The sequence below is a fragment of the Dermacentor silvarum genome, chromosome 9, assembly GCF_013339745.2.
Source record: "Dermacentor silvarum isolate Dsil-2018 chromosome 9, BIME_Dsil_1.4, whole genome shotgun sequence".
Lineage (NCBI taxonomy): Eukaryota > Metazoa > Arthropoda > Arachnida > Ixodida > Ixodidae > Dermacentor > Dermacentor silvarum.
Window position 1 is genome coordinate 109,393,423 of NC_051162.1, and position 72,089 is coordinate 109,465,511.

General features: G+C 47.1%; 1 protein-coding gene across 1 annotated transcript; it reads left to right on the forward strand.

The window, feature by feature from the left end:
• Positions 1-7,413: 7,413 nt before the first annotated feature.
• LOC119463810 (histidine-rich glycoprotein-like) lies at positions 7,414-28,788 on the forward strand. Its single transcript, XM_037724634.2, has 4 exons — positions 7,414-7,597; positions 18,121-18,239; positions 18,405-18,613; positions 28,110-28,788. The coding sequence occupies exons 1-4, from the start codon at positions 7,414-7,416 to the stop codon at positions 28,687-28,689; spliced, it is 1,092 nt and encodes a 363-aa protein (XP_037580562.1). The 3' UTR covers positions 28,690-28,788.
• The last annotated feature ends 43,301 nt before the right edge of the window (positions 28,789-72,089 follow it).

The window sequence follows — 72,089 nt, forward strand, 5'->3', positions numbered from 1 at the left end:
CATAGAGAGAGCGTGATCTCCTGTGCAAGCACTCGAAGTCTGCTGGCTGCGTCGGACCGTGAGAGTGGTATGGCCTCTTCCTGTGTGTCGTCAAGAGCTGCCCGAGCGGCATTATCGGCGTCTTCGTTCCCTATGACACCGCAGTGACTTGGAAGTCACTGAAATGCCACGTGGTGTCCTTTCTCATGTGATGTATCGAGTAGGTATCTAACATCAAATACGAGCTGTTCGTATGGCCCGCAATGCAGAGCTGATAGCATAGATTGTAGTGCTGCCTTCGAGTCACTGAAGATTGACCATTGTCGAGGTGGTTCCCGATTGACGAAACAAAGTGCAGCGCGAAGAGCAGCTAGTTCCGCAGCTGTCGATGTCGTTGGGTGGTCAGTCCTGAAGCTGATGGTAGTAGCTCTTGCTGGGACAACCACAGCACCGGACGAACATCGGAGGTTTGTGGAACCATCAGTATAAATATGTAGACTGTCCGCATACCTCTCGTGTAGAAGAAGCAGAGACAGTTGTTTCAGCAAAGGTGACGATAGCTCAGATTTTTTCTTGATTCCTGGCACATTGAGATGTACTGTGGGGCTAATAAGACACCAAGGGGGCATCGATGGTTTAGATGCAGCGGTGAAGCCCGAGATGTGTACGCAGCAGACGCCGATAGTCCCAGGCTAAGTCCCAATTTGAGCTTGGCTGAGCTTGAAGGTCAGATTTACGAAACCAGGCGTTTTCTGGGTTTGTACCTGGAGTAGTAGAGCTGTCGCTCTAAAAGAATATTCTAACCAATGAAGCAGGTACACGTAATTCAAGTAGCCTCCAAATGTACCTTAAGAAATAGATACGCTGAATATACTGCTGCCAATTATTAGCTAAGTCGAATAAGTTGCGGAGAAAGTGTACCCTAAGTTTTTGCACTCTAAATTGAATAGGTGGTATATAGGGTGTTCCTTTTTTCTTTATTAAGGCCGCAGTCATATGGACGCGAGATTGATGCATACGCGTGTCCACCGCAACGCGGGTGACGTCTCTAGAGACGCGCAGTGAGTATGGCTGCAAAGGCGACGAAGCCAAGTAGACATACCTTCACGCTCCGCTCAATAAAATCCACCAAAGCCCCAGAACGGTCACAAAATATCCGAAGGAACGAGCTTCCCGTGCCGCCGTGCTTGAGCGCATGCAAAATTTAATCCGCTTCTTGTAGATAATTTCCTAAATGCACCAGCTTCGTTTTTTGTCGTGAAAGACAAGTGAAAGTCGACACGGCTGGAAATTGATTTGCAGTGAGTGAGACAAAAGAAGCCGGCGTCGAAACTGCATGAAACGGAGGATACACGCAGTGCTCACATTTATAGTAAACAAGAATGTTGAATTCGAGGTCATACTGCTTTATTACGTTTGCGCAGTTCACGTCATGTCCATTCACAGCCACTGTGACGTTTACTGCAGGTTGCGCTGCATGGTGATGGAACCTTTGGTTGCAGGCGTGACGGGCACGTTTACTGTCATCGCCATTATGGGTACGTTTGATAAAGTGGAACTGAGCGGCACTTCGGCAAATATACGAACGGAAAAGTGCGCTAGAGGTTAATGGGATGAAGTCACTACATAACTGCCAGAAAATAGCGCTCTCACCTGCAGGGCCGTAGCATCCCGTAGGCTTCGCCCCAGTAGCTGTTCACACCGTTGTCGTAGGATGCCGACGTTAAGCTCATCGCCGAGACCATGTATGTGACCGTGCTGCTGTCAAACGCTTATCCTGTGTCTCCGCCTCGGTTGATCTATTCCGTTTGGCCGAAGCCCTGAGGGTGCAGCATGTCAATGGGCAATGCATTGCGTCTGACGAAACAATTACAGAAATTTTAAAAGACACGTGACTACAAATAAGTGCGTTGTAGAGGGGAAACGGAAAACCAAGATACACAAGCCCAGGCACTTAGGGTTCGTGTGATTTTGTCAAAACACAAAACGTGGCCTTCCGCTATGATACCATCGATAAGCGTGCTGTATTTCCAAGGACTGCATGAGGGCTTTGAACTCTAAAATCAGCTTTTTGACTTATCAACTTAGCTACCGAAAGCGTTTGGGCGCCAAGTTTATACTTTTGTATCGCACAATGTATTGCGTAAGGAAAGCGTTTACTCGGCGATATTTAAATGATTCAAACGGGAAATGATGGCAATAACAATCTTCGGGAATCGGATGGGGTTATCAACACAACACAGGGGATACAGGAGTGATTCCGTCAGGTGTCGGAATGCCTCCGTGCACTTTAAGGTCAACTATCTCTGCACCTCATATGGCTCTTTTACACTAGGCCGACACGACACCGATTTTGGCCTGCCGATTGTTCGCGACAGCAGTTTACAGGACGGAAAACGCTGTGGCCAACGGTTTCAAGGAAGGAAAACGCTGTCGCCAACAGTCGGCAGACCAAAACCGGTGTCGTGTCGACCTAGTGTGAATGAGCCTTTATGGCGACTTTCTATGTGGCTCAAAATTGCGTCGCTATTTACCTTGAAAACGTGAGTCTGTTGCCTCTAGTGCCAAATAAACCGGGTATTCTTATATATGGCGTTCACAATTATCGTCATATTGGTCCGACTTCTCACGTGAGGTACCCGTGCCCGCTACGGAGGTCGAGGTATCCACTGACGTTTAGCTGGCCCGAGTCGACTGCCTCATACTCTCGCAGTTCGCGATGGTGGTCCCTGTCTTTGCGGCGGCGACCACGATCAGAACGGTGGGCTCACCCATTCCGCGTTGACATGCGGCCACCTAAAAAAACGTCTTCCACTTACAGCGCAATACAGCAGGTCGAAGAACTCGCTTCGGGAACACGGGAGAACAGAAGCGTTCTTCGCAGAGATGAGTGAAATCGGCTTGACTATATTTTGTAGCATATGGAAGTGTGGAGGAGCAATGACACGTGTTATCAAGGTTCTATAAGCATTACCAAAAGTTTGTCGCTGTTAAAAAGTCGACTTCAGCAAGTAGAAAGCTTGCACTCTGGAGAAGTCATTCTCATTGTGATCCTAAAGTATGCGTCTCGAAACGCCGGACCTCGTGTCAGTGACGTTATTGTGACACAATGAAACAGCAAATTCTACTGATATTGTGCATAAGTAAAACCAAATATACTGACTCAAAAAAAAAAAGCGTGAGTGCTGAGCTCGTTTATACTGCCCGCCCTTGCAGTACAAACAGCGGTAGTTACAAGAACGGTGCGTGCCAGTCTGTCACGATATCATGACACACATACATATCTTGAATACCGAAAGCAAAAATATAGTTCACAAAATCAAGTACTGTAGTAAACTGCACACGGAGAACTGACTCTTGGTAATGTTTTTTACAGGGCTTCAAAGCTTTTTACCGTCAGTTAAGGTGGAAAAATTGGAAGTGTGAATGTCGGTCAGTGCCGGTGAAAATGAAATCAATTACAAAAAACAAATTTGATTGGGGCGTCAATATATACGAAAACTTGTCAAAAATCGAGGACAATCCTCGTAGCTTTGTATTTGGGACACACATCACAAATTTGTAAACTGTATACGCAAGTCCACTTGAAATGACGGTATATGATGTAACAGTTGTTGGGCGTGAGTAAAATTTTCGTATTGTTTATCTGCAGAGTGATGCATAAGATTTGTGTTTTGTGCCTCATACACGGCGCTATCGGCAAGGTTTACAAAACTGTCAGAACTATTTTCGTAGAGCATATGCTCAGTTTGCTCGATAGTTCGATTTTCTGAACCTCGCCATGATTTAAAACAAAAAGAACTATGGCTTACTTAAAGCCATGTCTTTTCCTTCTTTCTTTTTGTAACACCCAGAACACTCATCAGCGTAACAATAATGCATTCTCCTCCAACAAATTTTTATAGTCGATTGTATTCAGTAAGGGCCTTACCAGGTAATGCTTCCTCTTCCAAAGCGCAGTCTTAACTTGAGAATCTATTGTACAAATGAGCAGCACTCAGAAGAGCACACGCAAAAGTAGAAATTTAACAGCGAGTGCACCGCCGAGTGCTAGTGCGCCAACTACGCATGTATAGCTTCAAACCAGAACCTTTCCTCATTTCTAAAGAGTATTGTATAGAAACTGAACTTTCATTTTAGCTTAAGAATAGAAGGAGCTAGCAGATGGCTGCCAACTGGAACATTTTAACAAACACACCGGACATTATTGCGTGCGAGACAACGGGTCTATCCATAAAGGCCTGTCTGCTTAGAGTGTAGGCCATAAACGATTTTTTCCCTCTGACGCTGTTCATGGCGAACTATTCTCCCAAATGTTTTTTTGCTATATTTCGAGTTTTTCTAAGCACCGTTAAGCAAGTACTACCCTCCCACGAAATTTAGAACATACTTACCGTTGACCACTTGGTGAGGCCTGCAAGAAAGCCAACAAACCGTGTGAAAAAAACAACAGCCCCAATGTGCCTTGCTTCTCGTCGCTTGCAGACTAAATAGCTTTAAGAAACGCGACCTAAGTGACGCAATCCAAACACTTGAATGTACTTTTTATCACTGCTTCCCAAGGCTTCTGCGTAGGGAAAAATGAAAGCAGCAAATATACTGTTTTCATTTAACATGTGACCAGGCATCTGTTAGTGCAGATGTTCGCAAAAAGCCAAATAGTGCAGATTTGAGCGGCAATTGGGTTGCAGTTAATAACAGCGCAGTCATAGCAGTGAACTGCTCTGAAGCTGCGTTCACCCTGTAGTTTGCCCATTGATGGGGGCATGTCAACTGGAAGTAAACAGTGGCGCTTTTATACGCTCATTTGTACTCGTCAAAATAATTTGCATGACAGGTATCGCATTAAAAATTCAATGTAAAGGTTAGGGTGAACAAGAAAATGCAGAGAGAAGCGGAATGTGAATAAGTTTGCATGGAGTTTATCGAAGGCGACAAATGAAATGGTGAGCTGGCATGAACTGGCCTGATGTGCCAGCCCCGATATTCTCTGCAGATGGCGCGGATTAGCTTTGCATGCATCCACAGCTTGGCGATGTTCGAAGTGAATCAATTAGGAGTTGCATTGCAGGTTGAACACCAAATCTACAACCAGTTTTAGAAAAGTCAAAGGACTCTTATACGAACTCAAAGTAAGCATTTTATGTACCGTTAAGTTGTCCATGACTTGACGTTTTGTCTCAGACACACGAACGCAGACGTAATGATAACGCAAACGGCCATTGCCAAGAATCGTTCCTCCTGTGAAACCTAGCAGAAATCTTAAAACCGGCGCAAATTGGAGAGCAGCTTGACAGAAAAAAACAGGTCGTGTACAAAAGTATGCATCTGTGACGAGCTTCCGGCTGTTGCTCCCAACAAAAGCATGACCTCGGAGACTTCCATCACTTACTCTGAGGGAGCTGTCGCTGAGGATGTGAGTTGTAGTATTGTAATTGCAGTCTCAGCGACTGTCATGAGCGGAAGTAGAAGAAGAAAAAGAAGAGAGAGAAGAAGGAGGAGCAAGAAGGCTGACGTGTCCTAGAAGGAGCGAGGGGGAAATTGGAGAACACCGCTAGAAGAAAAGAAGGAAGAAGTCCGCTAGGAGACTGGTGCTTTAGAAAAAAAATTTAACAGTGCTGGATTAAATATTACGATACCCAATAGTCTACCTTTTGGTGCCTCTTTTCTCGGAAATTGTCATAGGGATGTTGGTGCAGCTGTTGTGGGGTACATAATTGAATCAGGACGATTTCCTTGCTAAATTCTTAATTTTATTGCGATAGCAATTATATATATATGGACACTTCCACCGGATTTCTGCCGTCGCCGTCGTCGTCGTAGTCGCCGTCGCCGTGAGGTTCCGTATAGATAAAATTTTCGCCGTGCGCCGTATGCTCGAGCGGAAGCGTGCGAGTGACAGCGCGCTATCACGGATAGCGAACGCACGGCGGAGAGAAAACACGGCGTCTCCGGTCGTGCGAAAGGCCGTTCGGGGATGTGAGGGAGCGAGCGGAGGCGTCGTTTGTATGCGTATCTCACGACCGGCCGCAAGGGGAACTGGCGGCTCAATCTCCCACACGAAATAGGAAACCGAAAAGGCAGCATAAGAGGGAGGGTGCGCGGCTTCTACTCTGCCAGGAACTGCGTACTTTGCGTGGCTGAGGGCGGTCACGCGCACCGTATCTTGAAAGCGATCTCCACACGGCTCTGACCTTTGTATGCGCTGTGCATTCGCCGCTCAGTTTCCGTTGAAGCGATAGATCACACGAACCTTCGCTCACTGCTCCTGCCGTGCTTGCTCCCGCCAACGTTTTGACAGCGCTTGTCTGCGGTCTTCGAGTGTGATCTACTGATGTTTGCTTGATGCGCTGACACCATACTTGTTAATTCAGTTAGTAAGCGAACGTGTCCAAGTTGATGCAGCCCATAAAACTACTATCCTTGCTCCGTATACTCTACTAGTAAATTTGCTATTGATGCTGTGCCTTCCGGGCGAAACTGCGACTTGTTTTAACGTGCTACCAATTCGCAATCCATAGAGAGAAGTACTACTGAATTCTATTCCGGAAATTAGGCATTGCTTTAATGAACACCAAAAACATAATATCCTTTGGGGCACCTACATTTGGTATTAGCCACAGGAACGTATGCCGGGCCGCATGCGAGTTTCTTGGTGACACAAGGAGAATAGCTACATAATTTACTGATTTATTATTATTATTTTAGAAAATTACAATTAACCTGCTTAAAATTTATAACCTTCTAGCTCGCTCTCCTTTCAAAAAGCACGCGTTTTTCTATAAGAAACAAAATCACCGCCATGACACTCCGTACACATGGTTAACCAGCGAAGCTGAAATGTGATGCCCCGGTGTTTTTCACTGGGTTCATTCCGACGGTTCATTAAAGTATTTCGCAATTATTTGTAACGTCTTTGTGTTTCTTAATGAGGTGTACACACACATTCGGCTGCAAGCGAGACAACGACGTCACTGACGGGATGCCCGCAGTCCGGCGTGGTTAGTAGCATTCACCCGCCATGGCCGCTTGCGATTCTTCGAAATTAAATTGCTTCCAAATGAAATCTGTCCGTTATGTAAGACAATGAATTGCTCATACCCCCTTGAGCAATGGCTCATATCCGCGGCCTCCCCATTACGACGACAGATGTGAAATTCTACGCTGGAATGATGGGCGGCAACGCACCCAGCTGTGGAAGAAGACGACGACACTAGAGCCAATGCTGATGATGATAGTTGTCTGTGGACCGGTAACTAACAGACGCTTTTTCGGTTCGCCTAGGCATATAAAGTTTCACTTAAAAAAATGTATCTAACATAAGTTTGTTTCAGTGCGTAATTTCAACTGTTCCCTCACAATACTTTTTCCCTGAAATTTTCTCCACCCACATCAGCCAGATTCTTGGCTAATCCCCCGCAGTGGGTATGCGCGATGGCATATGAAGAAAACAAGCAAGCAAACAGTTTTTCACGAGGAGCAGAAGAAGAAGCACTAGGGCTGAGGCTCGGACGTGTCCTCGCTCAGGTCTCTCTTCGAGCAACGCTGGTCCGAGAAGTCCGCATCCTTCCTTCAAAGCAAGTGGTGGCCAAGGATTTCCTGCACTTGTTCCACCCACGTGGGTGAGCATATTTCAGATATCTTTGCAGTTATTTCACCCGAAGGCAAAATGGTTGCCAGGCCCTATGGAGAGGAACAAGGTAGATGCTGCGCCCACAGCTTAAGTGTAAATCGAGAAGTAACTTGCTGGAATGTGGCCTACCAAGAAACCTCAAAACGCCTTTGAAAGCGAGCTATTGTCAGTCATACCATGAGCATGGGTCCATGAGTACCATGAGCATGAGTACCATGGCATGAGCAGAGTCTTTTACCTGCCGTGTTTGTTTTGGCGTTACGCTTCGGCACACGTGGTCGCGGGATCAAGTACTGGCCGCGGCGGCCGCATTTCGATGGGGACGAAGTGCAAGAACGCCCGTGTACAGAGATTACAGATTGCAGGTTAAGGAACCACAGGTGGTCCAAGGTATTCCAGAGTTCGCCACTGTGGCGTGCCTCATAATAAGATAGGGGTGTGGCTCGTTAAACTCGATGCGCTTGACTACTACTACTATGGAGAATGTTTTGTTCCGCTACGTAATATACAACTGAAACTATTTTTATTGGAAATAAAGACAGCATTCTCTTTGGTGCACCGTCCAAAATGAATAATGTTGCACTTATTAAATATAATCACGCGCTTTCTCTGTAAGACCGGGAAATGTGGAAGTGTAATAAATGGTTTCATCGCCTGACGAACTGCACTGAACTGGCGCCACTTCTCGAGACTTCGCACTCACTTTTCCAGGAGTCAGACTTTAAGCGCGAGCTGCTATATTGTACGTCCATTGTTTACTACATTTTTGTGCATTATACTGCGGTTTATTCTCAAGTAAAAAAAAATCGCGCAGGAACTTCTCTGGGAGTTGTCTAAGTATGCGTAAGCATTGTTCCCCTTGCTAATCTCCACGCAGCCCGCTGTCATTATTAATGTTATAAAAATTGATCCGACCAGTATACCGGCCGTTCAAAATTAAGCTTTACAGACTTTTTAGAAATCGCCTGTGGCAGGTAGCATAATTCTTACCACTGAGCTGGGTTATTCGATGAGGCGGCCATTAGTAGCACGAGAAGTCTAAACACATATCCAACTAATTAACAAAAATGTACAAATAACTAAGTTAATTAGTACAAGACACATTTTGCAATTTATGAATTGTAGCCGGTGAGCTTGTCAGTTGTGTCCAGTTGGAAGGAATTTCAAGAATGACACCAGTTCGGAAATAAGCGCCATCGAACTCGCCGCAAAATGCACTGTTGTGCCACTTACGTTTTTACCAAAGTGCTGTTTTATACATTGAAGCACAAAAGTAACTGGAACGCCCATGTATTTCGTCCCACACTTTGAAAAATAATATCGCGAAACAGGGGCGCTATAACGTAAAGCTATTACAAACTTTTCTATACCAATTCTGCAATCAGCCCACCAGGATTGGTCAAAACATTTTCGGGCCACACCTAGCTTCGCCTGTCTGTCACGCGACGTCACGAAAACCGCGATAGCTCCCCATCTGATATAAAGATTACACACTGATTATGCATGATTAAACCGCACAAAAGAAAATAATTATTCCTGATTCGACGCCTTTTCACCATTAGCCCTCTGCTATTGGTCCAATGTTTTCGGGCTGCACCCCTTGGCCTGTCTGTCACGCGACCTCACAAAACCGTGAAAACTCACCACGTCAAAGTGACGTGTACGCTAAAAAAATGAATTAATATGCCGAACAAAACTGAAATTTTTCTGAATAGCCAGAGACTGCCCCGTTCCGAAAGCAATAGGAGATGGCTGCCTGCCGATCGCTAAGGCCCTCGCTACTCGCACCTGCCGGTGAGCATGTATTTATTTGCGCATGATAAACCTTTTTGCGTGGCAGTAAAACGTTATCGAGCCCTTTCCGCACGTATACGACATCGCTCTGCCAATTCTTCCTTGCAGAGGATCCGTTCGAGCGGCATTCTTATGCTTCCGTTGCACGCCACCGCGATTTTCGACCAGCCACCGCAAGCTAAGTAAGGCGAAGCGGACCAATCGGAGAAGCCGGCACCACCCTATTCATGCGGTTATCTATTTTAACTGTGCTGGCTCGGCCCCATTCGAACCCCTCTCCACTAGAGCGTGCTCCTCGCCTCCTGTCAGCCAATTAGATAGCAAACACCTCTCAGTGCAGGCAATGTTATTCGTTTTGAAAGCGAACAAAGGGTACCTCCTATAAACGAGGAGAGTGTTCGATCGGGTTGTTCAGACAACGCTGCGGGTCACCGCCCGATGCTTGCGTCGGTGCTTACGTAAATTTGACGTCAGGAGATTGGAATAAAAACTGTTTGGAATAGCTTTACGTTATAGCGCCCCTGGTATCATCCTGGGAATTCATTTCAAGTGGAAGCGTCTTGAAATTTCACCGGCTACAATTCGTAAATTGCAATATGGGTGGTAAAGTAATTAACTAAGAAGTGAATTAGTGATTTCTGTTGAATATTTGTTTCGATTTCTCGTGCTACTAATGAACAGCTCATCGAATAACCCAGCTCAATGATAAGAATTATGCCACCTGCCACAGGCGATTCCTACAAATTCCGTAAAGCTTAATTTTGAACGCCCTGTATGCGACAGCACTGCGTCGACACGAACTGCCCTATCTTGAAAGTGATTTGCGATGCGGACAGACGCTGTTGCTGCTGCGCTTTTCGTCTTACGTGACGGACAGACGGACGGACGGGTTCCCTCGTCGTGTAGGCATAGAAATGCTATTCGCATCTTAAATTTCTTCTCATGTGGCCTTATTACAGTGTTTCAGAGAACACTTTCAAAATGTTTTAAAGGTTGCCGGTGGCAGATAGCAAAACTCTAGTTCATGAGCTGATCTACCCGAAGAGGCGGACATTGCTTGCACGAAAAATTGAAACGCACAATTGTCCAATTAAGAAAAGTTTACAAATTAACTTTTTAACTAATTACCTTATGGCCCATATTGCAATTGGCACATTCTTGCGGTGGAGTTGGCAAGGCGCATCCACTTGGACCGAATTCTCAGGATGACACCAATTTCGAGATATTAATTTCCGATCTTCGCGGCAAAATGCATTGGCCTTCCAGATACGTTCTTAGAAAAACGTCGTTTTATGCATCGAAGCACAAAAGTAACTGTACAAAAGTAACAATGCATTTATCCGCGAAGTGCGGAAATTAATATCTCGAAACTGGTGTCATTCTATGAATTCGTCCCAAGTGGATCCACCTTGCGAACTTCAAGGCTAGAATTTTTAAATTGCAGTATTGGCCATAAGGTAATTAGTTAAAAAGATACTTAGTGCATTTTTGTTAATTAGTCAATTATGCAATTCAAAATTTTGTGCAATTAATATCCACCTCTTCGAATAGACTAGCTCATCAACTAGAATTGTGCTATCTTCCGCAGGCAACCTTTAGAAATTTTTTAGAGTGTTCGCTGAAACACACTGAATAATTAGAAAGGAATGTGCTCTCTATTTTAGGCGTCTAAACTGTCTTCACTTTAACCTGGACAACGCAGTTTCTATTCTTATCCTGATTATTACAGCTCTGTTGACGTCATCTTAAGTCGCGAAACTTGCTTTTCTTGTTGAGTAAAGAATGCTGCCACGCGGAGAAATGTATCATTCACAACGCTGGTTTTTATTTCAGGGATCATGAGTGCATCCGCGAGGAAACTTGTGGGTGAGTGCAGCTTCATCATGGTAGGCTGCTACAATCGGGCTTTCATTCGGACGAACTTCACTAGCGTTCAGCGCAGGAATATTTCTCGATTTTGCGAACATTTAGGTGCCCTAACACTTGTCGGGTCACCTGTTGTACGAAAGTAGCAAACTTATTTAAATAATGATTGTAAAACAAGTTCAGGGAAGTAATAATAAATAGTGCCTGCGAAAATTCAGAAGGAATCATTTATTTGGATCACGTTTTTTTTTAACTAGTAACTTAGTGGACAAGCGACGAGCAGCAAGGTGCATAGGGGACATTTCATCATTCGGTTTCCTGGCTTTCTTCCAGACCTCACCAAGCCGCCAACGGTAAGCATGTTGTAAGTTACTTCCCTGCAGAGTAGTTTTTGTTTAGTGGCACTTCGAAGCAACATATTGTGAAAAAGTATATATGTTCTTGTTAAAGGGAAATACAAGAGCTGCTAGAAGGAATTGTGTTGAGTATGGGCAACAGTAACTATGCCGTGCCGCACACTTCGTTAAGATGCATACGACTTTCTGAACGTCGCTGTAAGGTGCTATTCACACCTGCGAGTCGCTGATTATGTGCGACCAAATTGATCGCATGGCGACGGCCGCAAATGGTGCCTTTGGTCGAAAGTACACCAATTTCGTAAAGTCGTCAGCATCACGACTGGAGTGGCAAAGCTGCTGAACCAATCAGTGGCGCAGGTGTAGGACATCGGAATAGGCTGATCGTTATTTTACGTACCAATGGTTGCGGAGCACTCGTATTTTTTTAGCAAAGTAATCCTACCTAGACTTACTTCTACACGACATGAGGAAAATTATCTCTGTCACTGTTATGACGACATTGATGACGCAAGACCTGGAAATTTGGGGCCAATTTCAATGCCTCAACGAAACAACGTCTCTTTCCAACCTTACTGCTTGCCGAGATGTATTTGTTTAAAAGCGGTAAACATGTGGCAGTTGTGATACAAACTCGGTAGCATGCGTCAGTACTCCTCCTCAGCTGTTACATCCTGCAGAATATATCGACGCCAGTTCAGCGGTTCTCTGAACAACACTTCTGTTTTCACGTACTTTGTGCCAAAAATGCAAGATGCGTTCTCGTAGGTGGCCGCATGTCGACGCGGAATGGGCGAGCCCGCCGTTCCGGTGCTGGTCGCCGCTGCAGATGCGGCGAACACCCGGGCGAACCGCGGGAGCTCGAGACCGTCAACAGAAGCCAGTGCACCGGCCGTTAAAACCGCGACCACCAAGGGGCGCAATAGTTCTTCACAAAGCCAGACGGATACGACGGTAAATTGCGAATATCATTTATGAGAGCGCCCCGATTATTTGGCATTACAAACAACAGACCCGGCTCCCCCATGCCTGATGCAACGAATGTTTGGACAGCATTAAAAGCAGGCGGTAAGCGGTGTTGCCACGTGGGGTACGAACTTTAAGATTAGCGTAGAAGCTAGAGAAGAACGTACGACCCTGGCAACAAGCGACGGAACGAGAAATGTTAGGCGCAACGCTAAGGAGACAGAAATACAGTGGTGTGGGATACGACAGCGTACGGGGTTAGCTAATATTTCGCGCCAAGAATACCAGGTTGTGCTCCAGCGTAGCACACGCGCGTGCGCACAAGACTTTGGGTACGTCAATGTGGCAAACAACTGAGGCGAATCGCCGGCCGCAAGTGGCGCCGTCAGGCGAGCTCCTACGTCGCCGCCGAGAGTATAGATAGCTCCCATCCTACTCGCGGTAGTGCTCCTATATTTTGCCCGCTGCGCCGGGCCGCATCTGCCAAACTTCCAAGTATTCCTCGCGCGAAATGGCGGAGCGGTCGACACCACGAGGGAGGTGGAGAGGGGCGCTCTCTGCGCATGCGCGACGGAGTCTGCGGCAATGCGCGGCGTCAGATCAGTTGGAGCCAGAAGTACTGTTATGGACATTGTCACGTGTGGACATATAGTGAAGTGCTGTTATGGCGACATTTTAAGCCAACGAGAGAAGCAATAGCAGACCTCTGTGCCAATCAGGGCTGACCAGATTGCGCTTTTGACAGTATGGCGGGATTCTACATGTGCGGAATAGCATCTCGTTTATGGTGTATAGCTTATAAAGCGTAAAATTTTCGCCAATGCTAAGTAGCTACGCTCCGTGAAAAAAAGAAAAAGTTACCTACAATAAGTTTGAGTGGTTATGCGTCACGAAAAGCTCTGGAAAAAATTAGGGGCAGCTTCACACTAGTGGCGCGAAGACTGGGTAAACAGCAAATCTGGGGACGCCACCTCAATTTATCTCGGTTCGGCCAATTTTTCGTGAGGTTAGGCTTCGAGACTCGGCCACGTGTTGAGCAAGATCACCTAGGAATCACCGACAGCCCAAGGAGCAACCAACACTCGGTCATTAAAGTATCTGGACGTTTCCGGAGGCTCAAACGCTTTTGCTCAGTTTCGCGGGCTCGCAACTCCGGATCTTCTGCGAATCGCCGACGTTTCGCTGCCGCTTCGGTGGCGCGATGCTCGGAACTGGACCGAAGTCGTCTCACTCGCTCTCGAGTAGCAGCGCGGCGGCTTTCGCGCCGCGCTTCCTCTTCTTCGGGTGCGACGCTCTTCGTCGCTCACTTTCGCGACCATAACAGATGCCGCGGCTCCAGTTTCCACAAGCGCAGATGCGCGAATACCGTTCACAAACACGTTTATCATAATCGATGGGGTTGGTTGAGGGCTTTAAAATATCGATAGCGTCGCAGCCCTTGCCTCGTAGACTGCGACGACTAGTTTTCCTATTGTTTGGAACGTGACTCGCAGATCGGCCTCTGCAGCGTCGCTGTTATCGCTGCCATCACGACACATTGCTGCGCATGGCAAAAAAAATAAAGAACGCAAAATGAAACGCTACATTACAAATGGACAGCCGCTGTTTATGGTATAAAGGCAGCGATGCCCCCCTACGTCACTTGTTCATGTGGCTAACAGTGACACAACGAAATACACTGACAAGCCTTTAACAACGTGCAAACGAACTACCTGCGGCCTTACCAAGAAACAGCGACGAAGCAGTAGTGTCAGACGCTGGCAGAAGAACCCAACAACTATCCTCGGGCGCACTTAACAGAGTAATGACGTAGCCAGCCTGGAGAAAGGATCTGACTGGCTTCGCGCGTGCTCGGTCGTGCCGCCTGTGAAGCTGCTAGCTATGGCCGCAGCTATCTCCTCGGGAAACACGCAGGGCTACCTGCCGGATTGGCAAATCTCCATCGCTTGGCCGCGAAACGGCTCGAGTGCCCACTCCGAAGAAGTTTAACTGAAACTGATGGAGCGGAGGTTACCTACACCTAAGAGGAGTAGTTAATAATAAGTAATCAAATGGCAGATAACAATGCAATCAACTTTTATTTGTTTCTTTATGGCATTCTCCTTGCAAGCATGAACACCGGCAAAGGGTCTGTATCACTGGCCTTTAACAATAATCAGCCTCGTACGTAAGAGCAGACCTTCACTTTTTCGGCACTCATTTCCCTGTTTCTTTCTTTCGTCATGTGATGGAGTCTTATGCTTATGTAGAGTTCGGCCACTTCGCCACGGTGATGTTTGATGCAATGCCATCAAATGTCAGTGAAACAGCCCCAACATCTATTGATGTTTGCTTTTCAATACACTGTTTCGTTAGGTTGGCTCTCTTTGCTTCTGTCAATGAATCAATAAAAAATACCAAATTGGCAACTTAAGTCGCAATGTTCAAGCCGAAGAGGATATACACACATGCATTATTGGCTTCAGGAAGACTATCTATATGCATTCCAGTTCCAAATTCCACATATCCAACCACTTTGTCGCCCACAAGCTCAACATGTTTCCCGACTGACATGTCATCAACAATCAAAGTACAGTACAGTCTCCGTGCGGCATTGGACAAGCTTTCTCAAGAAAGACAGCTATTCAGCTGTGAAGCCAGGATCCCCGTTGATGGAACTGTACCATTCTCGTATAGTGCGCTCTGCTGGCAGTGCTCCATTAAACTTTAAGCGTACATGTACTCAAAAGCTGACGGAGAATAGAAGTGCAGCTTTAACGCAAATGCACGCAACTCAGATGGGTACGTACCTTTCTGGTCTTTGTCTGCCCTGTTGAGGAGTTGCTGTTTATCAGGGGAAAAGGCTGCAGTGAGCACCTCCATGCCATCCTCAGACATAAGCTTTTAGTCCTCGGTATTCCTTATGACACAGCTCAAGAAGAAGATCAAAATTCTGCGCCAGAGCAAGCGGAGATTGACCACAAAGAACCAGACTGGTCAAGAGATCATCATAATCATCATCAAACATAAAATATAGGCTTATGAAGATGATGATGATCTCTTGACCAATCTGGTTCTTTTTGGTGAATCTCCGCTTGCTCTGGTGCAGAATTTTGATCTTCTTCTTGAGCTGTGTTATCTCCTCTTGAGAAACATGAAGCATTTCTTTGTAATGCTGCTTTGTAGGTAATGCAACTGCCCCATCTTCAACAATTTGCCAACATCAACACCTCTGTCGGCTGGAGTACTCCAGGGCCTCTGTGGTGGTCGCTTTCTTTCCAGCTGGAACGATAATTGCACAGTTGTACTCGCTGCAATGCATAGAGCAAACACAAATATAAGAACAGAAAAGGCACAAACGTAAGACAAAACAGCTGCTCGTATATTTCCCAAATGACGCTACTTAACACCTCGTACTTGCGAGCAACCCTTTTAATTAAGACAACACAGCAACCGATGAAAAAATCTAGAGAGTGATCTATTTAATTTCAGCGAGAAGCAAACGGTGTGCTCTTTTCCTATTCGCGTTCACGCTGGCGATTTCAACTAGCGCAAGAATGTGCACTAACCAGATTTTGCAGGTTGTGTGGAAATGCGTCAAACACGGTCGAAAAACTTCCCGGTCACAGCCTCTGCCCAGTCCGGTCGAAACAACCCGGCGTGAAGTGCCTCAAACATAAGTGATCGCCGTCGTTTGGCTTGCAGCCTTCCCGCCCAACAGGCCTCTCCCACGTGCTTCGCACATTTGGGCAAACCTGTTAGGCAAAAACAATGACCGTGCGATGTGAAATTGCAGACAAATTGCGAGCTGTCAGCATGTGTTCCGACAGGCAGAGCAGGTCTCATGAAGCTCAAAATGCGCCACTTACAAGTGAAACGTAATCCTAGAGTTCTTTTTCGCTCGATTTGGGCAGCCGTACACAACGCACGATGCAAGCATTACAACTTCCTGACGCCATCACGCTGACTATACGCACTACGGCTGCCGTGGCGGAAGGCGCGCTTTCTGCCTATGGCAATATGGCGGCGCGCGGCTTCAGCTCAGGGGCGTCCCCTCCTCTCCAGCAAGTTTTATTTAAACCTCCTTGATCCACTCTTGTCGTTTACTATGTTACTCTATGGCTTAACTGCGCCCTGGGTAGATCGCGTCCGCGTTACGACGGACTATATCCGCACCTCTAACTTGCTCACCCCAAGGGGCTCTTCATCTCCGAGGGTAGGCAGAAGGCATCTAGGCTCCGCTCCTTTACGTACACAACCAGATACAGAAAACCGGTTTGGCCCGGAGAAGAATACTTCACATTAACAGAACATCGCGGCCGCGCAACGGTGCGGGAACAGCGCACCGAGTATAGTGCACCCTTTATGTGTACGATTTCCAGATCATATTTTTGGAGCGCCAATGGCCAACGTGTGAGTCTTGCACTTGAGGGAGCCGGACGGGCTAAGAAAGTAAGCGGGTCGTGTTCGGTAGCTAGCAGAGTATCCTCAGTGGCTCACAGACGTGCGGGACCTGTTCGCCGGTACACGGGCACTTTACACAAGGAATGGAAGAAGGTGGCCCGGCCGGTGGTCGTCTACGGTCTACGTGGTGCGTCACTTCCAGGAAGGGGTAATGTGGCGTTTTTGTAAGTTTCAGTAAGAAAGACTTTTGCGAGCATTTTGTCACGCATCCACTGATATTCAGAAAGTAAAATTTTGCACAACGTCCGTACTGTATGTCTAAGTTATCTAAAACTGGGCATTCCACGTCGTTCATAATTTCGTTGCCGTTGGCCTTCAAATAAAGGGCGGGGAAACATTTCGACACATGACGGTCTCGATCGAGTATCTCGTGGACTGCGTCCGTCACCCCATGCGATGGCTGCAAGTTGTTATTCGCATCATTCCAGTTGTGTTCCAGTAACATCTATATGGAGCCCTGACAACCACGCGGCAGAACGCTTTCATAACGCAGCACATTGTTCGAAACAAGGGAATAAGATTTGACTACACAGTGCTTTCTCTTTCGAGGTAAAAAAATCAATAGCCTGATTTCTGAGTTCAAAGGCATGAAGCAAATCTTCCACAGAGAAGGCCTATAACAGACGGCATAGTAGGGGGCTCAATGTCAACTTTGGCACCAAGCTACATTAACACACATCTTATATCTGGGAACATGTGTGCGTGTGTGGATGTGCATGTTGTATTTGCGTTTCTCCTCCGTGGCGTACTCGCTTGCACCCATGCCTTTTATAAATGTCCCCGAAATTGGTCCTCGGAGTAACGACTTGGCCCAGTTTGCCGAGTTTCAGCATGTGAGACACGCAAAAGTCGAGATGCACCCATCCCGCGCCTCTTCGTACATGCATCCGCCACAATATTTCCTTGATCCGCCAAGCACGAACACTAACAATGTCCGACGAAGCCTATACACACCCTATGGAGCGCCAGCGAGGTCACCTGTCCTTCCAGGTTTGCGGGGTCTATAGCCAAGCGTCCCCCACACCTAATGGGCGCTCGTCGAATTTTCCCAATTTTGCGAATGCTTCTTTCCCTTCACTGCAGCATTCGTGCGCGAGCTGCGGCCATTCCACCAGAGCATCTCCGCCTCACGCTCTGATGACCCTCCGTGCAGCACATCAATCGCGTTCAGAGAATTTCACAACCTCCAAGCGAAATCTCAGGTAGTAACCAGTATTTCGGACAGAGAGAGCCGTCAATGCAATAAATAAACTTCCATCACTTTCTCAACCTTTGGTGTAGCGTGCACACGGCGGCTACCGATTCCACCACCGCTTTGCCAAATTGTGCATTCAACCTATCCTCTTGCTTGGCGGCTGGGCGCGTAGGAAGTGGACTCCCCGTATGGCCACAGACGGCGCTCAGAAGGCTTCGGCCAAACGGCGTACACCGACCGCGGTGGAGAGACAACCGTGGGAGGCACTTCCGTGGGAGCCACCTCCGTGGGCACCGCCATGAGCTTCTTCACGTCGGCACCACACGGCACTGACGTGGACAGCGCCTGGAGCGAAGCGTACAGGATGCATCGGGACCACAGGTGAGACCGCTTTCTTCGGGCAATCACCAAGTGGATCTTGATCCAATTCTTTGATTGACCGCGCGAACAAGTGACAGGAAAGAGCGCTGCCTTACAACAATTTTTATTGCGCACATAACCAAGCCTTAAATTCCACGCTAAGGCACAACAGAAATAACAGAAGGATGGCACGTGTTCGGTACTCAGCTTCCAACATATGATATGCACATCATGTGACTAAATATTGCACGTATTTATTGCACAGTGACAATGAAGGGGACCTTGCACAGCGCTCTCCAGACTTGTGAATATAATTTTTCTAGTATGTTCGTTTTTGTTGCGACTGATAATTTGTGTGCTATCGAGTAAGGCTTTGCAACGGTGGCCTCGGCAATGGATACCGAGATGAGCAGAAAAGGAGTTAAAAACATGATTATTGTGCTCCTTTAGTCGTTCGTTGAGACAGCGTCCCGTTTGACCAATGTATTCGCGGTCGCAGGAAAGAGTAATCTATTATAACCGCTTTGTCGCGTGCGCAGTAGGTGTTGTTTACAAGTCAGTTCTTCAGCTATTTTTTCTTTAGAATTGCAGTTAACCGGCCTTCATAAGCGTGACAGCTTATCTGATGCCGAAAGCAGAACATCGACGCCAGCACGCCGACCAACTTTCTTGAGATTATGGGACAATCTGTGAATGTAAGGAATGACGGTGACTCTTTTCCTGGGGGTTGGTAGAATTGGGGGTGCTAGTTATCGCTTGCTTACGGAAGCTGAATTCCCGCTACTCACGTCAGTAGACTGCCCGGGTAGCCCGACTGCTCAAGCCTTCGGGCCCGTTTCCCGAAACTACTATCCATTAACGCTGGCATGAGTTTGAATTACTCAAGCATAGGCTAACAATTCCTCGCTTGATTAGTAGTTCGCCAAGCGAAAGCTTGGTTTAGCCTGGTTAAGTGTTGGTTTCACTTGGTTAACTTAAACTGTAATAATTAAAATTAGGTATACACTCATCCTTAAGCAAGGTATAAAATGTAAGCCGACAAGTCCAAGCGTTTTACGAACCGAACGGCTCTCACTTCCTCAGTCTCCGCCGCTAGCTTCGCGCGCTTGGCATTCCCTCTCCATTGAAGCAGATCACCGGGGAATATCCGCGGGGGTGGTCAGACGCCGGTCAGATGCCGGCGGAGCTCGGTGCGGAAGTCACGTGATGCGTTGCCAAGGCTATGGCGCAGCTGTGGTCAAATGAAGATCAAATTGGTGGCGACGGCGAAAGTCGGCTCGACTACTTTAAAAATGCTCGAATTGGCGTCAAATTTCATTTGGGAGCTACTGTAAACAACGTAAATTAATGCCTTCGAAAAGAAGGCTTCGTAAATGTCGGTGTGGGAGGGAATCAAACCCGGGCCTCTCGGGTGCCAGATGAACACTCTTCCCCGACGCCACGGCGGCTTTCTTTTTTAACACCGGAACTGTTCTTGGTCGACGCTGTGCCGTCGTGCTGCTTGGCGTCACGCAGGTCACGTGACCTGGGAGCGAGAGGGGGCGAGAGTGAGACAGGCAGCTGCGCCGCGCCGAGAAGAGGGCGAGTGAGTGAGTCAGGCAGCCAATGAGCGTTCGCGAAAAGTATGTCGGTGAGAGGCTCGGAATGAAGAAAGTTCTGGCTATGCCTTCGTTCTTCGAGAATGGCCAACACTGGCGATACTCTCGAGGAAGAAGCAGCCCGACGTGAGCACCCGCGAGAGCTTCGTCACGTCGTGAGGAACGCGCTATGAACGCCATCGCCCGTGGACGCCGATGCGTCCACAAGTAACGCAGTTTGGGCCAGCCAAGCAGCCGCGAATTCACAGTTTCGCTGTTCGACCATCTTCACGGAGCGGAAGGGGTGGTGATTTTTTTTTCCTTTGTTGGATTGAAAGCCGATTGAACTCATATTGAACGCCATGGTCCTTCGAGTATCAACGCGTTGCGACGCTTGGCTCATTTTGCTTTGGCCTTACCGAGGCGCAGTTAGAACGCAGGCGAGAGCTGGCGCCCAGAAAGAACGCGCGAAAAAAAATATTTTCCGCATTCCCACAGCCCTAAATGTTGTCTGCCAATTTTTTGCACGCTTTTTCGTCGCTATTCTGAGCAAACAAAGTTGTTCATACACCTTGCATTCGTCACAGCATCAGCCTCGAATATGTCGAACTACATACCGACGTTGTAAGCCATTGGCCTTTTCGTTGGCCTATTCTCGCTCATCTCTTGGACGATCTGTTCCCAAAGAGACTGTGTTTTAACGACTGCTGCATAATCCGCTCGGCTGAGGTCCCACAAAGTTGGAAACTCTTTCACGAGGTGAACAAAGTAAAACGCGGCATTGTCGCGCAGATTGATTGTTGTTGAAGCGCACTATTCAATGGCATGCGCCACGAAGCAGACAACTGATGCCGACTTCCATGCGTCTGCTCTCGAGCAGGAGAAAAGTGTACAGGTTGCCAGACACAGGTTTCTTGCAGGATAAACCTACAGCGTTACCCCGCCGGTATCCGGTTGTGAAAAACAGCTTGGCGGTTTCCGCCCGAGAGTCGCTCGGACGACGCGAATCGCTGATGTGAGGTCACGTGATGCGCCGTCTGGCACTGCAAATACGGATTCGGCCCGTCGTGTGGATACACTATTACCAGCAGAGCGAGCGGTTGCCATGACATCGCATACCTCCTGGCTCGACGTTTACCGCCCGCTGCGTTGAGACGAGTGTTTGCACAACTCTTTGTTATGCACACAGGTGCTCAAAAACAATAATGCGCTTGCGGTCAACGCTCATGCCAGCCACGGTCAGTCTGATGAGTGCGTCCAGGCCCGCTCTAGATTAAAACGGATAAAAAAAACTGCGGAAACTAGAGAAACAAGATGAAGCATACGACAGGACTAGCTGGACTAGTGTTTCCAATGTTTCTTTTTATCTGTTTTACATTGCACCGACTAGCCCAGTTCACTGCTTTGCCCTGTGATTGCCGCTGTGCTTCCAGCGGGAAGAATGAACGCTGGCCTGTCTCTGGCAGAGCCAAATGATCGGAGCATGACGTTGCATCCACGTCAATTCGGCGTATTTGCAGTTTGAAACACGACTCATTTCACATTCCACATCACCACGTGCTGTTCACACATGCGCGTTCGATGCCAGGAAAGCACGACGTCAGCGCTGACAGTGCGATTGCGCTTCTCGCGTCTCTGTATTGCCATGGCAACGTTAAAACTTTATATACCCTGTTCCTTATTACGTCAGCTAATCCGAGCTCCAAATGATTTTTTTTGACCGCAATTCCATTCCTATTCAAGACACTTCATTTATCCGATGAGTTAAAAAAAGTTAAATTATGGGGTTTTACGCGCCAAAACTACGATCTGATTATCAGGCACGCCGTAGTGGGGGACTCTGGAAATTTGGACCACCTGGAATTCTTTACCGTGCACCTAAATCACACGGGTGTTTTCGCATTTCGCCCCCATCGAAATGCGTTACCCGATAAGTTTAGCTCACTAATGGAGCTAACAGCGTCATATAATGCGTTACTGGGACCAAACGTAACTATGACAGGACCAATAAAAGAAGACATGTCAGCTGCACGAAAGAAGCGGCAAAAAAGCTAGATAAATTGCAGCAGGAAAGAAACATGCGTAATTTATACTATCTGTAATTAACGCTGTGACAAATTGAAAACGCGGAGAAATGAAAACGGTCAGGAGACACTTTTTTTTCTTGAAAAACATCTGAATGCCAAACACGTGTGGTGACCTATCATAGCTGCGGCTTTCTCTTAGATAAAAATACTGCTAAATTATTATTCTAGACACAATAGAATCCCTTCTAATTACTTCGCAAAGCATTAAGATAAATATTATCGTAGTTTTCTCTGATAGCTGCGAGTAAAAATGCTATAAATTCCCACCTCTACAGCATTTCATGTGAGGTGAGAACTCTTAGTTTTCTATGATTACAGCGAAGCTGTATACCTCTACCAGTCAATAAAGTTTTCGTGTCGTTGGCGTAAGCACATAACGCCAGGCTAAATATTCAACATAAACTGCATATATCCTTTGAAATCAGGCATACAGCATACAGCTCAGCACTCGTTTTCAAAAGAAAAACCACAAAATAAGTATCAAAACCACATGATGGATAATAAAGCGCGTGTGAACAATGGGAACACCCTCTGACGCTTTGCGGTAAAGATTAGGTTTGCAGCTCCTTCGAAAGGGGTTGACGTCATTCAAAACCCTCGTGTGAAGTGCAAACCGTATAATATATCATATATAATGACGACTGCGAATAATGTGAAGCACGTTCCTTTCTCCCACGTGTGTTTCCTGGTAAAGAATACGGTTGCGTAAGCTACGCCGAGTGGAAAAGTACCCAACAGCATAGAAATCACGTAGTGACGTCACCATGGTCTAGCAACTCATTCAGTTCATTCCAGGCTACCATGGGTAGACCACGGAAAGTAAAGACGCCAGAAGAACAGCGTGAACATAATGTCACTGTTAAGTAATAAAGGCTGTGGTTAAGTACATTTCACTTGTTTCTGGTTTCACTCTTTGTAGAGCCACGTGTGTGAATTCAAGTGACGTCATAATGGGTAATCGTGGGTGTCGTTTACAGCTTCACTGTCCTACCACCTTCACAGCATGGATTGAAGCCACAGTTTCTTTTTTAACTAGATCTGCAACGTTTGGTCTTCCGTGAATGACTGAATGCCTACAAGAGCTTGTAGAGACTGCCTGCGCTGAAGTGCCCTACATGACTTCCCAATTTGAAATATATGGTATACTCGTACCTGTACACTTGTACTCTGTGGTAGACTGGTGCTCTGTTGCGGTAACTATTCTATGTATTAGTATTGTACTTTTATCACGAAATAAAATTTTCGAGACAGCCATCGTTGTGAACCGTTTAAAGTATTTTGTAAGATAAGAGAGTATCGTTCTAATTACCTTCCTTTTTTTTTCCTTTTTCACATGAAAGGTGTTTCAGTTCACTTGGTAAAACCACATGTAACAAAAACATGTTATACTTTTGCCACGTATATGTTTGAAACCGTACTGTGCTTTAATTTGGTATCGTTGCAGAGTAAACATGCCATTACTCGAACATGTCTGGGCAGCCTGCACAGACAGCGCTGTTCTCAAGCCACACACACGACCCAATCGGAGCTAAATGTAGTGTCTCGCTCGGTGTTCAGGGAGGTATAATTCGGCAGATGATTTTTCGGTCCCAGCAGGAGTGGTTGCGTTCGAGAAACTTAATCAGGTAACAGTAGGTGTCACATCCATCAAACTAAAACATGTGCAGATGAGGAGTTAGAAAGCTTACAAGTGCGCAGTACAAAAATTGACGGTCGATCGGCTATGGCGCCACCGCGAACGACACGTAGAGCCCAGAAATTGCGCGTGGAGTCTCGGGCAGCAATGAAGACGAATGCCAACTCGCGCGCATCACCTTTCGCTACAGCGGGCCCATTAAGAACAGGGCGCATAGAGAGGACAAATATAGTTGGAAGGTATTTGTACTTAGCGTCAATGCAAAGAGCAAGGTTAAGGACGCTTTATATACAAGAGTAAGAAAAAAAAGCAGAACGGCTGCTCATGTGCGCAAGAATGTCTTGAAGGTGGTTTCACTGAGAAGCTAATCGAAGAAGCTTATCCAAGTCTTCAAAACTGTGGTCAACCGTCCTTGCATCTCGATGACCCCCCTCCACTCCCTCGCTGTCTGCGCTGGATAAGTCGCAATAAATATCGGCGACTAAGTACGATCATCGCTGACTGCGTTCCCTGATGGCATCTGAATTCCGCTTGGGGCGATGTTAATACCAGTTGTGTGCGATACTATCATACGCGTTAAAGAACTCCAATTTGGTTTAGCCTTCCTGTAAATCTCCCTTAAACTAGTGCTCTATTTTTCTTCAAATTCGTAAACAGCCTCAATCAACCAATCAATCAATTATGCAAGCAAGCAATCTTCGATTCTGTGCTTGTATGTACAGGGACGAAGAGGAAGACGCGAGACGCCGTTTGCGCTACGCCCTCTGCTGGTGCTGCATCCTGCTGACACTCCTGGGTGCCGGCTTGCTCTACTACATGCTGTCTAGGATAAGTAAGTGCGATCACATTCATCAATGGCTCGGCTCGGCAATAAGCGTTAGTGTTGTTCGCAATTCTTTTGTCGGCTTAGCACGACTCGACGAGTATACAGTGAAGTGTATGGTCGCTCCCTGCCAGAATTTGGTTGTCTAGGGGCGTATTCAACATAGGTTGAGATAGGTCGCAGTCGGTTTTTAATGTGTAAGCATTTCTATGGTTACCCAACTAGAAAACTGTCCTGCGTCCGTCCGTCCATCCGTCCTTCGCGTAATACCCCTGTCACACGGCACATGTAATGTCATTCGCAGCGAGTGAGATTACGAGTCAATGTCATTTTTTGTTGCTTCTACACGGGCATAGTGAATTACATTCGCTGCTAATGGCATTCGCCCATTGAATGAGTATCCCGAACTCATGCACGCGCGACATGCACGCGCGACAAGTAGTTTCCTTGCCTCATCAGTTCACGTTGCACCACCTACCGCAGCGCCCACCTACCACCAGAGCTGTGTCGCCGTAGCGCTGTCGCATTTATACTAATGGCGCCAAGACAACCACAGCCGCTGAGCAGGGCTAGGATTACCAGCAGTGTTGAGTGCGAGCTCTCAACACCACTACGAAATGCTGACGTATCCTTCAGATAACTCCCTGAGGAGATTCTACGTAAATGTTTTTTCTTGCGCCATGGCGCCATAGCAGTGGTGCCGATGCCGAAGCAGCCGCATTTCTTCTACGATGAGCATAGCTAACGGCGTTTGACGATAGTCATATCACTGCGCGAACCCAACCGGAAAGTCGTTCCCGAGTCGGAAGTTCGGTCAGAACTGAACCCGAATGCGAAGGGATATTCTTAAAACCTGCCTGCACCCAAGCTCAACATGAACCGATGACGGCTACCGGTAAGACACGAAATGGTTCAAGTAAATATGGTGACACGGGGGCTCAGCAAATGAGCGATTCTTCGACATAGAGCTCTACTTCTCCACTCGGCACACCCTTCCAGCAGGTTAGGAATCTTGAGTCGACTTATATGCGACAATGAGCATGGAATATGTGCATTTGAGAGTAACTACGGCCACTTCAGCAGAGATGCTTGGACATTTGAACTCGGTCATGTTTGTCAGTTGGGCTCCGCGGCCACTGCGTTTCGGAGGCTTTGTGCAATCTCTGTTTCAGTATAATCTGCTTATCGATTGTCAGGTGTATTGACGATTTCCTTTTTAACAGCGAAGCTGTGTAAGCTGGAGGTATTCCGGTGGTGTACGGCCGAAATATGGGCCGATCCTGAAGGTAGTGCAGAAAGGGTCCAAGCACAATGGCAGATACCCCTGTGAACTAGCGAATCTGTTTAGGCTCGAGGATGGTCCGTCGAGTGTACGCCGCAGAACCTCCGCGTGGCGATGACGTCACCATGCGTCGCCTAGCAACGCTTCGCCCCAGCTGTGCCGACCGTGCCGAGCCTCGACACAGCTGCATGAGCCATGACGTCATTGTGCGCGCCGCATCGCATCGGCTTAGCTTCGCCGAGCCATGACGTAACCGCGCCATGCCGAGTTATTGCCGCGGCTACGCAGAGGCGGAGCTAAGCCGTGACGTCACTGCGCCGCCCACGAGATCGATAGCTCCGCGTCGCTGCCGCGGCGACACAAAAGCTCCGTCGTCACTGCACCGAGCACATCGCGGCGAAGATGGGGCGGCCGAAGAAGAGCGTCACTCCCGAAGACGAGGAAGCACGGCGCGAAAGCCGCCGCGCCGCTACTCGAAAGCGAATGAGACGACTTCGGACCGATCCCGAGTATCGCGCCGCTGAAGCGGCGGCGAAACGCCGGCGATTCGTAGAAGGATCCGGAGTTACCAGCCCGTGAAACCGAGCAAAAGTGTTCGAGCGTTCAGAAGCGTCCAGATACTTTAATGACCGAGTGTCCGTAGCTCCGAGGGCTGTCGATGATTGCGGGGTGATCTTGCGCAAAACATGACTGAGTCTCGAAGCATAACCTCGCAAAAACTTGGCCGAACCGAGATAAAGCTAGGTGGGTTCGCCAGCTTCGCTCTTTGCCCAATGTTCGCACAACTAGTGTGAAGCTGCCCCTAATTTTTTTTTCCGTTGTTGCCTTCTTTGTAAGTGTGCGGGTGTGTACCCGTCGCGAATATTGACAAGTGTCCTTGTTTATATTTATGCGGTGACCGCTTTTCACCAGCTGACAAATGTTAAGCGTTCTTGCTCGGCGCAGAACGTGCATGCATGTATCGGAAGTTTCGCAAATGCTATCGATGATTCTGCACATTGCCTGTTGTCACAGAACCTTGCGTAATCTTAGTGCATGCGCGATGCCAATTGTGTGGTAGTTTCTGGAAGTCACGCGGGCAGCAGCGAATACCCTTCAATGAGTCGTGTATAAAAGCCGACGCGCTTGACCCACAGATCACATTTCGACGATCGGCGACTGTGTTCATCACTATCCTTGTGCTTCGAGTGTCACTTGCTTTTGTGGGCACAGGCTCGCCCCAAAATATTAGTTTGGTCATTCACAGTTTTTCTATTGTTATTCACGATAGAAAAACTGCCAGCGTGCCAATATCACCGCCCTGTGCACTTTGCGGCCATTCTGCAACAACACCGTCCAGGCAGCCCTCGGGTGGGTGAATCGTATAGAAAAGGACACGGTGTTGAAGTGCGTTACGCCAAGGGATAGGGTCCCCCGTGCGTGCATTATTCAGCCTTCGAACAGTCTTTTACTGCATGTTGATTGATACTCCACTGTAAGCCACGGTGTCGGGGTGGCACTCGGGGCAAAGGAAATGCGACAGGAGGTGGGATTTCGACGACGATGCAGCCCGGGGCCAGAGAGTCGACAACGATAGAGCAATGCATGTACATATGAATGGTTGTGCGGACAAAAGAGCGTGCCGTCAGCGGCAGACTTTCTCTTGTATCTTTTTGGATTGTCAGCTTTTCATTATCTTAAATGAATCATTCTTCTTTTATGCCACAAAGAATACTCATTAAATTTCCATCTATTGCTCTTTACCTACGCGACAGCAGCGATGACAGGCCACAAGAAATAAAAGCTAGCCGTGAGGAGGAAATTAGAAACTTATTATTATAACTGGATTATCCGCAAAACGCCTACGCGAGGAGGAACTGTGAGCAGAAAAAATGGCGTTCGCGATCTCGTCCACTTGCGCAAATTATAGCAATAGCACAATATGCTTACATTCGCTTGCTTTTAGCCCACCATTAACTGCCGCAGCACTCCGACCCCATGGAACTTTGAAGCCAACTATAAGAGAATAATCAGGAAACCGTATGGCTTTCGTAAATTCTGTTAATACAAGTGCGCATGCAAGGTGTTCAAAACCTGTGCTGATGATCAAACGATTTGCTTGGTATTTCGCAGTGGAAGAGGGCACTACGGGAGCGTTGAAAGGGGGCACAATAAGACCGATTACGAGGCCCACCGTTTCTGTTCCGGGCGCCAAGGAATCTACAGTCACCTCTACTACGACTACAACTACCACCACGACTACAACCACGACTACCACAACCACCACCACAACAACGACGACTACCACAACCACGACTACTACGACAACCACCACAACCACGACTACTACGACAACCACAACTACTACTACTACAACCACCACCACAACAACGACCACCACAACGACCACCACAACTACAACCACCACCACAACGACCACCACAACTACAACCACCACCACTACTACAACCACCACCACAACGACAACCACAACTACAACCACCACCACAACCACCACCACTACTACAACCACGACTACAACTACAACAACCACCACCACCACAACTACGACTACGACAACCACCACCACGACTACAACAACCACCACAACAACCACCACGACTACAACTACTACAACAACCACTACAACTACAACCACCACCACAACCACTACAACCACCACGCCCAGACCCACCACAGCCAGGAAACCTAAGCCTCCAGCCAAGGGCCCTCCAGATCCAGTTCCCGGTATGTTAAAAATGTTGCCTAGATGCTCGCGCTCTGTTTCCGCCTTATTAAGGCACTATTAGCGTTGAACAATTTGTTCAACATTATCTGACGACGCGCCTTCGTAATTACAAATTGTGGAAATTCATACCAACCTGCGCCAACTGATTACCATAACAATACAAATATATTGGATTGGATAGCATTGAATTATATGTGTTTACCATTAAAGTGTACATGAAGGCGGGAGCGTGGTGTAAAAGCTGGGAGGGTCACCAAACCGCATTGGTGACGCCTCTATTGGCGTCACCAAAGTGGTTTTCTCATGGTCTTTCGGGGCCTCCTCGATTTGCCAATAACCACTTATCAGGTCCATTGAGAAGTAACCAGACTGTCGAAGCCAGTCGAGGGAATCAACACGTGGGAGCGGGCACAGATCTTCCTTTGTAACATGATTTGCTTGCGGTAGTCGAAACAAAAAGGCAGGCTCATTCATCTTGACTAAAACTACAGGGGATGCCCAGGGGTTCTATCACGGGTGAATTACGTCTTCGAATGTTTTAGCTACTTGCTCCTCTATCGCTGCACGTTCTTTTAGAACCACACGATAAGGGTTCTAGTGAATTGATCTGGCCGTGCGTTTAATGATTATTCGGAGCTTTGTTAAGGGCGTGCGATCGACTTCTCAAGTCGACGCAAAGCAGGCCGGGATTTCGGCTAGTAACTCGGGAAGGTTTTGTTGCTCTTCCTGTGGCAAGGTAGTGCTCACGCCAAGAACAGGTGCCCAACCTTGTACAGATGCTTCTTCGAGCATTGAATAGCAGCCTTGAGCATCTGCAAGACCATCTAAATAGGCCACAGCCGTGCATCTTGGAAGGTGCCGAAGCTCCGTGCTGAAACCAGGTGGTCTAAATTAATCCAGAGCACTCCACTACTGCGTGCCTCATAATCAGAACTGGTTTTGGCACGTAAAACCCCAGAAAGAAAAAAGAAGAAATGAAATTTGTCAGAAGCAAATCTGTGTGCCCACGGGGTTATTTGATGTGTAACTCCTTCCCCGTCGAACGGCGCGTCACATGCCATAGAAACAAGGGCGCAAGACAGAGGTGGAATGACAATTTCGTCATCACTCAGGCATAATGAGTTTAGTGATGGTTCAAAACAATGAACTAGACCAGGGTTATCATAAACTGTTACCGAACGGTCGTGGATTTTGATGACCGCACTATATTCCCTCGGATAGTCCATTCCGGTAATCAAGTATTTACAGCACGCGAGGAGAATGACGAAAGTGGCGAAGAAAGATGCACCTCCTATGATGACTCTCGCCGTACATCGTCCAGGAGGCATCAATAACTGGCCGCCTGCCGTCATTGTATGGGGCCCTGTCCACAGCGTGTTTACTTTTTTGAGAAGAACGTCGAGGTCTTCACTTATTATGGAGAAGTCGACACCAGTGTCGACCAGAGCTGTTACTTGCGGACTAAAACAAAAACAATAAGGCCCCGCTTTTAACTTCGTCGGTGTTACGGATCGTCAGCTTCATAGCGTCCTGCGACGCGAGTGACGGAGCATTTTTATTGTCGTGACCGCTTGCAGCCATACCCCAGGAGGTCACCGCCTTTAGTCGCCCCGGCGTGGGCTAGGTGACCTCCTTCCCCTATAAGACCTATGAAAGTGCGGGGAGTTGGTGCAGGCGAGTGAGCACCTGGCAGAGGCCACACCCGATGGCCCATGCCGGCCTGGTGATTCGGCAGCGACTCCTCATCATTGGCTCGGCCGGTGATCGTCAAAATGAGAGCGGGTTGCTGGAGGCGCTTCAAAAGGAACTTCGCGGCATAGCGAGCGAGTAGTTGTCGTTGGCACATCCACTGTCAAACCATGGGCGAAGAGGGCGAAGTGGTGACTCGCGATGCCAGCAATGGCGGGAAATGTGGCGACACCACCGCAGTTGAAACGGAGTGGAGTGCGCCATGTGTCAGCTTTTCCATACTGCGGCCGTCTCGGAGGCTCTTCCTGGGGTGGCGAAGGTGCGGCAGTCGATGACTGGCGGTAGGGTGGTATCGACGCAACAGGTGTTGGACGTCGGAGAGCGCGGCATACTTCATAGGATGCCGCGCTCGGGACAAAGGTTGGGTAATGAGAACGCTAGCCTGATTTCGTCACGCATGACTTCGGTGACAGGCACCACTGGCGGTTCCCCTGTTAGAGCCGCGACCTTCTGAATTTCTTCGCGAGCAATCTCCCTAATCAGATCGCGCAGAAAGCTTTGAGTGTTAAGTGAAGGCGGTGGCGTGGACCTAGTTGCTGCCGGACAAGTGATCGTCCTGCCTGTATCTTTCATGAAGTGCTCACTCAATAGCAGTAGCTTCCTTGATAAAGTCAGCAAGGGTACGGGGTGGATTGCGCACCAGTCTGGCGAACTGCTCTTTTACGCCGCGCATGAGGTAGCGTAACTTCTTATCATCCGTCATGTTTGTGTCGGCTCTACGACACAGACGCGCCTCGTCCTCTGCGAACATTGCGATGGTTGCGTTGGGTAACTCAATTATCTGCTGGGCATGGTCCCGTCTGTCGACACTCGCACATGTGTCAAGGAGCTGCTGGCGGAAGTCACTCCACGTAGATACACTGCCTTCTTGGTTTTCATACCATGTTCGAGCGCTCTCGCCAAGAGCAAAATAGACGTTGGTTAGCTTCTGTATATAACTCCACATATTCATATTGATGACAAGCGGAAACTGCGCTCAGCCAGTCTTCGACGTCTCCAAAGGCGCCACCGTAAAAGCAATCCAGAATCTGTGGATTAAGGTTTACTTGTGGCGGGCTGGATGAACGGATGCTTTCGGGCTCCTGTTGCGCGCTGGCGTCCCCCATGGGCAGCGATGGGTAGCGTCTGGACGAAGGTTGCTGGGCGGGAGGAGAAGGGGGGGTTGGTTGAGCACCGGAGCAAGGCCTTGCGACCGAGGAATGAAGCCACATAAAGCGTTCCAATGAGCGACAATACGTCCGGGCTGGATGAATGGTTCCAACGAAGGCTCCGGAGCATTAGGTAGTCATAACCGCATTTCACCAGTGCCACGGGGCAACGAAAATACGAGAGGACACGTATTACAAAAAAAAACAGGTTGTTTTTCTAATCGAACGTGGAGCCGTCTTCGGCGTCTTCAATTTGCCGTGGCCGACGCACGAGACGGAAGCCTACTAAAGCTCCCATCGATGTTACATATGATGCGAGGAGGAGGTCGCGGACGTAGACAAACATGGGCTGCTAAATATTGCATTTAATCTTCGGCTTCATCTCCTTTCAGATGCCGTCCTTTCATCCACCGTTACACACACACACACGCACAGACACGCACGCGCACACAGACACACACACACATATTATATACACATTAGTATGGGCAGAAAGAGGACAAAGCACATGCGCCGCACGCCGGATGCACGTTAAAGGTCTTCAGGTGATCAGAATGACCCGAAGTCACACTCTAAGGCGACTCTTATAGCACATCAGTTCCGTAGGAACGGTAAATTGCTGCAGTTTGTTAAATTCCGCACTTTGAGCGCTGAATAAAAGAGTGGTTAGGCTGCAAGCCAAAATCATGTCTTGTGAGTTGTGTCTTTGTTGTTTTTTTTTTTCTCCTTTCAGAGCGCTCTGACATGCCATCGTACATCTACAGACGCAACTTACTGCTGTGTTCTTTCGGAAGTTTTTACGCTGATGCAGAAAAGATATCCTACTACACGATGTGTGATTTCATATTTTACGACTCATTCTACAAAAACGGAAGAAGCAAGTTTATTCATGGTACTTGGGATGCAAAGCACTTCTTCAGCAGAAGCTTCGGGAAGGCGCCTCCTAAAGCTCCCGCGTATGGAGCCTCTTTTTCTACGGAGTAAGTGCGTGTCGACATTCGAAAGCGCGGCGATATACGTATTAGATAAAAAGGTGCACCACATTTTACTAATTGCCTAAAATTGTGCGTAATACGCAGCCGGCAGTTAATTTGCGACGCTGACACAATCTACTTGAAATGAAGCTGACACAGTAGTGAGCACTGCAATAACAGTAGTGATAAAATTTCTTCCGTGACGCTATCGTTGCTTTAAGGCAATTGATACTTGATAATTGACATTATGTGGATCGGCGACGCACTCATTTCGTTAGAGGTCGCCATATTTGACTTTCCTTGCGATACTAACGCAAGTACGTGTGCTAATAAGAGCAAGCGTTTTTGCATCTTCTACCACTTTCCGTGGTATTGGTTGACTAAAACCAACTGCATGATTGGCCGAGTTATCGGTGCGGTTGACAGAGCTTTGGCATGAGGAAATCTTTTGTTCAACAATTGGATAACGCAACGCCTGCGAGGTCGGCGAATCAGATTGTATGCTAATGTTACTGCCCGTACAGATGTGCTAGTGACCTGCCACACTTTCTACGTACTTACGCAGTGAAACACTAAACAGCAGCGAAAAACCATCGCGTTTACACAAAATAAACGTCTTTACAATTGCAACAAATATACGATTTTAAACGCGTAGTTTTGTTACTGCTGCAAACCTTTTATTCACTTCCTCAACAGGGCTTGGCGCGTCTCCTCGGTTGCTTTCTCGCTGAGTGAAATGGGCCGATCTCTGAGGCCATGTAGTAGCAAGGCGGCGCGATCTCGCAGATGTTCTAATGAAAAGTGGGCCAATCACGGAGGCAGTTTAGTAAGTGGTCGCTTGGGACCCGCGGATCCTGCTCTGGCTGTCTCCGCGTCTTTCGCCTTGCCAAGCTGGCATGTATTCGCTATTCTGCAAAAGGCGGTGCGGAAAAACCTAAAGTTAAGTGGGCTACCTAGAAGCAAAATGACATGTATCATCTCCGAAGGAAGAATAACGTGGGCAGTTTAGAGGGTGCAATTGGAAACAAATTGCGCGGGTCACGTGTCTCTGGAGTATTGAATGGGAACATTTCAGCAAAACTTCCTATCACTGTAGAATATCTTACATCCTTAAAAGGAATTACAGTTATAAACGGGAATGTATCTCACGCACTTACACGAACAAAAGAGTGTGAGCGTGTGAGGTATAGAGCAATTTACACCCTTAATAACTTCCAAGGGTTCAATTTATTTTACTGTGTAACTTACTATCGCTCTTAGAGCTTTCCTTTTAAGCGACACCGCGATCCCTTTATCACAACCGTCGGTGCTAATCGATATCCACGACCCATTTTTCTTGCTGTCAATTCTTTAGCTTTAGCTTAACGTACGGTGCCTCACGTATACCTTGTAATATGAAAGATGCACCACGAAGTATATGCCTTAAGCATAACTAAATTCACAGAGATCGCCATCGGCCAATCACCACCACAGACAGGCGCGCACATCCGGGTAGGCTACACTGGGCGAAGATGCCCTTCCTACTATGTCATTCCACGCCAACTGTCACAGACGTGTGACTCGACCATCTAAGATTTCCTTGAAAAAGTTATTGCTGTTTACTACCTTTCTCACAGAAATTTTGTGGTACCTTTCTGGCAGAAACTATTTTTTTTTGTCCCGCGAAGTGCTTGTATTGTTCGCTCAGGTACATAAAACATGATTCTACGAAAAATGTTGAAGTTATTTTGATGTGTAATGCTGCACAACTTCGCCTGCTGAACCTACAAATACTTGCTTACAAGTGCAGTGGTGCTTATTGGCAAAAGCAGTCGAAAAAGGTGAATGTTTAGTTTCTTCAGCATTTAGTGCAATGCGAGAGCGCGAGAGTGGTGAGTTGATTGCTTGCGTACACCACTCCTGTTTGTCTGCATGGTACACAGAACACACTGCAAGATGTGTTTGCTTGAGACGTTGTTGTTGCCATTGTTCATCACCTCCGAAAAAGTTATTATTGGCATTGCCTCACACGGCACATCGCATCGTAGCATAAGCGTTTTAAACTTCAATTGAAATATGGGGCTATACGTGCCAAAACCACAATCGGCTTATGAGGCCCGCCGAAGTGGCAGATAACGGGTGAGTTTTCTCCCCCGGAGTTTTTTCACGAGCGCCTAAATCTAAGTATATGATTGTTCTTGTATTTGGCCCCCGTGGAACTGGAACTGCCGCAGTCGGGACCGATTCCGTGGGCTCGAGCAGTGCCATAGCGCGAAGCATACCATGGCGGGCATTGAAGTGTTGAATTGACGCGCGATGTCAAGACGCTACGGTGCTTTAATGCGGCTTTCAGTCTGCACGCCGCGCGTTAATTGTCCACTTGACAAGTGTGTATGGGGTTTGTTTTCATAAATAGAAAGAAATCTTATCGTACCCTACCTTGCACTTAATACAGTTTGTACGCAAGCGCTGTCGTGTTTCATATCAGCGTTTTCTCACCTTCTCGCGTTGCCTTTTCCCTCTCCCGGCCTCCCCCGTGTATACGAGTTGCGAGCGAAGTGTGACGAATTTCGAGATGGCGTCGGTTCTACCCATTCTCTGCCTTATCTCCCTACATACTCTCTGCCATTCTATGTACCTCCGATCTAGACAGTTGCATGTTAGTAGGAAGGTAAGCGCTGCAGCTTCTGCAATGCTTTTGCGGGGGTTCACAGATAGTTACACCTGCCAAGAGTGTATTGTGGCAACGCCCAGAGAGCTCCAGAGGGAACTGTGCACATGCGAAGGGATAGAAATCCCTAGAAAGGGATAGCATCGCCTTTCCTCTGCCACATACGCTCCTGCTATGTATATGCATGCTCTGATCCACCTCCCGATGCGGCGAGCAAGACAGCAGCAGCAGCAGCAGTGGAAAAGTCGAAGGAAGAGGCAAAAGGAAACTTCGCTTTAAAAAAATGATGGTGATCCCACGCACTGTGGGAATCGATGCAAGGGATGTTGTTACCTGTGCTGTTTGCGTTCATTGAGAATATTTGCCGGTGATTTTGACGGCATGCGACAGACTTGATATAGCGTTAAATTTTACCTTGCGCACACCATTTGCGTCTGTCTACGTAGTACACATGGCGCACAGCCAGACGTGTTTGCTCGAGGCGTTGTTGTGCACCATCATCCGTACGTATTATGCGAGAACGTTAGCACTGTCACTCCCTCACTCGGCGCATTACATCGTGGCTGAGACAGAGACCGAGAGAGAGAGAGAGGTCTTTTACAGAGAAGCTGTTAGCCTTTAGTTGTTCGGCATTCTTTGTGCCCGCGTGTGCGGTTCTGCTCACACAAAAATCAAAAAGGTTTTAGGACGTTTCTGACGCATTTCCCTTTAAGAAATTCAATTAGTTCAATAACACTTTCGCGCTAGGCAGAAGGCCTACAAGAATGAGGATGTATGCTGTGCTAACTGTATCGCCACCTCGCGGTGGCGGCCACTCAGACAGACCTCTAACGGTAGCTGAAACGGCAGCTCAAGGAGGGCCTTGTCTTTTAATTGCTGGGTAACACATTTATGCTTTCTCGTTGATTCAAATAACAATGTGAAGCTGTCACATCTGCAGCCTTTGTGTAAGTCATACTTTACGCATTTTACTTTTAAACATTCATTTAGTTCAACAATGCACTTGCGTTTCTCGGAGGGTCTAGAAGAATAAGGATTTATGCTACACTTCCGGTCACGTGCTCGCGCGCGTGACGTATGTCGTTTGTGGTGGTGGTCCTTCCCTAACGTCGGCAACAACTTCGCTGTACATCCAATTTCACAGGGTGGAACGGGGGTAGATTTTTTTACAGCTGAGCTGTTATAGGCTAGGTTCCAGAAGATCGCGTCCGGCAACGGAAGTATATAGATAGCTCGGAAGTAGATCAATAATTTTCGGCTCTATGTGCATGGTGGTTTGGCTCAATGAGCATGGCGGCTTCCTGCCAGCTGTGCCTTAGCACAGGTGTCAAAACGGATGATTGATGGCCCAAGGTTAGGTTTGGCCATCTATTACCCCTCTCCACGGCCGATGCCTCTTTCACAAGTGTCGCGATACTCGGCGGCGGCACGTCCCACCAGTCGTTGTATCCCTTTGTCTCGTGACGCAGAAATCGCGCTACCGTTGTTATCAACAGTTGCGCTTTGGACTCGCTATGGGATGGACGGTCGTTTAACCACATCTTCGATCCTGACGATGCGGTGCAGTGCGCCGCGGATATGAACGCTGTGGCTCAAACGCTAGACTATGACCATGGGGCGGACTTGGTGCCGCAAACGCACGACTTGGCCATCGCGCCGGGCGAAAACAAGACGCCGGCGTCCTTGCTCTGACGAACAAGCCGAAGACGCTCACTATAGTCAATAAAGATAATGTATAAATTCGCTATAGCAATATTCACTGCAGCAGACCCATCATAGTCACAGCTTTGCTGGCTTCCATCTTCACAGTAATGGAACAGCTCTGAAATTTTTTCTTTAGCGTTGGATTGCTCGTATTCACGATTACTCAATGTATTACGTGTTTCCTCGATTGTTTATTGAACGCATGTGGCCGCTACGCTAACAGCGTAGCGGTCACGTGCCCATTCATCAGAAAAAGAAATGGTGGTTTAACATATTAGGAAGTAATTCTTGCATATGTTTTCTTTTCAGTAACGACGACCTCTTCCGCGATTACACGACGAATGAATTCACGGTTGAACTTGAAAGATTATACACTAGTAAAAACTGCTTTTATGGAATGATGAATATGCGTGGTGAGCAAACGTCAAAAGAGACCTTCAAGCGCGTGCTTGAAGTGTTGAAGGTACGTGCTGCATGCTGGAAATTATTGGTGTTGTTCAAATGGATCGACGTTCATTACAGGATAATAATGTTATGCAAGGTATTTTGCTTCAGAACAAGCAAGTTTGTTTTTAAAATAAAAATCTATAAGCGTAGCGAAAGTGTCGCTTTTGCATAGGCGTTCCTAGGTGAATAAGGCGTACCAATTTACTGGGAATAATACGCACAGCATCAGAGGAAGAAAATACAGACTCTAGGACAGGGCGTCAATCGCAGTTGCGAGTGATGCCCTGTTTAATTCACTTTAATTCACTCAGAGTTTATTTACTTTTATTAGTGAATACCAACTAGTCCAACAAGACATGCGAAGCAGGCGGACATTGTCGCTAATAACGCGATCTTCGGAAGAATATTTCTCATATTATTACGTTTTAAGTGCGTCTTACGGGCAGCTAACCAGATGAAAAATTTTGATGCAGTCAAATTGATTCTTCCTAATTTTTAATCATATTTAAAATTGCACGTACTGCAAGATTGCGGAATGCCAATATAAACAATCGCCCCAATCTAGGGCTGGAGAAAAATGAATGAATTAGTTTTTGCTAATTAGTCTTCCGAAGCTCAGGTTATAGCGGCTAGTGTGTACATAGTGGTAATCTGATACATATCGAGTGCATGAGGCAAAACAAGAAACATTTCAGAACATGGAAAGAAATGGCCGGGCCTGTAGGATGTCGGATGTTGCGACTATAGTGTTTGTGTTGGATAGTTTTTGCAGGACAGAACATTCAGGTGAAGCCAGTAGCTCGCGACACGCGCATGTCTCTATACGCTCAAACAGGAACTTGGAGCGATCACGCAGTTCGCAGCGAAGGCCAGCAGCTTTCATGATCTAGGGCCGGACCTCGCGCGTGCACCTGCGTTGTAGCGGTCACGAGAGAAAATGAAGTAAGTGAAGGTAAATTTACAGGAACGAAGTAAATGAAATGAAGGTAAATTTACAGGAACGAGTATTCGATTAGGTTGCGCGCGTGCTTTTAGGTTTTGCTCGAATGTTACGGGCATAGTAGACATAAAACATGACAACTTGCGTAGTGGAGCAGGCTACGTCAGTAGGTAGCCATGCTTTACAGGCTGTACAGTGATCATTCACGCTCTCTGAAGAGCCCTGTGCAGTGAAGAAACTACTTGTTTGCTCCTAATGCTTCATTCCTGCTTTTAATCAACAACGCGTCATTAATTTTTAATGACAGAAACTTGCTAACCTTAAGGATACTTGGATGCGAACGCAGTTATATATTACTGTGATAACGGATATTCATTCTTCAAAAAGATATTCGATATTCTATTAGATGCGATTTGTTTTTGGCACTATTGAATTCGTATTCAGTTCGCTCTGAAAAATCACTATTCCCACCCCCTAGAAGTTATTCGTAATTCGGACGCACAAAGCGAAATTCACGTGTGCACAGGAAGAAAGTCAATCATGCCAAGTTTTGATTGCTGTCCTATATGTAAAGTTCATCCTGCGTTGAGAAATACAGGGTGTAATTTTAATGTTTGACAGAATTTTTTCGAAATCGCCTGTGGCCGGTAGGATAATTCTTATCATTGAGCTGGGCTATTCGAAGAGGCGGACATTAGTAGCACGAGTTCAACGAGTTAAAAAATTGACTAATGAACTTCTTAGTTAATTACTTTACGAGACATATTGCAATTTACGAATTGTAGCCGGAGATCTTGCAAGACGCATCTACTTGAAATGAATTTACAGGATGACACCAGTCTCGAGATATTTCCCAAACTGTGGGACGAAATACATGGATGTTCCAGTTACTTTTATGCTTCAATGTATAAAACATAATTTTGGTGAAAATGTAATTGGAACAACACTTAATCTTTACGGCGAGTTTGATGGCGCATATCTCCAAACTGGTGTCATTCTGGAAATTCATTCCAAGTGGATACGCCTGACAAGCTCACCGGCTACAATTCGTAAATTGCAATATGTGTCGTAAACTAATTAACTCATGAGTTAATTGGTGAGTTCTTGTTAATAATTCGAACATGTGTTTCGATTTCTCGTGCTACTAATGTCCACATCATCGAATAGCGCAGCTCAATGATAAGAATCACGCTACCTGCCACAGGCGATTTCTAAAAAATCCGTAACGCGTAATTTTGAACACTCGGTATATCGTCTCTATCGCGGAATCTTTGCTCCGTATAATTACGGTGACATTACAGTGGGAATACATACAGAATAATTCAACCACTCTGTTGAACACGCCTGCCAGTTTAGAGGATTTAGAGGATGTAACTGAAACGCAGGAAGCGTTGAGGGCAGTGCCAACGTTGGTAGCGTCATCTCCTGGCACTATTTAGGCTAAAACGCATTTCAAGACATCTTATGTAGCTTCACCAATCTCGTAGACGAAACAAACGAAAAACAAGTCCACTACACGCCAAACATCACTGCAGCTAGTCACCTTACATCAGAAGTTAAAGCTTTGTCGTTAGAATTATCGCGGCATGAACTGTTCAACTTCATTTTCGCATTTTGCTCCCTTTCTTACAAAGAAGAAAACAAAAAAAATGCATTGCAAGGAACAAAAAGCTGCATAAAAGCAGCTTGAGGGGATTCCTTCCTCTTTCCTTGGCATCAGTTACAGATACATATATGGTACATAAATGTATAAAATGATACATAAATGGGTTACAGAAGTTCAAAACATATTCACATCTATACATATACAAACATCAATATTCAAGAAGTACATTTTCTCGCACATATGTAAGGCTCTCTATGCACAAATGTAGATACACGCTAAGATTTACGCTATACAGGTTTTATTGTGAAATATCGGCATTATCCAGTGGTACACAAAAAAAGTAGAACAAAAGGAAATATAAAAAGAGGTTCGAGACATTGTAAGCAAAATTGCAAATGTAGTTTTTATAAAACTTTACCATTTTTTATGAAATTTGTTTTCAATGTATTTCTTGTAATCGTGCTCAGCTCAATATGAGAAGCATAACAAGTTTAGTATTCTCGGCACTTGATTACGGCACTTCAAGCCGTAATTAGTTCTTGAGAAAGGCAATAGCCCACTGATTCCGGGTTCTAAATTCGTACGACACTACCATTGATTGCGTTAGGTTGCACAAATTCCTGAAAGCTCTTGTTAGACTAAAAATAGTTTTTACTTTTCAGGACAAGGTTATATTCATAAAAGTGTTCAATAAGCAACACATTATGAGCGCGAAATATTTCGAGTGTATTTGCATCAAACGGAGCATTAATAATATGCCGGGCGGCTTTGGCACCATCAGCACTGTTCTGAAGTTCAAACATTTCTAGATGTTACTATATAAGAAAGCACCGAAGTTCTGCGCATTTCTGAAGACAGCCGACGTAGGTGTTCTCAAGATCATGCTAAACTCTCCAAATACCTCATTTGGAGAGGTGTAGTCACTCATTTTGTAGGATTTCTGCGCATACTAATAAGGCATGCATACTTTGTTGTGATTATAGTGGTTTCTCCATTTCATTTGCAGTTCATGAAAGGAATAACAGATGTAAAAATGGCAAAAAAACAATCATGGCAAACATTGCTCCCTGCCACTTTCGGCATTGGAATGACGGTGCAGACCCGCGACCACTTCGAGCACATCTCAGAAGCCATGAAGTAAGCGCGTGTTTTTAGTACTGCTCTCCTTTGTTGCATAACCTGTGGCTTGCTGTTAAGTTTAACGACATTCCTCAAATGATCTCTTCCATTCACGTAACAACTGTTTGTGCACATGTGCCGGTCTGCCTCAACCTCATATTTGTTGCAAGCGGAGAAGCTCAAGAACAGACATGCGTTTCCCCTGAAAAGCTGCCATCACTCTCTGTTCACACTATGGTAATAATACCCGAGATGTTAACGACCATGTTCAGTATTAATTGGAGATGGCGCAGCCCTACTGAATTTCTCTGCTTCTCCCGACTGTCCTTTCGCTGATGACGTCGTAATTATTAACCCCTTAACCGTTTTATTATTTTGACAGTTTCTGTGCCCAAACTGCTTATTTTTAAAATTTTATATTGAATATGTTTCTTGTAAAAAGGGAGTTATCGGTGTTGACAAGAAAATTTCAAGCACACACTAAGTAAAATTAGTGTATTAAAATTTATTATTGCTCATGATAAAAGAGGCCAGCTACTTGCTGGTAATCAACAATAAAAAACACAGCTCGGAACACTGTTCGGAAAGTTTTATGAAGTTATCAGGCAATGTTATATGGAACGCCTTACCAGGGACGCCCAAAAACTGAATGCCGAGGAACCTTCGTGGGTACGTCCTTCACATCGATGCGCTGCCAATGACGCGCACTCGCAATAGTGTCTTCTGAGCAGTCTTCTTCATCTGATGAACTGCTAATTTCTAAGTCATCGCTATTGTTTCGCTTCCTGCAGAAACGAAGTAAACTTCGGTTTCTGAATCACTATCGTCAAAAAAGCTGGAAGACGGCGAAATGCTTCTTTTCCGCGACGAAGGACCAGAAACACATGCGTCGCCTCCACCGGACGCCATTTTTTTTAAACACGAGTTTGCCCCCAAAGAAGTGTGAAATTTGAAGAAAACAGAAATTACCTGCCCAGTGCTGCCATCTGTGAAAGGACACATTAACTAGCCCGCAAACGAGCGTGTCTCATTCGAAACGCTCAAGAGGACATATCTCGAGCGGACGAGCTACACTCGTCGTTTTGGGACAGCTCGGCAAAGACGAGCTGCGCTCTTCCGAAAGGGTTAAGGGGTTGAAGATGTCCTGAGCCTTATATTGCGCATTAATATTAAGAAAAACGCCGGTCCAGATCGCATTCCGAATGAGTTTATATAAGGGTACTCTGAGTGCCTGGCTAAATACTTAACAATCATTTTTCAGTCATCCATTAGCCAAAATACCATTCCTAGAGCTAAGAAAAAGACTCAGATACTACTATATATAGAGGTGGCATCACGACAGACATAGGTAACGTCAGGCCCATCCCCCGTATGAGCTTTAACCTACTGGAGCACATTGTTAGTAATAACTTTTAAAATTACCTCGAAACGCATACATTACTATCACCAATTCAGCATGGATCCCGTAAGGGTCTGTCTACCATAACGAAGCTTGTTGAATCAGTTTAGACACTATCAGTAATTGTGGATAGAACAGACATCATTGTCTTTAGTTTTGCCAAAACATTTGATAAGGTCTCCCTCCCGAAAGTGTTGCTGAAAATTGGCATTCTCTTTCAATATTGAAATATAACTACCTGGCTCCAATCTTATTTTCAGTCACCACAGCAGTAGGTTGAAATTGATGGCTGTAAATCAAACGTCCTGCCAGTAAAATTTGTGCTGCCGCAGGGCAGCGGACTGGGACTCCTACATTTCCTGATATTTATTATTGATCTATCGTATTGTACAACAGTCCCACTAGGATTACTTTTAAACGATTGTGTTTTATACAATATGATAAAAGCAATCGACGATCAACTGGAATTGCAGGCTAATTTACGAAAAATCATGAAATGGTGTGACCAATGGCAGATGACGCTCAACCCAGAAAAATCTGTCATCAAGGATGAAAAGGGTAATTCATGAATACAGCTACAAAATGTGCGATACCGGTCTTTGAAACGTAACTGTACATAAATGATAAGGTGGACTAATCACTGAAGACCGGTCTCAGGTGGTGCGCACATATAGATGTGGTATGCAACAGTGCAAGCAGAGCTTTATGGAGCCTCTGACGCAACCTGCGCAGTTGTATTCCTGTACTAAAGTACTTGGCATATAACAGCTTAACAAGACCCATTGTAGAATACACTAAGATAGTAAGGGACCCTCACATGGCCACAAACCATCATAAATTAAATTTGGTCCCGCGCCCAGCGTTTATCTTTAATAACTACCACCGCTGTCACTCCCCTACTGAACTGTGCCGCAACAAAAACCATCCTGCATTAGAAATAAGAACAGCTGACAGACTAAAATTACTGTTTGTTTCTCATCATTCATAACGAACTTAAATTAACGGTTCCGATTTTTTAATTACCACCGAATGAACGCATTAGGTACCGACATATATAAAAGGCATTTCAGCGAATAACTTCAAAAATGTTTGAAGGTTGTCTGTGGCAGATAGCACAATTCTACCTCATGAGCTGGTCTACTCGAAAAGGCGGACATTACTTGCGCAAGAAATTGAAATGCATAATCGCATAATTAACAAAAAATTACTGATCAAGTTTTTGCCTAATTACTTGATGGCCCATATTGCAATTTACAAATTCTAGCCGTGGAGTTCGCAAGGTGGATCCAATTCGAACATGTTCTCATGATGACACCCGTTTCGAGATAATAATTCCCGAACTTCGCGTAAAAATGCATTGGAAAAATGCATTGGCATTCCAGTTACTTTCTTAATGAAACGTCATTTTATGCGTTGAAGCACAAAAGTAACTGGCACGCCAATGCATTTCTCCGCCAAGCTCGGGAATTAATACCTCAAAACTGGCGTCACCTGGAGGATTCGTTCCAAGTAGATCCGCCTTGCGAACTCCAGGGCTAGAATTTGTAAATTGCAATATGGGCCACGAGGTAATTAGCTAAAAACCTAATTACTGAATTTTTGTTAATTAGTATATTATGCATTTCAATTATTTTGTGTGTGTAATGCTCGCCTCTTCGAGTAGACCAGCTCATGAACTAGAGAGAAACAGAAGAAAAGGGAAAGGCAGGGAGGTTAACCCGATGGGAAGATCCGGTTTGCTACCCTACGCTGGGGAGAGAGGGGAGGGGTAGGTAAAGTGACAGCAAAGTAGAGATAGGAGCACAGTTACAGAATCACAATCGGTCACAGGTGGCACAGCACAGTAGCACTTGCAGCACTATAAACATCTGTCCGGGCTACTGCCGCTTGTTCAAGTCTGTTGCCCTTAAAAACTGCAAAAGTGCCCTCGTCGGCCTCCGCTGCGATGGCCTGTGATGTCGGCATTCTAAAATAAGTTCCTTTGTTAGAGGTCTGTGGTCAAAACGCGCTATCGCGTGTACGAGCGATCGTCTCTAAATTGTAGCGAGGACAGTCACAGAGAAGGTGCTGAAGAGGAGACTCGTGAACTAGAATTGCGGTACCTACTACAAGAAACACAAAAAAATTTTTGAAAGTGTTCGCTCAAACAGCCGGTATATCGAATCACCATTAACGCGTAATAACGCTTTTAAATATAGCTTCTTTCCTGGGTTATTAAAGAATGGAACATGCTTCCCGATTCATTGGCTTCCTCCTCTTCGATTTAAACTGTTCTAAACGACTTAGGTGCATTTGTTTATACACACCACGCAGTGCTTGGATACAATTCTTCTATAAGCGCGCAATGGTGACGTTGAGTGCATTCTGTTCGGTTTATTGCCGCTGTGCATCTATGAGAAATGAGCAGTCCAACCTGTTGTCTTTTCCTTTCCATGGATACGCGTGCAGGTGTTTGTGACAGCTACTACAATTTCTATTTCCCCTCCTGTTGTGACCCCTTTTAGGGCTAACAGTATTAGTAAACAAAGAAACAAGACACGGCTATTTTTCCACCTTTTTCATATACATGAGATGAGATAAAGTGAGGGTCCAGATTATGTTACACTCGTGTTACTTAGTAATTACGTTATTGAAGATCTTAGTTGAGGGCCTCCCTTTTCTTGGATGTCAACATGTTGGTTTAAACTACGGTGGGACCCAAATAAAATTTGCGTCAATCAATACTTCTCAGAATGTAGGTGTAGGAACGAACAGTTTTCTTGGGTTCTGGGGATTTGCTGTGGTTCCCCGCTATTTCTATACGTCGTAGATGTGTCTTGTGGTGAAATGATACGAGGTCATACACATACCTACATTTTGTTTGCTCTCTTGCTGTAGACGGTATTTCTCAACACCCTAGTATAGCTTAAAACCTAATGCTAAATATTGATGTGCCAACCAGTGCTGTTTGCAGATCGACAAATAAATGTTTTTATGTGCTCAGATTTTGACGTTTTGCAATGTTTAATAGAAGAGGATCAGTGCTGTTTTGTGACGAGGGGACAGAGACGAGATCGCAGGTAGTGAGGCATTTTCTAGTAGGTGCATTTTCTAGTAGTCCATCTTTTTGATGCTTCGCCCGGCAGCGCAATATATGTATATACATATTTTGTTCGATATGTCGAATTCAGAAAAGCTGGTCTAGAGTGTACAGAAAATCGTTTTCGTTTCTGGGAGTATGCCCAGTAGGGCACTTAAATGTGCAGCCTTCGCTCATCATGCCTAACTAGTTTTACCTTAGGCTGGCAAAATTGGAGGCAGATATCTCGCGTCTTTAAGGCTTCTGTATACCATCGCTGCTTGTCTTCCATTCTCTCACTGTTCTTTCTGTAGGCAAGTATTCCTTCCACACATCTTCGTAAGCATCTCCCACCTGAATTACCAGGACGACACGCTGCCAGACTGCAGGATGAGGCCACTCACAGTGCTCGAGTTTCCGCCGGGTAAACGTCCCAGCCACGCCCAAACGCTGGTGAGGATTCGCATTTACCGTGCACTTGTGCCCAATACTGGTCTTGAGCAGTCAGATAGCAAAGGCGGTCAAGAGAGGCTCATCTTGTTTAAAGTCATCATTCATCTTTCCTCTTTTGAGCTTAGTAATAGTGCACAAAACACTGACGAGAATGACAAAGCAGTCCTTGAAAAGTGGCACTTGCCGGTGAAGCGCTGCCTTGAGGACGTTGCAATTTCGCTTGAGCTGGACAAAGGATGCCCTGACGGCCTTCAACAGAGTATGGGCTTCCAGAGCTACACAACTTGCACGGCATGGTATCAGCACGACTTGACGTGCGAGATTCTTGTGCTAGTGCCTCTAGAAGTCATCATGTTGTTGGAGGCCGTCCATCCTTCACTCGGCCAGTACCACGAATCTTCAAAACCTTCAAGTTCGAGCAAGGGGGCTGTCCGGGCTAGCTGTTAATTCATACTGACCGTACGTATGCAACGCAAGAGGCTGAGCGGGGATGACAACTAGCCGGGACAAGAGCTTGTATCATCTCGTTTTTCTATTCGTGTGATTACGTGTTTTTGATTTTGTGAATGGATACCAAGAGAAGGTGAGCGCAGTCAAGGACGGCAGAAAACTAGATGAGGTGATGAAGTTAGGAACTTTGCAGGTGCAAGTTGGAATTGGCTAGCGGAAGACAGAGGTAATTGGAGATCGCAGGGAGAGGCCTTCGTCCTGCAGTGGACATGAATATAGGCTGATGATGATGACTAGCCAAAACCGTCATCGGATTATGAGGCACGTAGTAGTGAGGGACTCCGGATTACTTTGACCCCCTGGGGATGCTTAATTATTGTGGTCCAAGTACACGAACATTGTCATCGCTGCCCTCTCTTTAGCTCCACCCACCTGCTGCTCAGAGCGCCTTCCTCCTCTCTCACTCTCGCCGCTCTCCGAACACCTGCGTCCCGGCGCGCGCTCCACGCCCAGCTGCACCGATTCTTGGCGTGCGCTCAGCACGGCTCAACGTCAACCTTAAACAGCTCCGCCGTTAAAAAGCAGAAAGCTCGCCTTCGTGCATAGCGTTCGTCGCAAGCGTTTCTCCGTAAAGACTACGGTTGCATAAGCTGCGTTTGCCGGGAAGCTGCAACTGTAGCATACGAAGCAGGAAGTGACGTAACTAAGCGTTCGTATGTAGAAGAACTGATTTGTGTTGTGACAGTGCTATGGGAAGGCTACGTATAGTGAAGACTCCAGAATAAAACCGTGCATACGAGGCGCTTCGAAAGTGTGGTTAATTGCATTTCTTTAAGTGCAGTTCAGCGTAAACCCGCTAGCGGGTTTCCGCTGAACTATTACGTCAAAAACTTGCCTTTGCTTCGAGTCGTTGATAAATTCGACTTCGCCGTGCCATCTGCTAGGCCGCCTGGTTAGCTCAGATAGTAGAGCGGCTGCCCCGGAGAGGCGGTGGTCCCGGGTTCGAGTCCCGGCACAGGACGAATTTTTATTCAACTGCGAGGCTTTCCTTTCGAGGAACCCGTATGGGTTTCCTTTATAGTAATTGCTACGATTGGGTGGCATGTCTCCTTTACCCATTAATGGTGTATGGGTCTGTCTACCACAAAAATCCCAACTTTAATATTATGCGATCCTTTAGGTGTTATCCAGAACCCCTCGCACACGCTATGACGAAATGCAAGCGTAAAATCAGGTGAATACAGAGTGCGCGACGTCTAATCAGCGATATCTCGCGGATGAATGTGAAGTATGATGCTTGTTGAGAGAAGAGTAGTGAGGAGAGGTAACGAAAAAGCGCGAGACATATCTAAATAAATTTATGGATTCTGCGCCTAAACTGCTAGTGGCACACACCTATTCCGAAGGATTGGTGCAAAAATTGGCACATGCGCACAGAGCCAGCCAAAATTAACCCCGAGCGCAGCCTACAGAGGCGCTGCGATTGGCACACCCGTGATGTCATGCCCATTACTTCTGCTAGAGTCCCTGCAGTCTGCGCGTGCCTCCGGGAGTGTTTCTATGTATTCACTGTATGAGAGCGCAGCTCTTAGGCGCTCGTTCCGGCGGCGAGCGTCGGCGTAACCGAGCAAACGAGTACAGCCAAGGATGAAAGAGTGCGCGCGGAGCGCAGCGGGGGATGAAAGACGCGAGGAATAAAATGGAGGAGGAGGGTATGGCGAAAGCGTAAAAAAGCGCAGTGCGGCGACAATCGCTACGAGATGGCGCCCCGTCGCCTGGGAGGTCTGTCTGCGGCGGCAGCGGTACATCGCGCCCACGCGTCAGCCATGCGCTGCCTCTCGCGATCTCCAGATTAGCGAGGCAGTTGCCCCACACTTCGCTCCGTTTGCAATACACCGCACCAGACAGATTGGCCGCGCCGGGCGAAATGAAAACACTTATAGCGCTGTGCTCAATTTCGCACTAGGGAGTATCGTAATCGTCGGTGATGTTTTGCTATATGCTAGTGCATATCTGATGGTCCTTTGGAACAATTTTGTCGGTTGTTTTCATGCATAAAAAATTAAAACAGATAATGAACTTCTGATAGAAAACCTATACAGAACCGACTGAAGAAATTGTAAGTTACGAAACGTTTGTAAATAGAAAAGAAATCAGAAAACACAGAAACTGGGATTCAATTTTACTTCCGCACACTTCCACACACAATGCCAACAATACATTCGTGTCGTTTGGCAGTTGGGATTCGCAGAACTCCCCAGATTCGCAGAACTCCCCAGAGATGTTGCTAGCGCGGGAAGACAGAAAACTGGCAGTGTGGATAAAACAGCAATTCGCTCTGTTATGCTTTGAAGCACAAATTACATAGCACACTTTGGCAATGAATATCTAGAAATTGGTGTCATCCTGAAAAGGTGTTCTAGATGGATACGCCTTGGAACTCACCGACGACTATTCGTAACTTACAATATGTGCCATAAAGTAAAGAATCGGAAAATTAATCAGCAAATTTCTGCTACTTAGCTGTATATGTTTTGATTTCTCGTTCAGGTAATGTCTCCGTCTTTCACGATTCTAGCTCAAGAATAGAGTTATGGTATCTGCCACAGGTGATTTTAAAAAAATCTGCAAGACTTAAAAATGATCCCCTGGTATAAGTACTTGATGCCATGATTGTGACCTGTTTCTTACAAACGGCAACCTTTTTTAAGAGGAGACGCACGAAAAATGCATTTACAGTTCATCAGGTCTTCGAAACCACCGCGCAGAATCACTGGAAACACCGTGTCGACCTTGTCCCCGTCGTCTGCATCGCATGCCATTGGTTTTGCTGCGGCCACTGGTGGCGCTGGTCGCCAGCGCGCTGCTGGCGCCTTACAATGGCCGCCTGGTGCCTATGGACAGTGAAGAGTGGCAGGGTAGCCAACGAAGTGCTCTCTAGAATAAAATGTGAAGCTTTCATGTAACAGTGCAAACACGAGGAAGAAGAGCTTGTTATTCATCGTGCGCAGATATCATTGGCACTTACAGTTTTCTGCTTTCGAAATGCTGTTTTCATGTTCCGCAGGAGGAGGCCGGCAATGTGCTGCGACACTTGATAGAGCAGAAAATTGATGTCGTTTATGCGATATCGTTCACCCTGCTGGGCCACTGGTACCGTCCAAGGGGTGCGGTCTCTGTGGCCGCGTTCAATTTCTTCGACTCATGCGAGAACACACAGCGGTTGTACTACATGGCTCCAATGAAGGTTAGCAAACGTAATATTAAATTACTCTGCGGAGGCTATAAACTTAGTTATTGCACATTGTTTCCTATCCTCTCGAGACCCGAACACAACTATGGGATATAATCGGTTTTCAAGGTGTTTTTTTTATTGTCTACCGTTATGTTATGAACTCTGAAAAAAAAACAATTTTTAAGCTTAAATACCACGGTTAGGTGACAAAAAGTGCGTCTCCATGTACGTGAAAAAATAACACTTTCCCTAATCTCCTCATGTTTGCTATGGTAAGAGCTGCATTTCATTGCTTAAACGCAGAAATGAAGATGGAATTACGTGTAGTGCATTGCCATGTTGCTGCCGCATCCGGTATTGTCACGAAATCTCAGTGATTTCAAAACACACCTCAAGGTTGCTTTCGGCTGTCTGGGACGACACAGGTCCAGATCAATTGAGTGTCAAATTAAACCACTTCTTTACGGTTACACATGCACCGTACTTCACACCAAGAATGAATATCTTGCGTAATCACTTCCGAGTGATTTAAAAAAAATGGTGAAGTTAATGTGCAATGTATTGTACAAGCGGTCTTAGGAGGATATTCGCAGTATATTCTGCAAGTAAGGGTGTTTAAACAAGAGAATACAGTAAAATGCTTGGAAGCTGTTTTAATGCGCCTACTGCTCAGTACGAAATAAGTTGTTAGCTAACTATTATTGATTAAAATGAATCATAAGCATGATGTTTTGGCAAGAACAGCTCAGCAAGGTAGTGTCTTCTCTACCTTTGTCCCCGTGTTGGAATTAGGTGTGTTCAAAAAGTAACCGATCTTTTGAAATAGCGCACCAACCGGCAGAGGGAGCGCGCTGCGGCTACAGAGCGCATGTAGCGGCAGGTTTGGACAACAAACTGTCATTTGCCCCGTTCCGCTCTGACCGTTAGTTGGTGAGCTACAGTCGCTAAAGTGAGCACATGAACCTTTTCTTTGGGTTGGTGCCAAAGTGACAATGAAGGAATTGGAAGAACAGCGTGTGTGTGCGTGAAGTTCTGCTACACACTTGGGAAAACTTTCACAGAGACATTTCAGTTGCTTAGCCAAGCATAGGGGAGGAATGTATGAGTCACACGCGGTGCTATGATTGGTTCAAGCGTTTTGAAGACGGAAGAATGTCGGTCGGTGACAATAATAAAGCCTGGACGACCTTCCACATCCACAGATGATGACCACGTCGAGAGAGTTCGAACTGTGATTCGTGGAAATCGTCGTTTGACTGTTCTATAAGTCGCTGACGAAGTGTGTATCAGCGTAGGATCATGTCGTGAAATTTTGCGTGCCAAACTTGGGATGCGTCGGGTCAGTGCAAAAGTCGTGCCGCGTTTGTTGACTGACGAACAGAAGCAGACCCGTGTTGAAATCAGCCAGGAACTGCTCGCTGCTGCCAATGACGACGGAAACTTTCTTATGAACGTCATAACAGGTGATGAGACATGGGTTTATGGCTATGATGTTGAAACAAAAGTGCAGTCATCGCAGTGGGTGACCATAGGTTCTCCTCGCACCAACCCGATGAACAGCTTGTTCATGTGCTCACTTCAGAGGCTGTAGCTCGCCAACTAACGGTCAGAGCGAATTCGGCACGTGGCAGTTTGTTGTCTAAACCTGCCGCTACATGCACTCTTATAGACAGCTTCTTATATACATGAGCTCTTAGAGACAGCTTCTTATATACACGCAAACCATCTTTGTCATCACATGTGCTAGGTGAGATTCTAATGCAAACGAGAGGGAGAATTTAGATACCATTGGCTCACTTTGATGGCGATCAGGACCAGCGCGGCAGAATGCTCGCTATGCTAGCAAAAGAGGCGTTTAGAAGGTGCTCTATGCGTGAGAATTCTTTAAACATAAAATGTTACAGAAGAATATAGGTAAACATGACAAGAATCGGCCTTCAAAACGCCGAGATTAACAAAAACGTTGCGCAAGAGAGACGAACAGTTTGCAGGCAGTGTTTAATATTATGACTGGAGAAAGTATCGGGCGAGCTTATGCAATGGTGTCATGGTGCTATCTCTGATTTCCATGCTGAGGTCTCGAGTACGTACCACATGCCAGAGGTTTTCGTTATTGCTTCAATTTTTTTTTGAAGCGAAAGCTTCATTACGCTACCTCAGGCAGCCGTCGGCGACTCAACGCTTTTCACCTTGAGAGCTAGAGGTCAAACTACAAGAGAGCATTAAGGCGCGTTTATAGTCCGACGTTATCGGCACGCGGGCGAGCCTCATCAGACGCCGGGCGCGTCAGAGCGCATTGGCCGCGCGTCCAGTTACGTTGGAGGTGCCAGTGCGTCGAACCATAGCCTCCTATAGTCGAACTATAGCCGCTGTTCTCGCCAACGTGACTTAACGTGTGCGCGCGTTCACGCTACGTCGGACTATATTTAGGCCTTTGCGGAGCCCTGAAAGGAGACATTGCCGCCGTTGCCCGAGTAGAGTTGGGCCCGGCTGCGAGTTGTAACCAAGTCTCACTACTTTACTGATCACCGCAGTGTCTTCATAGGCACAAAAAATGATGAATAGAAACTGCATTCATTGCAAACATGTCTGTATATCCTTGCGAAACCACACCTCGGCCACAGCTCGACAATGGGCCTAGCCAGGGCAGTGAAGCTTTCGCTATCAACCAGGGTTAACCAAAGCTAAGTCACACCAATTGTTTTTTTTAATGTGAATAGACTCTTTCGGCATTTCCGGCCGTTTTCGTGGGGGAATCGGTGTCCGATTGTACTGGGTGGACGCCTAAATGAAAACTGTTCATTCAATCTCTCTTGCTCTCTTTTCTCTCTCGCCGGCTTGCTCTCTCGATCCATCGCTCGCTCACCTCTCGCTCTTTGGTTAAGGATATTTTCTTAAATTGAAAATCATTTTCGATGTTTCTTTAACATATTTTTTTTATTTTTTGTTGTATCATTGCGGGAGGTTGACGAAAATCTTTGCGCCATTTCAATCCGACAGTTGAAAATGACAGCAAGCCATGCATCCACACTACGGCTCGACGTCCATATCTGTGACCGTCGGATGATGCACATACGTACGTTTACTGCGCGGTTTCTTTACACATGTAAAATCGTCTTTAGATATATCATCTACTGCATATCAAAAAAGCGCCATAAACATAAACGTGTCACCCGACAGTCCAATGGGTGTGGCTTTCCGGCCGCAGACAAGAGGCACTGCTTGCTGTCGTCCGGCCTTGTAAGATGGAAGTGCGCGAGAAAGATTTTCACCATTTCGGACAAACTGCCGCAGGGAAAAGAAAAGACACGAAAGAAACAAAATTCTGGCCTACGGGTTTCGAACACACGTGCCCACGATGGAAGTCGCAAATTTTACCTTAATGCTAACCGCCAATTAGCAATCGCTTCTGCACTTCTGAGATCGCCAACTAAGGCTCCTGTCACGTGATTTTTGTTGATTTAGGCGTATCTGAAGGCTAAATATTCTGCAATTTACGTACATTCCAACCTGAACACTTATGTATAACGATTGAGCGCATACAGCCACGACGATACGCCTGGTTTGTTAAAAAAAGAGAAACCAGGGCCGCGATGGCTCGGATTGCCATAGAAGTCGGCTAGTGAGTGTAAATGATCCTTCATATTCTCTCCCAACCCCAGCTATACTCCATTTGCTAAGTTTAGCAGAAGGAACAGCGTCAAAGCATGAGTCTGTAATGACGCGGCCGAGAATTCTTTTAACCGTAGCACAACCACGACGTCTCATTGACGCCTTAACTAGGACTACCTCCCAAAGAAGCGTCAAGAAAGAATTGTTTGTTAGCGACAAAGGAAACCGTACGATGAGGGTCACCACGGCCTGTTAGCAAACTAAAACTGACCGTGACTTGAAGAGCGGTCAGAGGAGCTAACTGTTTGCAGGTTTGGTCGGTTAAGGTTTATATTAATTTGTAGATCGCCATTAATACGGGCGCAGTGTAAGGAACCACTTAAATGGATCGGTAGCTGACCGTTATTGGATCGCTGGTCCATTTGTTAGACACACACTTTGTCACAGTATCACTGCGAGCAGCATCGAATCAAATGCGTTTTAAAGCGAAGCTTTATATGGCTAGGCGAAATCGCCTGTTTACAGAAAACAATCATCAGTATTGTCTCGAGCGTCATCGCTCTTCTTCCGCAGCTGGCTCGTTGACGTTGCGCTCGTGCTCGTGCTCGGCACGCGCTCGTGCCACTGCTCTCGCGTTCGTCGTCGTCGCCTGCTTCACAGCTGGCTGCGTTGCCGCTAATCGTTCGAGCGTTGAATTTCACTCCGACGTCGTAATGGGGAGGCCCCGTTTACGGGGGTATGATTCATTCATTGTGTTACGTGATGGACACATTTAATCTTGAAGCAATTTAATTTCGAAGAACCGCAAGCTGCGGCGGCGGGCGAATGCTGCCAACTACACCGCCGAGCAAACTAGAGACATCGAACGCCAGCTACAACGGCGGACTGCGGTGATATAATCTCGACCGGGTGAGGTGGGTCGTCACCGCAGGAATCAGGAAACGACGATGAAGGCGGGCATCGTGATGATGAAAAATAGAAAAGATTGTATTCACTTCATTGGTACATGGTTTTGACTCTATCCGAGTCTCGAGCGGTTCTGATTAACACGGGGGCCAGGACGGCCTTAAATCCCCTCGTGGTGGCCGGCGTTTCCTTCGTGGAAGTCCTCTCTCCGGTGGCCAAGTTGACGACCTCCTCGCCCTCGGGTCCTCCTTCTTGGTAGCTCGCCGTTTTCGTCTACTCCGTAGAGGTGAGAGCTCTCTCGGGGCTGAAGGGGATTATCTCGTCACGGGAAAAGCGCTGGGGCTTGCTTCCCACATTGGAGAGATACAGATTCCAGGCATAACCTGGCGATGACTCCTTCGGGGAACTTGTGGAAGTGTCAGACCTCTGTCGGGCGGTCAAGTTGGCGACCTCCTCGCCCTCGGGTCCTCCTTCTTGGTAGCTCGCTGTTTTCGTCTGCTCCGTAGAGGTGAGAGCTCTCTCGGGGCTGAAGGGGATTATCTCGTCACGGGAAAAACGCTGGGGCTTGCTTCCCACATTGGAGAGATACAGATTCCAGGCATAACCTGGCGATGACTCCTTCGGGGAACTTGTGGAAGTGTCAGACCTCTGTCGGGCGGTCAAGTTGGCGACCTCCTCGCCCTCGGGTCCTCCTTCTTGGTAGCTCGCCGTTTTCGTCTACTCCGTAGAGGTGAGAGCTCTCTCGGGGCTGAAGGGGATTATCTCGTCACGGGAAAAGCGCTGGGGCTTGCTTCCCACATTGGAGAGATACAGATTCCAGGCATAACCTGGCGATGACTCCTTCGGGGAACTTGTGGAAGTGTCAGACCTCTGTCGGGTGGTCAAGTTGGCGACCTCCTCGCCCTCGGGTCCTCCTTCTTGGTAGCTCGCCGTTTTCGTCTACTCCGTAGAGGTGAGAGCTCTCTCGGGGCTGAAGGGGATTATCTCGTCACGGGAAAAAGCGCTGGGGCTTGCTTCCCACATTGGAGAGATACAGATTCCAGGCATAACCTGGCGATGACTCCTTCGGGGAACTTGTGGAAGTGTCAGACCTCTGTCGGGCGGTCAAGTTGGCGACCTCCTCGCCCTCGGGTCCTCCTTCTTGGTAGCTCGCCGTTTTCGTCTACTCCGTAGAGGTGAGAGCTCTCTCGGGGCTGAAGGGGATTATCTCGTCACGGGAAAAAGCGCTGGGGCTTGCTTCCCACATTGGAGAGATACAGATTCCAGGCATAACCTGGCGATGACTCCTTCGGGGAACTTGTGGAAGTGTCAGACCTCTGTCGGGCGGTCAAGTTGGCGACCTCCTCTCCCTCGGGTCTTCCTTCTTGGTAGCTCGCTGTTTTCGTCTGCTCCGTAGAGGTGAGAGCTCTCTCGGGGCTGAAGGGGATTATCTCGTCACGGGAAAAGCGCTGGGGCTTGCTTCCCACATTGGAGAGATACAGATTCCAGGCATAACCTGGCGATGACTCCTTCGGGGAACTTGTGGAAGTGTCAGACCTCTGTCGGGCGGTCAAGTTGGCGACCTCCTCGCCCTCGGGTCCTCCTTCTTGGTAGCTCGCCGTTTTCGTCTACTCCGTAGAGGTGAGAGCTCTCTCGGGGCTGAAGGGGATTATCTCGTCACGGGAAAAGCGCTGGGGCTTGCTTCCCACATTGGAGAGATACAGATTCCAGGCATAACCTGGCGATGACTCCTTCAGGGAACTTGTGGAAGTGTCAGACCTCTGTCGGGCGGTCAAGTTGGCGACCTCCTCTCCCTCGGGTCTTCCTTCTTGGTACCTCGCTGTTTTCGTCTGCTCCGTAGAGTTCAGACGCTCTCTCGGGGATGAAAGAGGATTATCTCGTCACGGGAAAGGCGCTCGAGCTTGATTCCCACATTTCACAGGTGCAGTTCCAAGCCGATCATAACAGCGGGCATACCGTCAATGACGTCGTTCTCTGCGTCGCAGCCGAACGTGTGTAACCTCATAATTGAGCAATAATTCAATGAACGCTCGGGATTAGGCCAGTGATAAACATCGGGGCCGCACGTTTCAGCTTCGACCATGTTCACGGAGTGGAAGGGCGGGCGATTTTTTTTTTATGCGGTGAAAGCGCGCATCAACACTGTGGAAGCAGATGCGGCAGTTATTGCAGGAATAGCGATCCCGCCGATCTGCGCCAACTGTGCCTACTCAGGCCCACTGCACTGCAATACACATTGGATGTGCATTATTGGCATGAAGGAGGCGCGGATTTAGCATTTCAGCATGCTTGGACTTGACGTTTGTTAAGGTGAATATTTGCCAAATCCAACGACGTCAGACGTACTTCATAAAAAACTACCTGACCCTGTCAAGGTCAAAAATAATTAAGGGATGCGTAGGATGTACCTTTAGCCAAAGGCAGTAGTATAAGATGTTTTTTCATGCAGTTTTAGCAAGCGACCCGTACGAGCGAACTGAAATACGTTTCATACAAAGAAAAAAATCTGCATGCTTCTGACGAATTATTTTGCGTGTGCCTCCAATGAGCCCTCACTTTTCTTTCTTTTCTTTTCTCGTATACAAAGGCTTGCAAGGACCTGCCAGATAACTTCGATGAGTTGAGCAGGAACTTGAAGTATGACGACGCCGCTGCATCTCTTGTGACCTTTAGCGAAAGTTTAAATCTGGCTCTTGTATTCGAGAACGAACTTTCTATCCGACAAAAGGTAAGAATATATCATGCTTTCCACAATTACTGCGTGCCCAAATCTGAGAGGTTGTAATAATGTTGTTCATGTAACATGATATACTCCTCTACCGAAGTATTTGTTCATACCTAAGCATACATACGGATGTTCATCTTTCTTCTCGTTCATTACATAACGAAGGCTCGAATCCGGCAACATTGATGTCTTCAGGTAGCATATGTGTGGGTTTATTGACCAGTTGCCATCACCCAAAAAGATCACGTGGTCGTGACGCCTGCGGGAGAAAGGATGTTCCACATCCGCCCCTAGGTTTGTGAGTGGTGGTGATGGCTAACACTCCCAGGGTTAGTTCAAGTTGTAAAATATAAATACCCCAGAAAGTGGATTGGAAAACGGCTCCGCGGTGGCTCCATGGTGAGAGCATCGCACGCGTAGTGCGAATACGTGGGTTCGTTCCCCACCTGCGGACAGTTGTTTTCTCATCCGTTTTCATTTTCCATTACTTTATCATTTCTTTAATTCAATTAGTAAGTACAAGTAATTTCCCCTATGTTGCCCTTGGAGTCATTGTTTGTTGGCTTCTTATGATATATATATATATATATATATATATATTGCCCCGCGCCTGTGCCACTTCCTCCCAGATGAAGACGAGGGCGCCCTAGTTAACGAGTTAGCGCCTTGGTCTTCTCTTTTTTTTTATCTGTGAGACATGCACAGTATTGTCACGTTGACTAGACAGGCAACGTCTACATGAGGCCTTATTTTAATGTAAGTCCGAGTTTTCAAAGTGGCAGCCCAGCACCGACAAAAGACCAAGGCATTAGCTCGTGAACTAGCCCGCCCTCGTCTTCTGGGAGCAAGAGGCACAAGCGCGTCATATTGCCCCTCCTCCCAGAAGAGCACCGACTCGATGCTAAATGAAGCATTGACGGGCAGAATGACTTGTCCCATGACAAACCTAATGGGACGGAAACCGTGACTACTGTGGTGTGCGATATGGTTTTAACAGCACGACGTGCACAATCGCGGGCCGTGATTGTCGGCGTCGTGCTGGGTGGGTGCCGTCCGGAATAACTTAATAATTGAGGTCGCTTACTCGCCGAAGCACTTTGTAAGGACCGAAGTGCAGACAAAGAAGGTTTTCCGAAAGGCCTTTACGGCGGACGGGAGGTCCGAACTAACAAGACAATATATATATATATATATATATATATATATATATATATACTTGCAAATTGCGATGACGGGGAAAGTCTCCACTGTCGTAACTGTTTTCATATTTATTGTTCCGTTTCCGACGGAGCCATCAGTGTGCCATCATTTCCACAAATAACAGCTCGCCCATTGATATTGTGCCCTCCCATGATATACATCTGGTTGTGGTGACCACACATACATGTATATAGATGCCCCAGTTGAGCAGCCTTTCGTGTCCAAGAAGCATTCTGACACATCGTGCAAACTTTCGTAATTGATTCCGACTCACAACAACAAAAAAACATGATTTCCAATATAAGTTCCACAAAGCCCTTGTTGAAATAATACTCAACATAATTTAAAAATTAAGTCATTTTTCATGTTTACGTCTTCAGTCCATTGGCTTCGCCTAAGGTATCGCGTTCCATGTTCGGCCGAAGAACACTATTCTCACGCCAAATAATGAAGCGATTTTTTTTAGAGTGGAATTTGATCTTCCATTAGTAGTTTGTCTTCATGACCAAGTTCGTGATGCGGGACACGATTAAAATTCGCCTGCCTTGCATCTTCCTTCCAGAACGTCAGGCGATTGACGAGTACGTACGGTATAAAAAATTACGCAATATTCCACTAGATTTAGCGAATTTTACTGCCGATATGCTGCCGCCGTGTCGGTGGGTTCCGCATAAAAAAAGGCATTTTTGCAATGAGCCTAATTGCTTAGGTGACGAGACCACATTTGAGTGCATGCGAACATATATTTAAGAGACGCACAGCAGCGGGAGCCACGTCTTTTACTGAGGAGAGCAGGATGGTCGCCCGAACTTTGTCGACAACATAAATTACTTTATATTCTTGCCGACAGCAACACTAGAACCTGCCGTACCAAGGTTCGCCACAGTTGTTAGAACAACTTTGGCCATCTCAGAGGCGCTGGTATTCCTGCGCTTGTGCTGTCGACGGCGTCTGAGAGGCTTATCAAAAAGACAAAATCCCGTCCTTCAAGAAGAGCTGACGTAATTTGCGATAAGGAACACCGCGGGAACGTTCCAGTCATGGCATACCTCCACCATACCTCTATCATGACGTACCTCTATCGCTTAAAGAGCATCGCCAAAGGTTTTAATGTGGATGTCTTCTTTATTTTTATTTTTCTGCCAACATAAAGTTGAAAAGACGTGCGCAGCGTTACAGAGGAATGTAGGTTCTAGTTGCTCTGTAAAGCATAGAGACACTTTTTTCTCCTGTGACGTGGGCGTCGTTTACGAGATGCCACTGTCCTGTGGAAAAGCCTACATGGGGCAGACTGGCAACTGCGTGAACGAGCGCCCGCGTCAGCAGAAAAATACTGTGAAAGGAACGTCTACCTCCCATCTTTCTGCACACTGTAAAGCGCGTGGTTGTAGGCCTTTCTTTCATAGAAGCAAGGTCATCGTCAAACAAAGGCAATAACTTCGTGAACTTGCAGAAGGCTTTCATAAACAAAAGATGCGCGATCATTGTGTTTCAGCGCTGTCTCTCTCTTTGTTATGTTGTGAGGCGCAAACGCTTGGCTATTTATTCCATGTGACCTAATAACATGCGTACGCAGATGGTGTCTTCCTTTTTTGCGTTATTCTTAATAAACTTCAGTTATGCACCGCTCGTCCAGTCTTCTTCACTTTTTGTGTTGCCGTCGTGTGCTGCGCTAACCCTAATAATGCCTTTTTTTCATTGAACCCCCATGATAATGTCGCTGCCGTGGCCGAAATTAAATCCGCCATCTCACGCTAAGCACTGCAACGCCATCTGCCATTGAGCTACAGTGCGGGGAAGGTGGGGGGGGGGAGCTTTTTAATTTTTCTATAGCAATATCTAGCAGGCCCATTTTAAGAAAACGCAAAATGTTCATTTCGGCGGTATATCAGGTCAATGCTCGCTGTTGAATAAATCTCACATTGATCTTTGTCCCACATTGCAGATATGCAGCTTCAGAGAGCGCTACATCTGGATGAACCTCTCCGTAGCCCTGTACGACTTTGATGGCGACACCAACCGATATGCCATTAGCGTAGCGCGCTTTGGGGATTGCGATTACAAGGTGTGTTGAGGTTGCACGCTTGAACGTGCTTTCACGGTACTTTTTTATTTTTCCAGAGATGTGTATATTACAAATATTCCCATTATTCGGCTGCCGGAATGTTTTAGAAGATAATGCACCGTCCCTAACATGGCGTGAGATTATTGCGTAGATTGAAGACACACCATTAAATATGTCCCAGTTTCGCCTTAAAGGCGGAGCATTGATGGCGATAGCCATCTATTTGTCAAATACGAAGAACGACGTTTCGTAGATTTAAGTGGGCGTAAAAGTTGCGGTGAGCATTTGCCTACAAACTAACTTACCACGCACGGTGCCCCGCGCACACAATCAAACATAAAAAGGTGTCACTCGACGACCGCGAACACAAGCTGTCACAACGCTGGCGTTTTGAATGACGCCGGCCTCGGGGAGTGATTGCTTCGGGCTACCTTTCTTAAGATCACGTGATCTCCAACACTGGGCTCACGGGAAAAGAGCGCACGTGAGCGACCGGCAATCTGGGCTCGCCGAACATTTGCAGCCAACGCACGTGCCCTATACGATACGGCGCGTGGCCCGCGTGTGCGCTCTTGTGCACTGACAGCCATGCGCAGCCAAGGCCGGGGTAGAGGAGGAGACGTGCGCTCACGCAAAGAGCGCTCCGTTTGATGACGTGGTGACGGGTGGCGTGCCGCAACAGCTAAAGCTTCAAGCGAAGTACTGCCAGACGTCCAGCTTTCTCGAAAGTCAGGGGAAAAAAAGAGGCGCGACCATGTGGCGTCAAATCATGTAGTTGCGTCACGAACAATACATCGACCTGATTTATGAGGCCACACTTCTATACGAGTTCTTTTTTGTCATTACACCGACTCTCTAAACTATTAAAAAGCACAAAAAGGCGCAATAAGCAGCGACACCAGGTCCTGCCGTTATGTTGTAGAGTTCTGCGCATTACAACGGAAGGACGGCTTAACCAGTGAAGGACAAAAACAACGGAAGGACGGCTTAACAAGCGAAGATCGGTTACAGCGTTACCAACAATACTTACCGTGTTGGACAGCGTAACAAGTTCTCTGCTAAAGACCCGCGACTTTGCCTTTGATTTTAATGCGGGGTTACGTCTCGGCCTCCCATGTTGAATGCGTGGGATGAAATCCTGCATGAGTTTCTTCTCGATCTCCCGAGCTGTTAAACCGAGCGTATTACCCATTCGAAAGTTAATTGGCTGTACCCAAACAATCAGTAATACCATCGACAGCTACTCTGAACTTTCGGTAAATATTAAAACGCCTTTACGTTTTCTGGGCACGCTGAAAGCGACGAGTTGTGCGAGCGACGGGGTCGCCTTTTGTTGCCATTAAAATTGTTCGAAGTATTTTTCGTTGAGCAGGCGTCTACACCTTCTCACAGCACCTCTTTCGGACAATCTGTTGGAGTGTAACGACTACCATTTCACCAATACCGACTGATAAAAACTGGAGCGTTAGCTCTTGGAGCTGTCAGTAAAAAAAATTAAGCGCCTTGATTACCCACCTAAGCAACAGGGCCGCATAGTTCACAAGCATCCAGAAATACTGAATTTCAATTTTGCACTGCCACAATCCCAACGCTGGCTGTTGTTAGGAGGTCGCGTTTAGTGAAGCTTACTTTCTGGCTTTTCAAAATGTAAGTGATCTGGTGTCGAGTAAACGCAACTAAACCGGACGCGGTTGGGAAACATTGTTTCGTGAAGCTTCCTTTGTGGCGTCTGTATGCGTAGATGCTGTCTCGTCTAGAAGTATCACTGTGATTAGCGTTCTAAACCTACTGCCCACACGACAGTTTGCAAATAAGCGTGCATTTTTTTTGCAAGACGGTGTGTCGTTAAAACACTCAAATGGTAACCGCGATAATGTCGACAATCATCATGGCATGTTTTTGCGGGAATTATTGTAGTTCCATGTAGCGATAGCCAGCTAATATTCGGCCCCGTTTCATCGCGTATTTTTTTTTTTTTTTTTGGCGGGGGAAGTTCGTCGTAAATGTTCCCAGCATGTATCCCAGATTTTAGCCGCTGCCAAGAGCGTGGCTTTTTACACAAGACGCAATATCCTCCACAGCACTGGTTCTATTGCTCGTTCTCGTGCATCGTGTTATGATATATCCAACGCGAATAATTGGATAGTAGGCTCACTGGGCCATATTGCTCGTGGGTTGGTCTGAAGCGGCAAATGTCCACTTCACCGGAGCCCCTTAGAGGCACTGCAGTGTATGCTTACTGAAACACATGTCGCGTTAGTCGCACTTTCTGGGATTTGCAGTGACCGAAGCGCGACGCGCTTGTGATTTTAGGCTCGTCGCTTTAAATCGTCAGCGGTTATACTAGTCGTGTAGCAGAGAGCAGTTCTTATAAAATGTACTAGCGTGTGTGAAACAAGTGAAGAGGCCAAGCCACCCCCGGAAATATTGTTTACGGATACGCACTATTGCGCGTACCGAATGGCTAAGTCAAAAAAAATATGGCGGATCAAAGAATTCAATAAGTATAACCCACCCTTCAATTGCAGCTCTTTATGCCTTAGACATAACTGTGAGCCGAATGGCATATATTCAGGTAGGAAGTGATATTTTGATTACGCCTAACCGAGGGGCGCCCACTGATACTCCATCTCACAAGTCGGTTGCAGCCCTGCCAAAGCCACGAGGCGTACAGACAATATCATTGCGCAGTGAAATTTACTTCCACGCGTGACGGTCGTAGTAAAGGCAGGATCAGAAACCTCCTTTGATTTTTGCGTCGTATGTAGTGCGTTACAGCGATATGTGACATGTTAGAACCTTCGCGTATGCTCGTCGCATAGCGTGAATTCACCAGCCGCCGAGCAGACGACGATGGCGCGGATGAGCACATCTGGAGGGGGCATTCGGCCGTCCTATCGGCTAAGGAGTCCTGCAGCTTCCACAATTCCTGTAAACGACTTGTGAGATGGAGTATGTACAGCATATTCGTTCTCTGATGCCTTCATTCGGCGCTTAGCATTTCTATATATGTCCACAAACGTATCCGCATACATGCATTAGAATCCCAAGCTGGAGCTAGCTGTCGGACCAGTTGGTTCTTGATTGTGAGGAACGTTTCGTACGTAACTGGTCAACAATATTCTAAACTGTTCTGAACGGGGTGGTTCACTTGAGACATCATTCCTTACTAAACTTGTGGCGTGTCAGTTATTTTTTGGTTATGTGCATTTGCGGTGAGTCACTGAGTGTTTACTCAACTCTAACAGTCTGTGACGCATGCAAAAACAAGATCCGCGTTTTATGTCATCAGTCATACCATGGGTTTATTGTACTGTGGTTTGTTAGGTGACATTGTGAAATCGTCTTTATTGTCCTTTCTCTTCGCGATGTAACGTTTCCTCTTTTTTATACTGTTCAGAAGTTGTAATTTGTCTCTTGTATGCTATAGTCCATACGTTGAAATAAATTCTTTAATGAGATATACAGCTACCGACCGAGCAGCAGCCAGCAACTATACTACCTCGAAAAGCGTACCTCGCGCTTTGCAAGCGATGATGATCTCCAGCAGTGCGGCGTCGAACATTTATTGTAGATGACCATCGTTTTTGGGGAGGCACACTCTTGGTGGCTGAGTCAGCTTACTCGCCCAATTTCGCATATCGCCAATCAGTGGCATAGTATAGCGCTAAATAGTATATGTAATTGTATACGATATATATTTTTATACTGCATTCTTTCACGCAAGACATCTTTCTGTTTCATGCAGTTTAACCTCACCAAAGATGGAGCTCGTGCTTCCATGGTCAAGAAGATGGAGGAATTCCTTCGTGTGAACGTCACCACAGCAAAAGACATGCCGAAGTGCTACTCGTTTCCACTTTATCAAGACTATTCTAACTAGCTGTAGGCAGACCACTGGGACACGCGTGCAACCAACGCGTTTATCAACATACTGCGCAAGCAACACGTCACGTTGGCGAGGATTGGACTTGGCATCGTGAACTGTGCAAAGTAATTAAAGCAGCACAATCGGATCTCGAAATAAATGTTTGTTAGCTTCCGACTCGTAACGAAAATCTCTGAGTCAGTTCTTTCGCTTCTGCTTTTCATGTGTAAATGCGAAGCTTATGCGTGCAGGAAAACATCCACAAGAGGGCGGATGGACGGGTGCAACTGTTGTATGCCCGTAGGATGGCTGCATGGGAAGGTCGTTTTTCCTTTGGAGATTTGTGTAATTAGTAGAGAGTTCGTTGAGCGAGCCGTGGCAGTGTGTCCAGTTGGCTTCGTCTCATTTGCAGTCAAACGCACTAAGCGTCTGTAGCGACCTCTGTCGCCTACTCGTCCACTCACTCAGGTTCTTCCTTCTGGGATTTTATGCGCCAAAACCAGTTCTGATTATGGCGCACGCCGTAGTGGAGGGCTCCGGATTAATTTTGACCACCTGGGTTCTTTAACGTGCACTACAACGCAAGCGCACGGGCGTTTTTGCATTTTACCTCCATCGAAATTCGGCCGTCGCGGCCTGAATTCGATCCCGCGGCCTCGTGCTCAGCAGCACAACGCCTTAGCCACTGAGCCACGGCGGTGGGTCACTCACTGAGCTGCGCATGTGCGTCCGCACCATGAGAGCACGACAGCGGCAGCGCTAGTGGCGATGCAGCGGAAGGGCCTCGAACGACCGTGCAATTGTGATGCCAAAAGGACCCCGTTGATTTCTCTTGAATTTGAAGCATTTCTTTGCCTACTAGGAGCCAACGTCAGTGCAACATCACGCTCAACGACGCCATGAAGTTTTGATGTATGCGAAAAATGGAGGCTAATCCGGGAGATAGGGAGTCTGAAAAATATTGCTGCGGCTTGGAGCAGCTATATTTTTTTCGTCCAAAGCATGCCTTTGTCTACTACGGTTGCGTTGCCGCTTCCGGCGTTTTGAGAGCCGAACGGCTCGCTCTTCCTCAGTTTTCGACGCTAGCATCGCGCGCTTGGCATTCCTGACCCTCTCCAGCGATGATGATGATGATGATGATGATGATATGATGATGATTATGATGATACACTTTAATAAATAAATAAGTAAGGGTAGCAGTTGTGGAGAGGGTCAGACGAGGGTCCCGCCAGGCACGCCTTTCATCGCTTCAGCGATTAAGGTTGCCAGGTACCGCTGAGCTTGCAATGATGCAGCGAGAGTCAACCAAGCAACCGTAGGGGTAGGGGGTAGGTTGGTGGGTGTAGATGGGGGGAGGGCAGGACCACAGTACGTGAGAGCCATTGAGATGACCGCCGCACCTGTGACTTCGCGGAGATGGACCTTCCGCGAATGCGCGAAGGAGATGTAGAGGTGTGGGAGAAAGGAGAGAGCCCGTCTCTGCTTGTCGGATGAGGACGCCCTGCGCGCGGATAGACCGAGTTGTGAAGGCGGGGATGCGCGGCGGGCACGTCGATTGGGCTGGAGAGAAATGGGAGGAGGTCGCGAATCATGTGAGCTTGGCCCGGGGAAGTCGGGAGCCAGGCGAAGAGTGTCGCAGGCGAGCCGATTAGCCCGTTCGTTCCCCGACTGTCCCGCATGGTCAGGTACCCACACGATTTCAACTGGTGTACTAAGACTACTTTGCAGAGTGTGTGCCAAAGGGGTAGGAAGTTACCCGCGTAATAAGAAGCGACAGTCTGCCATGGAGTCTGAAAATGATAGGCAGGTTCGGGATGACGGGGGGAAGATAGCGGCAAGCAGATGGCATTTATTCAGCAAGTGTGGGATCTGTAACCGAGAGGACTTTTCTATGGAGAATAGCATAGCTGCCCGAAAGAACCACTATGGCAGTACCGAGTGAGGAGAGGCTAGCGTCCGTGTAATAAGAATGACTGTTTGGATGAGTGTGGATGAAATTCTGAAAACAGCGGGTTCTAGCCTCGCGGCGTTTTGCGTGTACACAGGGATTCATGTTGCGAGGTAATGGCGCGATTCGTAGATGTGCCGCGCAGGATGACGAAAGTGTGGTAGAAGTGGTGGAGGGGGACGTGGAGACAGAAGCCGACATAGGCCAGGATGGAGCGTCCCTGAGTGGTGGTGCTCAGGCCTTCAAAGTTCCTGGTTGCGACGGTGAGTCAGGATAACCTCTTCTGTAGTGTTGTGGGCGCCCAGCTGTGCTAGGCGGTCGTTGTTGGCATGGATTGGGAGGCCCAAAGCAATTTTTGTTGCTTTGCGTACGAGTGCGTCAAGACGATTAAGGTCCTGTTAGCGAAGAGTTAAATAAGGCAGCTGGTAACGATAGCGAGATAGAAGGAGTGCGTCGCGAAGGTGAAGTTAAGATTCGCGTAGGCCCCCAACCCTGTTAGTGACGGGACGCATTAGTTGGAGAATTTGCTCCCCTTGCTGGAGAATGTGCCGGATCGCCGAAGAGGCTCCACCATCGGCTTGGATGTGGAGGCCGAGAATTTTTATGAATTTTACTAGAGGAATGGGATGACGATCCAATAGTAGTGCTAGGGAATGGTGATAGTAGTGCTAGGGGATCGAGGATGGTGGACTAGGAGGGGAGCAGATTTAGCGGGTGAGCAAGAAAGCCCGATTGTTTTGGCGGCAGCCGATGCGGTAGCAAGGGCGTCCTTTAGGCAGTTTTGTATGTATCCCGGTGAACCCAGATAAGACAAGATGGTTATGTCATCTGCATAGATAGTATAGCGGATGGAGGTTAACGGTTCGAGGGCGCGGTGAACAACGCACATGGCGAGGTTGAAGAGCAGAGGAGAAAGAACTGAGCCGCGCTGAGGGTGCGAATATACGGATGATGTCGGGGCATCGGCGAATCATAAGGAGTAGGAGTGACCGCGTAGGAACGAGCGAACATAATATTACATGCGAGCGCCACAGCCCGTGCGAGCAGGTTCCTGCAACATTGAATCGTGTGTCACGTTGTTGAAAGCTTTTGAAAGGTCCAGAGCTAGTATAGCGCGCAGTAGCGAGGTGCTAGGTCCAGAGAGAATGTCATGTTGGATTTGTAAAAACGGATCTTGCGTGTAGATGTGTTCACGATATCAAATGAGAGTAGGAGGTAAGTAGTTCCACTTCTATTCGAGCCAGAAACACGAACGTTTAGCCCCAATGGGTACACTTGACATTCCCCCTATGTTACTTAATTTCGAGTCTGTATTACGAGGAGTTTTGATTAATTACTCTGAGAAACATCAAGAAAAACGGCAGCTTGAGACTGCGCGAACGCTATGAATACTCTACACATATTAAATCTTTCGCGATCGTCGCCCATAACATGCTTCCTCTTTCAACCGAAATATAACCGCAGTGCCTCGCATCGTTAACGGAGGAGACCAAGCAAAGGGAGTACAAACATAAGGCTGTTCGTGGGGACGAGTAAAGAGTAATCATTTCCAAAGCACATAGATAACACACACACTTTAAAGTTTCGCTACGTCTCACTCATAAAGTAGCCACACTTTATGTGTGAGACGCAAAGATATTAAATCTCGGTTTATTGCTCTTGCAGGCAAGCGGAGAAACTTTGCAGTAGTTACCTATACCGTCTCTGAACGGACCAATAACGAGTGTTTAGCAACTTATTTTTAAAGGTATCCCCCTGGGTGCGCTTTCTCGTTGAGCACGTGATTAGAGCTGTTGCAAGAATGCCCATGCGTATAGTGGTCTTCGGGCGCTCGAACACAGCAATGGCTGCGCAGTGCTAAACGCTGCGCACAGGAAGGCAGAACACGTTTTTCCTGTCTCAACTTAAAGGGCGCGCCGCAGCTGGCAAGTGCGACACAGCCTAGCCAACGCGCTTAAAGCATGTAAACGGCACTTGACGAATCTGCACAAGCTACATTTTACGAGCACAGTCACTTACCCATGGAACATCTGCTTGTGAATCACTTTCTCGGGATAAGTACTTTGAGCCGCAATGGCACACAAAAAGCAAAGTTGTATTCAGGGTCGATTTCCACGAGCGATGATTTCCAGTGGGGCATCATCTTCGATACATTTTGCGCGTCTCTACATTTCACGTGTCAAAGTAGGTTAAGGAAAGCCTTCCTGACACAGCACATGAAACGCTTTCAGCAGGAACCACTTGCTTCATTTGTCACGATGAACAATCCGACGCGACGATCATGGTGTAGATGGGCGGCAAGCCGTGCAGCCAGAGCAAACCGGGCATATATTTACCACAGCCGGAGCATAGAGTAACATATACAAGGATAAGAGAGGTCACTTCCATAGGCCCCTGCGGCTGAGTTGGGTTCGCAGCGCACCTAGCGGGTGTGTGGAATCTACAAACTCAGAGATTGGGACCGCAGGAAACCCAATCTCGAAGGCTATCTTCTGGCGATCAGAAAAAATTACGCAGCCTCCGAGATCGCTTTCGTGCGAGTGCTCGTCCCGGAGGCTATATTTTGATTCTTTAACTAGTTGCTTGCATCCATCGAGTAGCTTCGTGTAAGCTGCACCGCCAGAGCAGCAAGCACATGATGCCACTGTGTGTTTATGTAGACATTTTAAATAAACATGACAAGTGCTGAAAGAGACGAAACTTTATTTTCAAGTCATATTCTCCGTAAGCACACGTACACTTTTTCTTTTTGCAACGTTCGATTAACGCAAGCACAAAACGATGGCTGCACTGCACAATGGAAGACATGACAATACAGCTGCTATATGTTGGGAATAAACTTCACAAAAGGAATAAAGAGGTGATATTATGAAAAAACCCACAAAACAGTAAAACTGCAGAAGACAGCATTAGCATTAAAGAGGAAAACAAAGCTCGTCTTTTGAAGCCTAACCTTTCTTATTAAGTGGTAGTTTCGGGCTGCATAGCAAACAAGGAATGAAGGCTGCTCACTACAGTTGTCAGCCAACCACGCTCTCTCCCTGTCCTGCCGTTGTTACTGCACCACGCAACACTGCAGTAATTCCCGTAGTACTTGACTATGGTCGGCATCGCCTGAAAAAAAAGAAGTGTTGGTTATGTCTTCTCTCCCGCCTTTGCACAAATTTTCTCCTACGCACTTCACATCGCCCTTTCGCGAAAAGCGTCACATGCAATTGCCGCAGCTATATAAAAAAAGCAACTTATGGTGCAGTGCATGCATGCGCTACTGAGGCAGGGCCGGTATTTTGTAGCGATGCCTTTCATGTAATAATGCCTTTTCGCGCTTATCGCGCTTTGTCAGTGGTCGCAGCGACGGTCAGCTCGCGTTATCAACGGCATCAGCCGGCCGTGAGCGGTGGATGATAAGACTAGAGTAGAATAAGTCATAATGCCTCGCTACATAACCGCGGCCCAGGGCCGGAATTTGTAGCGATGCCTTCAATGTCCTAATGCCTTTCCGCGCTTATCGCGCTTTGTCAGTGGTCAGAGCGACGGTCCGCTCGGGTTATCAACGTTGATATCGTGAGCGGACCGTCGCTCTGACCACTGACAAAGCGCGATAAGCGCGAAAAGGCATTATTACTTTAAAGGCATCGCTACAAAATAGTGGCACAGGAGTGTTTAAGAATACGCCGTAGCCACAGCTTACAAACATTCTTCTCAATTCTCAAGTTCTCGCTAATTGCGCTCATAACAAAGGCTTAAAGCAATCTGCGAACGCCACGAATAACGATCCTAAGCATAACTGCATTCTTTCACACAAATGCACACCCATGCATAGAATTCAGATTACGTGTACCGGATTGTGCAGACTCACTTACTCGCGCCAAGAAACGATTTTCTCGCAAACGTGCTACGCAGCATTCCAAATTGCTGTTTCTTACTTTATGTGAAGCAATCCACGAACATCATGACCGAAGTGAAGAACACAAAAAAGCTCTGAACAGCACAATGCGACAAATGTCAACTTACGGCTGAAGTGACAAATACATAAGCAATTTACAAAGTAATGAACGGAAAAAAGAACGTAATGAAGGCGTTCTTACCAAGCAGCAGCCAAGCAGACACGTTGAGGCAGGCGAACCCAGGGAAGACCACGGAGACGTTATCGCACATCTTTAATAGCGTCGCCTTGCCTGATCACACCATGGCCGGTATTTTGCAGCGATGCGCATGCTTTATTCTATACTAGTCCTATCATCCGCCACTCACGGCCGGCTGATCCCGTTGACAACGTCTACGTCTACAGCCACATTAGACGTATAGTGCACTATAAAAGGTACTACAGTAGATAACTAGTACGCGCGTTCCCTTGGAGACAGGGAGTGTTGTATTGCCCTCTAGCGGGCGGCATGAAGCTGCGTAGCTCAGCCATTTTTAGGCTGGAGTGGCCACTCTTGCAATCCGTATGTTACTCTATGGCCGGAGTACGGCCGGCCTGGGCCGCGACTGTACCAGGGGGGTGAATCTTCCTATACGTCCCATTGGTTCTGTATAGCAGACGCTCATTCGACGCTAGCGCCAAGGCGCACTTCAGTTAGGCCCTAGCGGACAAATGACGGTACTACGGCGGCGAAAAAAAAAAAAGAAAAGCGGCGCGATCTTTTTTTTACTCCGTTCACTATAGCACTTTTTTTCTAGCTTTTTTATGATAACGTTGCTCGGCTCGCTTCTACTTTCCCTCATGACTTTCCTATCCCTCCTCCCATGTCTCGCCTCCCCTCCCGTCATGCTTCGCGCAGTGCTTTTTTTATTTGTTTAGTTGCCCGGGGCAAGATCTTTTTAAGAGCGAAGCTCCTTAGGCTCTCACGATGTCCGTTGTCGCCGTCGTCGTCGTAGCTCCCCGTCGCGCACGCAGCGCGCATACCGACCGCGCACAGGTGTTGCGCTGCGCCGGTGCCGCTCCGAAACCCCTCTCCGATCAAGCGCACGACGTCATGCGCAGAACCGTTCGCAGAGCGCATGCAGCGCCCATACCGACCGCGCGCAGCTGTTGCGTCGGCGCCGCGCCGCTGTCACTACACTTACACTGCAGTATGGAGGAGCGCGAACGTAAGCGCAAACGTCGTGACTCTGATCCTATTCGCAATGCACACGAACTACAGGTGGCGCGCGAGACGATCCATGATGGCGGACCGAGAGAGTATCAGAATAGGCGACTGTGGCGTCCGTGTGGTAGCACGCCGGGCCTTTTCTGATCTTTCTCGTCGCACACCGAGTGTATTATTTTTGAAATTGTATTCTCATCGGCTGCGGAATGCCGCTCCATAATCAAAAGCGTGCATAACGAGAAGTGCGTGCTTGTTATTGTATGACTCATGAATTTACTCGCGAAGAAGCGACGATGTTGCACCGCATCAGAACCGACTCCGCGTACACCCCAGCTTGGTTTTTCAAGACTGGGCTTTGCGCTTCCCCACTCTGTGCCTTCTTTGGTGACATTGGTGGCATAGAATATTTTCATTTGGCTATGCCCGCAGTTTGACACAGAAAGAAAAGCGATGGTCGACAGCCTGCGAAAGAGCGGTCTTACGCACAGGACCTTTGAAGACGTCGTTTTCCCCAGAGGGCCCGCGGCAATCAGGAAGAGAGCGCAACGACTGCTAATAGCCTTCCTGCGAGACACGGGACTCATCAACACATGGTGACACACCCCTGGTCTCAACTCAAAGGAGGATCAGGCGGAACAATTGCCTGCTATGTATGCCAGGCTAACCCCACCTGCTTCGTATCTAGAACGAACGCTACGGCTGGAGTGCAGCGTTTTCGGTTTAAGCCAGAGAAATACCACCGATCTTGTTTTGAAATCAATCAAAAAAGGTCAGTGCAAGCAAATATGCCACAAAGCTAGCGATCGGCGCGAAGCTCCGAACCTAGTTACGCTCCGTCAGTTACGCTCGAAAACCAGACACTAGCTCCCTAAATGGCTCTACAAATAATCAACTGTTGCGAGAGCGTTTGGGCAGCTTTATTTACAAATGTTCGGCTGTAGCGGTAGCTTTCGGAAGTCGTAAGGCATCGGCGCGAATGTGTTACCTTGTCTTTTCGTGCCGCATTGAACGTGCC

What these genes read in the sequence shown, in the direction of transcription:
- LOC119463810 (XM_037724634.2), top strand. Translation starts at nt 7,414, where the DNA reads ATGGCATATGAAGAAAACAAGCAAGCAAACAGTTTTTCACGAGGAGCA. An exon ending in ACCTCCAAGCGAAATCTCAG is followed by an intron (nt 18,240 to 18,404) that starts GTAGTAACCAGT and finishes CTGGGCGCGTAG; the next exon opens with GAAGTGGACTCCCCGTATGG. An exon ending in AGGATGCATCGGGACCACAG is followed by an intron (nt 18,614 to 28,109) that starts GTGAGACCGCTT and finishes GGTATTTCGCAG; the next exon opens with TGGAAGAGGGCACTACGGGA.